At 43.0% G+C, this 72,089-nt stretch overlaps 1 protein-coding gene across 1 annotated transcript; it reads left to right on the top strand.

Annotated features, from left to right (window-relative positions):
• The first annotated feature begins 21,093 nt into the window (after window positions 1-21,093).
• noa1 (nitric oxide associated 1) lies at window positions 21,094-67,106 on the top strand. The gene is made up of 7 exons (XM_059970111.1): window positions 21,094-26,063; window positions 36,177-36,341; window positions 48,017-48,234; window positions 52,006-52,137; window positions 54,419-54,535; window positions 62,820-62,937; window positions 64,939-67,106. Exons 1-7 carry the CDS (start codon window positions 24,923-24,925, stop codon window positions 65,133-65,135), a joined length of 2,088 nt encoding a protein of 695 aa, XP_059826094.1. The 5' UTR covers window positions 21,094-24,922; the 3' UTR covers window positions 65,136-67,106.
• The last annotated feature ends 4,983 nt before the right edge of the window (window positions 67,107-72,089 follow it).

Here is a 72,089-nt window from a genome sequence, read left to right as displayed (position 1 = left end):
GCTCCGCTATCCTTGCCTCATATGACTTGTTTTCCAATCCAGGATACATCCTGGTAAATCTCCTCTGCACCCTCTCTATAGCTTCCACATCTTTCCTATAATGAGGTGACCAGAACTGAACACAATACTCTAAGTGTGGTCTCACCAGAGATTTGTAGCATTCCAACATGACCTCTCTACTCTTGAACTCAGTCCCCCTGTTAGTGAAGCCTAGCATTCCATAGGCCTTCTTAACTACCCTATCAACCTACGCAGCAACCTTGAGGGATGTATGGATTTGAACCTCAAGGTCCCTCTGTTCATCCACACTCTTAAAGTAACTGACCATTAACCCTGTACTCAGCCTTCTGGTTTGTCCTTCCAAAATACATCACCTCATACTTGTCCGGATTGAACTCCATCTGCCATTTTTCTGCCCAACTCTGCAGCCTGTCTATATCCTCTTGTAACCTTCGACCACCTAAAGCTCCTCCAGTCTTGGTGTCATCCACAAACTTACTCACCCATCCTCCTGCCTCTTCATCCAGGTCATTTATAAAAATCACAAATAGCAGGGGTCCCAGGACAGATCCTGCAGCACTCCACTAGTCACCGACCTTCAGGCAGAATACTTTCCTTCCACAACTACCCTCTGCTTTCTTACTTTAAGCCAATTTTTTATCCAAGCAGCCAAGGTTCCACTTATCCCATGCCTCATGACTTTCTGGATGAGTCTCTCATGAGGGACCTGGTCAAATGCCTTGCTAAAATCCATGGAGACTACATCTACCACTCTACCATCATCAATTTATTTTGTTACCTCTTCAAAAAACTCAATTAGGCTTGTGAGGTACGACCTTCCCTTCAGAAAGACATGCTGACTATCCTTGAGTAGACTGTACTTCTCCAACTGCTCGTAGATCCTATCCTTAAGAATCCAAGAGATTTCCGGAAGAGACCTCCTCCCTTTTCCTACCTATGTCATTGGTACCAATATGTACACGACCTCTTGCTGTCTCCTTCCCACTTCAGGATATAGTGGACGTGATCAGAAACTTCCCAGACCTTGGCACCTGGGAGACAATCTACCATCCGTGTTTCTTTCCTGCATCCCCAGAATCCCCTGTCTGACCCCCCTAACTATAGAGTCCCCTGTCACTACTGCCATTCTCTTCCTTTCCCTACCCTTCTGAGCCACAGGGCCAGACTCTGTGCCAGAGGCACGGCCACTATTGTTTCCCCCAGGCAGACCGCCGCCCCCCCCAACTGTACTCAAACAGGAGTACTTATTGTCAAGGGGTACAGCCACAGGGGTGCTCTCTAGCCTCCAACTCCTGCCCTTCCCTCTCCTGACCGTTATCCACTTATCCGTCTCACCAGGCCCTGGTGAGACTACCTGTCTATAGCTCCTATCTACCACCTCCTCACTCTCCTTGACCAGACGAAAGTCATCGATCTACATCTCCATTTCCCTAACGCGGTTTCTAAGGAGCTGCAGCTCGACACACCTGATGCAGATGTGGTTGTTCAGGAGGCTGGGAGTCTCCCGCACTTCACACATCTGACACCGAGCACAGAACACCGGCCTCACACACATTCTTCCTGTCTGTACTGTACATGGGCAAACTACCTGTTATTGCGGAAGCCCCGTTGAGCCAACATCGTCCCACTCCATATTCCTCTACTCCTGGAGAGAAAGAAGCAAGCAAGACAGCCAAAATTTGCAGACGATCTGTGGCAAGTTGGTCAAGATGCTTACAACAACTTACCAGGTGATTTTCTTATAAAACTGCATAACAATGTACCTAAGAGAATTGATGTGGTTTTGAACATAGAAGAGTACAGCCCAGGAGCAGGCCATATGACCTACAATATTGTGCCCAAGCAGCTAAAAAGCAAATCAAAAGCTCTCAAACACTAATCCCTCCTACCTACACCATGTCCATATCCCTCCATCCTCCTTGCATCTTTGTGCCGATCCAAACGTCTCTTACAAGCTGGTGATGGATTTGCCTCCACCACCAAACCAGGCAGTGCATTCCAGGCATCCACAACTCTTTGAGTAAAAAGCTTGCCCCCATATCCCCCTTGAAACTACCCCCTCTCACTTGTATGCCCTCTAATAGTACATAGTTCAATCCTGGGAAACAGATACTCCCTGTCCACTCTATCTATGCCTTTCATAATCTTATAAACTTCTATCGGATCTCCCCTCAGTCCAAGTTTATCCAGCCTCTTGTGATAACACATCCCTTCTAAAATAGGCAGCATCATGGTAAACCTCTTCTGCACCCTCTCCAAAGCCGAAAGTGGAGTGACCAGAACTGTGTGCAATACTCCAGATGTGGCCTAACCAGAGTTTTATAAAATTGCAATTTAACCTCCTGACTTTTGAACTCAGTGCCTTGACTAATAAAAGCAAACATTCCTCAAGCGTTCTTTACCACCGTATTGACCTGAGTAGCCACTTTCAGGGAGCTATGAACTTGGATTTCAAATCTCTCTGCTCAGCAACACCATTATGGATTTTGCCCTTAACAATGTAATGGCTGTTTGTATTTGCCCTATCAAGGTGCAACACCTCACATCTATTTGGGTTAAAGGCAAAGAAAGGGTGGTCACAGCAAATACTGATTTGATTTAGTTTTTTACTGCTTACTGCTCCTTATAGTCATTTTTTGAGAGTGAAGAACTTCTCATTTCATTATTTTTGAAAGCATCTTCACTCTACAGATTTTTGCACAGTACTGTAATTCCAAATCTTTTTCCTTTACACTTTTACAACAGACCCTTTCCAATGTGCACATATTACTCCTGCCCAATTGCTCCTTCCCCATTGCTCATTTCCTTCTCAACAACTAACAACTTTTCCCTTTTCCTCTTCTTGTCTTCTGTGGCTACTGTTAAAAATACTTGAGAAGGAAGATTGTCATTAATCTTGTTTATCACCAGAGATTTATTTATTAAAGTATGAAAATAAAGGGCATATGTTAACTAATGCATACTGTGAAAATATTTGACATATAGTATTTGAACTGTCTGAATTGTAAAACAGAGTGCTCTTACTTTCTAATCAATGATTTTGGGATTCAATTAATGAAACAAAGCCTGTACTGCTCCGATATATCAATAATGACACTCAACTGATGAAAATTAATCTACTATTATTCATTTTAAGAATGAATTAGAAGTTAACAGCAAAACAAAATGCCAGAGCATATCATGTTGAAGCAAGGAATGTTCAGTGCCTTAGGTGATGTCTCCTTCATCAAAATTAGAACAGCAGTTCAATTTACCTCCGGTCAACTTAGCTACTGTCTTAAAGAATTGCTTCACATTACAATGGGCACTCAATCTGATTGCTAACTAAAATAAAAGTGACAATGAGAGTGTCAAGCAGATGCATATGGCAATGTTTTATCATTTCTAGAAAATAAATTTAAAAGATTGATGGGATAAAAATTAGATTAAAACGTAGTGTGAAATTGGGTCTATGGAACCAAATACCGGGAAGGAATATTACAGGTAGTTAATATTATTACTCCCATTAAGCATTATCAAGTAGAGATAATTTTTGTACCCTTATATGTGCTGATTGGCCCTATCAAATTGTAAGTTATTATTTATATCAAAATAAACATTTGCTTTTTCACTACAGATTAGAAGATTTCATTCTCTACTGATTGTGTTTTGGTAATCATTACCAAACTGGGTTAAACAACAGAAGAATTATACTTCAGCATGTATGATTGAATCAGGATGGTTTACATACCATGACACAGAACATGAATTTGTAGCCAGAGGTTTTCTAATTTCAGTATTATGGAGTTTGGTGTGTAGAGGTTGATGTTAGTTTCATTTAGAAACTTTATTTTGTTCTACACTTAAATGTTCTTACTCTAATTTAAAACAATGAGATTATATAAAGTGGTGAGCATGTATAGTTCATTTAGGCAGCTAAAACTAACTAATTAAATTCAGGTTATACAACATTCTAAGTAAATGTATTATCAAAGTACAAATATATCACTGTATATGATTTTGAGATTCATTTTCTTGTGGGCATTCACAGTAAGTACAAAGAAACAATACAATAAAGGAAAAACTGCACACGAGATAGACAAACAACCAAAGTACAAGAGCCAACAAACTCTGCAAATAAAAAAAGAAAAATAATAATATTGAGAATATGAGATAATGAATCCTTGAAATTAAGTCCATAGGTTGTGGAACAATTGGGGTGAGTGAGGTTATACCATTTGGTTCAAGAGCCTTCTGGTTGAATGGCAATAACTGTTCCTGAACCTGGTGGTCTGGGTCCTGAGGCTCCTGTACCTTCTTTCTGCAGGTAGCAGCAAGAACAGAGTATGATTTGATACTGAGAAATGGAAAGCTTTTTTTTTTAAAAGCACAGTATTACTGGACCACAACATTCAGAGAGCATAGGCTTTGGTAAGTGCAACAATGTCAGGTGCAGGAGCTTGAAGATTCATATGGCCAGATTTGGGAACAGCTTCTTTCCAACTGTGATAAGACTGCTGAACGGATCCTGACCCGGATCTGGGCTGTACCTTCCAAATATCCGGACCTGACTTGCATTACCTTACTTTCCCTTTTCTATTTTCTAATTATGACTTATAATTTAAATTTTTATTATATTTACTTCGATCTGTATTTCAGGAAGTGCGGAGCACAGAAACAAAAATCACTGTGATGATTGTACACTCTAGTATCAATTATTTGGTGACAATAAAGTATTTGTAATGTATTGTATTCATAACAGGCAAGGAAGCACAGAGAGCAAGAACAGGCAACCCCCACATTACAACCCTTCAGGCTACGGAAATTCACCTTTATAGAATAAATGAAATCACGAACCAAAAATCCAATAACATTCACTCTACAGAACTAATGTGGGGGAAAATTAAATAAACAAGACAAACAGCAAAGCTTTAGTGTGGGAGATACATCTTACTGTCAAACAGTTCACAGCTCACCCACCAAGTCCCCAACCCCTATCAGTGAGAGTTTTCCTCAATATGTTTGAAACAAACCCAGCAAGTTTAAGTGATTTAAACAGTGGGTTAAACAGTCTGACCCCCACCCCCTACCCCATCCACTGCTTCTGCATTTGTCGTTATTGTGAGAGAAAAACATTCTATAGGAATGCAGCTCCATTTACAACATAAGCTTAAATGGCAAATAGGGTTTTGTGTTACAGAAAACCACAAAGGAGGTGGAAGATGATGAAGATTAGATTTGTCAAATGCACATCAAAACTTACTGTAAAATGTGACATTTGCATCAAATCAGATCACTGTTGGTTTGAGAATCACAACTTCGCCATGACACAAATATCACTGATAAATAATCAAGTTTATTGTCATTTACATGTATGTAACACATACAGATATCATGTATATAGAAATGAGACAATATTTTTCCAAACTTGAGTGTAAAGCACAGTGGTACACATAACCCACAATAACTTACGAAAGTAAGGATAAAATCTACAGATGAATCATGCAAAATTACAAACCAAAATGCATAAATTAAATACTGTAAGGTATAGAACAGATTAACCAGTGACGCTTTGAATACAATGTGTCAGGGAGTTCAGAAGCCTAATGGCCTGGGGGAAGAAACTGTTTCCTATCCTGACCGTTCTTGTTTTTGTGCATCAGTCCCCTGCCTGATGGAAGAACGTCAAAGAGGATGCTGGATGGATGGGTGGGATCCTTATAATACTAAGGACTCTGCATATGCAACACCCCTGACAAATGCCCCTGATGGATGGCAGAGAGACCCCTATGATCCTCTCAGCTGTTCTCCCAGTCCTTTGTAGGGACTTTTGGTCTGCTGCTCAACCGCTCCCATACCAGATGGAGATGCAACCTGTCAGGATGGTCTCAGTAGTGCTCCCGTAAAACGCAGTTAAAACAGGGAGTGGGAGCCTCGTTTGCCTCAATCTCCTTAGGAAGTGGAGGCACTGCTTTGCCTTCTCATTCAGGGAGGTCATTCATGATGTGAACTCCCAGGAACGTGGTGCACTAAACTCTCTCTATGGAAGAACCATGAATTGTCAGAAGGGGATTGTTCATCTGCACCTTCCTGAAGTCCACAATGATTTCATTGGCCTTCTTTGCGTTCTGGGTTTGGTTGTCCTTTGACCAGCAATTCCACTTCCTCTCATACTCCATCTCACCACCGTTGTTGATAAGGCCAGCTTCTGTTGTGACATCCTCAAACCTGATTGAGCTGAATCCTGTGACACAGTCGTGAACAGCAGATGGCTGAGCGTACAGCCTTGGGAAGCACCAGTGCTCACCTTAATGGGAGCAGACTAACTATGGCCTTTCTGTTAAGGCCACAGTCTTAAAATGAAAATAGGAAAGCTAAAAAAAAGCAATCATTTATTGCTAGAGAAAAGTAGAAGCCACTGAAAATAAATCGAAAGGGTTTCTACAGTTACATTAATAGCAAAAAGATAGTGAGGGATAAAATTGGACACTTAGAGAATCAGAATGGACAGCTATGTGTGGAGCCAAAAGAGATGGGGGAGATTTTGAACAATTTCTTTTCTTCGGTATTCACTAAGAAGGATACTGAATTGTGTAAGGTAAGGGAAACAATTAGGAAAGTTATGGAAACTATGATGATTAAAGAGGAGAAAGTGCTGGTGCTTTTAAGGAATATAAAAATGGATAAGTCTCTAGATCCTGACAGGATATTCCCTAGGACCTTGAGGGAAGTTAGTTTAGAAATAGCAGGGGCTCTGACAGAAATATTTCAAATGTTATTAGAAACGGGGATGGTGCCGAAGGATTGGCGTATTGCTCATGTTGTTCCACAGTTTAAAAAGGGTTTTAAGAGTAAACCTAGTAATTATAGTACTGTAAGTTTGACATCAGTGGTGGGTAAGTTAATGGAAAGTATTCTTAGAGATGGTATATATAATTATCTGGATAGACAGAGTCTGATTAGGAACAGTCAACATAGATTTCTACGTGGAAAGTCATGTTTGACAAATCTTATTGAATTTTTTGAAGAGGTTACTAGGAAAGTTGACGAGGGTAAAGCAGTGGTTGTTGTCTATATGGACTTCAGTAAGGCCTTTGACAAGGTTCCACACGAAAGGTTAGTTAGGAAGGTTCAATCATTAGGTATTAATATTGAAGTAGTAAAATGGATTCAACAATGGCTGGATGGGAGATGCCAGGGAGTATTGGTGGATAACTGTTCATCAGGTTGGAGGCCGGTGACTAGTGGTGTGCCTCAGGGATCTGTACTGGGTCCTATGTTGTTTGTCATATACATTAATGATCCGGATGATGGAATGGTAAATTGGATTAGTAAATATACAGATGATACTAAGATAGGTGGCGTTGTGGATAATGAAGTAGGTTTTCAAAGCTTGCAGAGAAATTTAGGCCAGTTAGAAGAGTGGGCTGAAAGATGGCAGATAGAGTTTAACACTGATAAGTGTGAGGTGCTATATTTTGGTAGGAATACTCAACATAGGACATACATGGTAAATGGTAGGGCATTGAAGAATGCAGTAGAACAGTGTGATCTAGGAATAATGGTGCATAGTTCTCTGAAGGTGGAATCTCATGTGGATAGGGTGGTGAAGAAAGCTTTTGGTATGCTGGCCTTTATAAATCAGAGCACTGAGTATAGGAGTTGGGATGTAATGTTAAAATTGTACAAGGCATTGGTGAGGCTAAATTTGGAGTATTGTGTACAGTTCTGGTCAATGAATTATAGGACAGATGTCAACAAAATAGAGAGAGTACAGAGGAGATTTACTAGAATGTTACCTGGGTTTCAGCACCTAAGTTACAGAGAAAGGTTGAACAAGTTAGGTCTTTATTCTTTGGAGCATAGAAGGTTGAGGGGGGACTTGATAGAGGTATTTAAAATTATGAGGGGGATAGATAGAGTTGACGTAGATAGACTTTTTCCATTGAGAGTAGGGGAGATTCAAACAAGAGGACATGAGTTGAGAGTTGGGGGAAAAGTTTATGGGTAACACGAGGGGGAATTTCTTTACTCAGAGTGGTAGCTGTGTGGAATGAGCTTCCAGTAGAAGCGGTAGAGGCAGGTTCGGTATTGTCATTTATAGTAAAATTGGTTAGGTATATGGACAGGAAGGGAATAGAGGGTTATGGGCGGTTTGCAGGTCAGTGGGACTAGATGAGAGTAAGTGTTTGGCATGGACTAGAAGGGCCAAGATGGCCTGTTTCCGTGCTGTAATTGTTATATGGTTATACTGTACATGACTTCCTTGATCTCATTAAAGTCTTTGAGTCCATCAGTTAGGAAAGACTAATGAACACCCCTTCAAATTTCTACCCACAGAAATTTGTCAACAAGGGACACAGATCACAGGCAATTGGTAAGAGAGCACAAAGAAATAGGAGGAAAATTTTTATATATCAATTGGATAGCATCTGAATGCAAACCAAGATAGTTAATGGAAGCAGACTGTGTTAGAGTGCAGAAGGGATTTGGTACAAAAATAATCCAAATAATCCATTTGGAGGACCACAGGAAGTGGATAGCTGCTCTTAAGTGCAACTGGCAGAGATTTTATGTGCCAAATGTCCTTCCTTGTGCTGCAGCCATTGTAGTTACTCCAGGGTTACTCTGGCCCAGGAATAACACTGTCTTGTTTGATTGTATTCATGGGTTTCATGTATGGTTGAATGACAATCAAACTTGAATTGACTTGAATTCTAAGTACAGTGCCTATAAAAGTATTCACCCCTCCCCCTTTGGAAGCTTTCATGTTTTATTGTTTTACAACATTGAATCACAGTGGATTTAATTTGGCTTTTTTTGTCACTGATCAACAGAAAAGACTCTTTCGTATCAAAGTGAAAACAGATCTCTACAACACGAATGAATCTGCAGATGCTGAAAATAAATAAAAACACAAAATACTGGCAGAACTCAGCAGACCAGACAGCATTTATGGGAGGAGGCAGTGATGACGTTTCGGGCCGAAACCCTTCATCAAGAGTAAAGTAACATGGGATGGTCAAGGGAGGATGAGAAGTGGGGGAGAGATAAAGTAGACAGCTAGGAAGTGATAGGCTGGAGAGAAATGGGCTAGTGGGAAGGTGGAGAATTATGGGAAATAAAAGAGAAAGAAAGGTAGGGCTGGGGGAGATTATAGTGAGGGGGGGAAAGAGAGAGAAAGAGAACCAAACTAAAATAATAGATAGGGATGGGGGTAAGGGTGGGGGGCAGGGGTATCAACGGAGGTCTGTGAGTTGAATGTTCATGCCAGCAGGTAGGAGGTTACCTAGGCGGGAGATAAGGTATTGGAGCAATCTATGTTCCAAGCCTTCACCGGTATCTGTCCTCCTCTTTTCTTGTGTTATATCGATGACTGCATCGGCGCTGCTTCCTGCACACATGCTGAGCTTGTCGACTTCATTAACTTTGCCTCCAACTTTCATCCTGCCCTCAAATTCACCTGGTCTATTTCCGACACCTCCCTCCCCCTTCTAGATCTTCCTGCTTCTATCTCTGGAGACAGCCTATCCACCGACGTCTACTACAAACCTACTAACTCCCACAGCTACCTAGACTGTTCCTCCTTCCACCCTGTCTCCTGCAAAAATGCTATCCCTTTCTCTCCGCCGCATCTGCTGTCAGGATGAGGCCTTTCATTCTAGGACAAAGGAGATGTCTTCCTTTTTTAAAGGGACTTCCCTTCGTCCACTATCAACTCTGCCCTCCATCGCACCTCCCATATTTCACGCACCTCTGCCCTCACCCCATCCCCCCGCCAGCCCACCAGGGATAGAGTCCCCCTGGTCCTCACCTATCACCCTACCAGTCTACAGATCCAACTTATATTCCTCCGTAACTTCCGCCACCTCCTACATGATCCCACCACCAGCCACATCTTCCCCTCCCCCCCACTCTCAGCTTTCCGCAGGGATCGCTCCTTACAGGACTCCCTTGTCCATTCATCCCCCCATCCCTCCCCACCGACCTCCCTCCGGGCACTCATCCCTGCAAATGGAAGAAGTGCTACACCTGCCCCCACACTTCTTCCCTCACCACCATTCAAGGCCCCAGACAGTCCTTTCAGGTGAGGCACCACTTCACCTGCAAGTCAACTGGGGTGATATACTGTATCCGGTGCTCCCGATGTGGCCATTTATACATTGGGGAGACCCACCGCAGACTGGGTCAAACACCACCAAACACCGGCGCTCGGTCCTCCAGCAGTGGCGGAATCTCTCTGTGGCCACACACTTCAATTTCTCAGACCACTCCCACTCTGACGTGTCTGTCCATGGCCTCCTCTACTGTCAAGGTGAGGCCACAGGCAGATCTATGGAGCAATACCTTATCTCCCGCCTAGGTAACCTCCTACCTGCTGGCATGAACATTCAACTCACAGACCTCTGTTGATACCCCTGCCCCCCCTTACCCCCATCCCTATCTATTATTTTAGTATGGTTCTCTTTCTCTCTCTTTTTCCCCCTCACTATAATCTCCCTCCAGCCCTACCCTTCTTTCTCTTTTATTTCCCATAATTCTCCACCTTCCTCCTAGCCCATTTCCCTCCAGCCTATCACTTCCTAGCTCTCTACTTTATCCCTCCCCCAATTCCTTATCCCCCCTCAACCATCCCATGTTACTTCGCTCCTGATGAAGGGTTTCAGCCCGAAACGTCATCAGTACCTCCTCCCATAAATGCTGTCTGGCCAGCTGAGTTCTGCCAGCATTTTGTGTTTTTACAGATCTCTACAAATTGGTTTACATTTATTACAATTATTAAACATAAAATAATTGATTGCGTAATTACTCACTCCCTTCAAGTCAATATTTAGTAGATGCACCTTGGCAGCAATTTTGGCTTTGTGTCTGTGGGGATAGGTCTCTATCAGCTTTGCACATTTGAACACCACAATTTTCCCCATTCTTCTTTATAAAGCTACTCAAGCTCTGTCAGATTGTATGGGGATTGTGAGTGAACAGGCCTTTTCAGGTCCAGCCACAAATTTGCAATTGGTTCGGGGTCTGGACTCCAGTTTGGCCACTCCAGGGTATTAACTTTGTTGTTTTTAAGCTATTTCTGTCTTGCTTTGGCTGTATGCTTGGGGTCAATGTCTTGCTGGAAAATAAATCTTCTAAGTCACAGTTCTCTTACAGACTACATCAGGTTTTCCTCCAAGATTTCCATGTATTTGGTTGCATGCATTTTACCCTCTACCTTCACAAGCCTCCCAGGGCCTGCTGCGGTGAAGCAACCCCACAGCACGATGCAACCATCACCATGCCTCATGGTTCTATGGTTTCATCAGATCATAGAACCTTCCTTCAGCTGACTTCAGAGTCTCCCACATGCCTTCTGGTAAACACTAGCCAAGATTCCATGTGAGTCTTCTCTCAATAGTTTCTTTCTCTTTGTCACTCTCCCATAAAGCTGTGACTGGTGATCACCAGGGCAACAGTTGTTGTATGTACAGTCTCTCCCATCTCAGTCTCTGAAACTTGTAACTCCTCCAGAGTTGTCATGGGTCTCTAGGTGGCCTTCCTCCCCTTCTAGCATGGTAACTCAGTTTTTGAAGATAGCCTGCTTTAGGCAGATATACATCTGCGCTATATTCTTTTTATTTTCTTGATGATTGACTTAACTCGACTCCAAGGGATATTTAGTGATTTGAAAATTTTCTTGTATCCATCTCCTGACTTGTACTTTTCAATAACCTTTTTGCAGTGTTGCTTGGAGTGTTCTTTTGTCTTCATGGTGTATCTTTTGCCAGGATACTGACTCACCAGTAGCTGGATCTTCTAGATACAGGAGTATTTTACTACAATCAATTGAAACACCTTGACTACACTCAGGTGATCTCCATTTAACTAATTGTGTGACTTCCAAAACCAATTGGCTGCACCAGTGAAGATTTGGTGCATCCTACTAAAGGGGGTGAATACTTATGCAATCAATTATTTTGTGTTTTATACTTGTAATTAATTTAGATCACTTTGTGGAGATCTATTTTCACTTTGACATGAAAGAGCCTTTCTGTTGATCAGTGTCAAAAAAGCCAAATCGACACTGTGATTCAATGTTGTAAATCAATAAAACATGAAAACCTTCAAGAGGAGGGGGTGAATACTTTTCATAGGCACTGTACACTTATTAGCAAAGTATATACTTAGAATAATATCATGATAATCATTGGGGATTTTAATATAAAAGTGGATTGGGAAAACCAGGCCAGGACTGGACCTCAAGAGGAAGAATTTGTAAAATGTCTAGGGGATGGCTTTTCAGAACAGCTTGTTGTTGAGCCCACTAGTGGATTGGCTGCGCTAGATTGGGAGCTGTGCAACGATCTGGAGGTGATAAGAAAGCTTAAGGTTAAGGGAACAGTGATCAAAATATGATTGAGTTCACTTTGAAATTTGAGAAGGAGAAACTAAATTCCAATGTGTCAGTATTTCAGTGGAAATTACAATGGCATGAGAGGGGAACTGGCCAAGGCTGACTGCAAAGGGACACTTGCAGGAAGGACAGTAGAGCATCAATGGCCGGAGTTTCAGCAAAAAATGAGCGAAGTGAAAGACAGATATATTCCAAATAAGAAGAAAGTCTTGAATGTAAAAAGCAAGAGGGGGCATACAAGGGAGCCAGAGCTAGTGGGAAGATAGAGGATTGCGGAGCTTTTAAAATTTTGTAGAGTTTTGTAAGGTCATTAGGAAGGAAAAGATGAATTATGGAAGGAAGCTGGTGACTAATATCAAAGAATATACTAAAAGCTTTTTTAAGTATATAAAGGGTAAAAGAAAGTTGAGGGTAGATATAGAACCAATAGAAAATGATGCTGGAGATATTGTAATGAGAGATGAAGAGATGACAGAGAAACTGAATGTGTATTTTGCGTCAGTCTTCACAGTGGAAGGCACATTCAAGACTGTCAGGGAAGTGAAGTTTGTGCAGTGAAAATTACGACTGAGAAGGTGCTCAGGAAGTTTAATGGTCTGAGGGTGGATAAATCTCCTGGACCTGATGTAATGCACCCTTGGGTTCTGAAGGAAGTACCTAGAGAAAGCAGAGACATTAGATAGATAGATAGATACTTTATTCATCCCCAAGGGGAAATTCAACATTTTTCCAGTGTCCCATACACCTATTGTAGCAAAACTAATTACATACAGTATTTAACTCAGTATAAATATGATATGCATCTAAAATCACCCTCCCAAAAAGCATTAATAAATAGCTTTAAAAAGTTCTTAAATAGTTTACTAAAGTGCATTGAGTAGTAACTTAAGCTCAGTCCTAACCCCGGCACTTAACATGTCTTGCCCCTGGTGGTTGAATTGTATAGCCGAATGGCGTTGGGGAGTAATGATCTCTTCATCCTGTCTGAGGAGCATTGCATTGACAGCAACCTGCCACTGAAGCTGCTTCTCTGTCTCTGGATGGTGCTGTGCAGAGGATGTTCAGGGTTTTCCATGATTGACCGTAGCCTACTCAGCGCCCTCTGCTCTGCCACCGATGTCATACTCTCCAGTTCTGTGCCCACAACAGAGCCCACCTTCCTTACCAGCTTATTAAGACGTGAGGCGGCCCTCTTCTTAATGCTGCCTCCCCAGCACGCCACCACAAAGAAGAGGGCGCTCTCCACAACTGATCGATAGAACATCTTCAGCATCTCACTACAAACATTGAATGACGCCAGCCTTCTGAGGAAGTACAGTCGACTCTGTGCTTTCCTGCACAGGACATCTATGTTGGCAGTCCAGTCTAGCTTCTCGTCTAACTGCACTCCCAGATACTTGTAGGTCTTAACCTGATCCACACATTCTCCATTAATGATCACTGGCTCCATATGAGGCCTAGGTTTCCTAAAGTCCACCACCATCTCCTTGGTCTTGGTGACATTGAGACGCAGGTAGTTTGAGTTGCACCATATCACAAAGTCCTGTACCAGTTTCCTATACTCTTCCTCCTGACCATTCCTGACACACCCCACTATGGCTGTGTCATCAGCGAACTTCTGCACATGGCAGGACTCCAAGTTATATTGGAAGTCTGATGTGTACAGGGTGAACAGGACCGGAGAGAGCACGGTCCCCTGTGGCGCTCCTGTGCTGCTGACCACTGTGTCAGACCTACAGTCTCCCAACCGCATATACTGACGTCTGTCTGTCAAGTAGTCCGTTATCCAAGCCACCATGTGTGAGTCTACTCCCATCTCCGTTAGTTTGTGCCTTAAGATACTGGGCTGGATGGTGTTAAAGGCACTAGAGAAGTCCAGGAATGTAATCCTCACAGCACCACTGACCCTGTCCAGGTGAGAGAGGGATTTGTGCAGCAAGTACGTGATAGCATCCTCCACTCCCACCTTCTCCTGATACGCAAACTGAAGAGGATCCTGGCCGTGCCTGGTTTGTGGCCTCAGATTCTGTATTATCAGCCGCTCCATGGTCTTCATCACGTGCGACGTCAAAGCAACAGGTCTGAAGTCATTCATCTCCCTTGGTTGTGGTTTCTTTGGTACCGGGACAATACAGGATGTTTTCCACTGTCTGGGTACCCTTCTCTTTCAATGATCTTTCAAGAATCGCTAGATTCTGGCATTGTACCAGATGACTGGAAAATTGTAAATGTCACTTCGCTATTTAAGAAGGGTGGGAGGCAGCAGAAAGGAAACTATAGACCTGTTTGCCTGATATCAGTGGTTGGGAAGTTGTTGGAATCGATTGTTAAGGATGAGATTATGTATTACCTGGAGACACATGACAAGATAGGCCAAGGCCAGCATGATTTCCTGAAAGGAAAATCCTGCCTGACTAACCTACTACAGTTCTTTTGAGGAAATTACAAGCAGCATAGACAAAGGAGATGCAGTAGACGTGGTGTATTTGGATTTTCAGAAGGCCTTTGACAAGGTGCTGGACATGACGCTGCTTAGCAAGATAAGAGCTCATGGAATTACAGGGGATTTACTAGCGTGGGTGGAGCATTGGCTGATGGGTAGGAAAATAAGAGTGGGAATAAAGGGATCCTATTCTGGCTGACTACTGGTTACCAGTGGAGTTCCACTGGGGTCAGTGTTGGGAATGCTGCTTTTTATGATGTATGTCAATGATTTGAACTATAGGATTAATGGATTTGTGGCTAAATTTGCCAATGATACAAACATAGGTGGAGGAGTAGTAGTATTGAGGGAACAGAGAGCCTGCAGAGAGAGTTAGATAGTGTTACGAATGTGCCACAACTCTGAGGGGCTGAAGGGTACAAAGTAGCCCCCTCCTTTTTGAGAATCGCAAGATCGCTATTAATTCGCTATTAACCCAGGAAATGAGAGAGAGACGTCCAGAATACATAGGCTTGGAATGTGTGCTGGCCTCAGCGAGACAAAGCCACGGATAACGGCCATTGTCTCTTGGAGACGGAATTGTGTATTGAGTACTGTTCTATTCATTGAAGCCCCTCATGGGATGACCAGAGTGGGCTGGTTGAGGGATTGCATCATCCCAACCTAATTGACATCTGAGACCCCGTGAGTAAGGATAAAAGAGGGTCTGGGGAACAACCCCTTTAGATGCACCAGGAGAAACGCTAGAAATCCCTTGACAGCATTTAATAGCGACAGCCGGTGGGAGGGCTCGCATGCGTCCTTTCCCGTTGCCTGGGATTGGGGCCTTACCACGGAAGAACAGCTTAGCTAAAGGACTGGCTACAGCAACAGAACTCTCGAAGGATCGACATCATAAAAAGGAAAAGCTGGCAAGTTTCTAAAATCTCTCTCGACTCCAACCAAAGGCTGCAGCCTGAATGAATTGTGTGACTTTTATATTTCCATCGGACAATACATTATCCCCTAGACAATGATAGAGCTTATTTCTTATTGATTATTATTATACCCGCACTTTTAGATTTAGTATTGATGACGTATATTATCTGTATGTTTGCATTGGTATTATTTTTGTGTATTTTTACTAATAAAGACTGTTAAAAATAGTACCATCAGACTTCAACGGACCTCTCTATCTTTGCTGGTAAGTGACCCAGTTACGGGGTACGTAACAACGTGGGGATCTCGTCTCAGGATTTGATACCAAATTGGAGGGCCAGTGAATCGGGCTTGTAAGTCCAAACTTGGATCTGGTTACGCGGGTAGCCAGACGGGAAATCAGCAAAGTTGGACAGATGAATTTATAGAAAACCCGACTCTGGAGGCGCTAGAAGCGGCCACAAAGTCAGAATTGATAAATATTGCGAAAGGACTAAACCTCGCAGAGGTGAGGTTGTCCATGAAAAAGCAGGAGGTGCGAAGGGCCATAACTCAGTATTATATTGTGAAGAATGTGTTTTCAGCTGAGGTATTGGAAAATATCCCTGACAAGGTACCAGCCAGTGGGACGGCTCAGTTAGAGTTGGAGAAATTAAGGTTGGAACATGAAATTAAATTAAAGCAGCTGGAAGCAGCTGAAAAAGAGAAACAGAGGCAACATGACTTGGATATGGAGAAGTTAAGGCAAGAGCGAAGAGTTCAAGGGTCAGACCGAGAGGAGCAGTTTAATGTTCGTCGGGAGTTGAGGTTAGTACCTCCGTTCGAGGAAACGGATATTGATAGTTATTTCTTGCATTTTGAAAAGGTGGCAGTGAATCAGAAGTGGCCCAAAGAGCAGTGGGTGGCGTTATTACAAAGTGTGTTAAAAGGGAAGGTACAACGGGCATATGCAGCATTATCCATGGAGGAGGAAGAGTTGGAGAATTATGAGAAAGTAAAGGAGGCCATTCTTCGGACCTATGAATTGGTACCTGAAGCCTATAGACGAAAGTTCAGAAATTTAAAGAAAGGGTGGAATCAGACGTATGCAGAGTTTGCCTATGAGAAGGGTGTGCTCTTGGATCGTTGGTGTGCAGCAGAAATAGTGGAAGAAGATTTTTGGCGTCTCAGGGAGTTAATTCTGATTGAGGAATTTAAAGGTTGTGTTTCGGATGATATCCGGATGTATTTGAATGAGAAACCAAATAAGTTCATCTCCAAATTTGCTAGGTTCGCAGATGTATATGCCCTACCCCACAAGACAAAGTTTTCCTCGAATAAAAGTTACCAGAGAGACCGTGGGAACGGTAGAGAAAGCCTACTGGCTGAGGCAGAGGTCCCGCCAGGAGCTAGTTGTAAGATTGAGGAGGAGAGGCAAGACAGCAGGAGAGTTCCTGGCTTGACCTGTTTTAATTGTGGAAAGGGGGGACATATTGCATCTAGGTGCCTTGCTCCGAGGAAGGAGACAGGAAAATGGAAAGCAGCAGTCCCTATAGGATAGGCTGTGGTAATCAGTAAATCGACGAGAGAGCCCCAGGTAGAGAGAGTACGAGAAGGGTCTGAGAAATGTACGTCAAAAGGAACCGTGTCTGTGAGAGAGGGAGACACACCAGTTCCAGTACGGATCTGGAGAGACAGGGGAGCTGAACTGTCATTGATTAGCAGTAAGGTACTGGATTTTGGTCGCAAGATGGGAATGGTAGCTTTGAGAGGAATAGGAAAAGTGACAGAAGCGGTGCCCTTGCATAGGATCATTCTGAATTGTGATCTGGTATCTGGACCAGTTGAAATAGGGGTGCGATCAGAATTCCCGAGAACTGACGTGGACGTCCTTCTTGGTAACGATTTAGCCGGTGGTAAGGTTTGGTCAGCAATGAAGCTGACGAGCCAGCCGGTAAGTGTTGAGGTCCCGCCCCTAGATTCCAAGATCTATTCCGCATGCATGATCTCTCGCAGCATGTCGAGAAAGGCAGCTGAGAACGAGACCAGTTTAAATCAGGCCAGTATCGATTTGGCCGAGACGTTTTCACCTACCCTGTACCACGAGGGTTTAGGGTGGAAAAACGGAGAATAGAAAAGTAAAAGAGAGTAAGGGAGAGGAGGTAGACCTGCCCTTAGCGAGGAGAAAATTTATAGAGGCACGAAGTAAAGATGTGAAACAGATAAGGCTGTTAAAAGGTCCAGAGTTGGACATGGATGATGTGTCTGGTTTGGCAGAACTGTTTGAAGAAGTTGAAAATTCTAAAGATGTTCCCGATAATGAAATGATGGCAGTCCTAGATGAAAAGGATGCCATTACCTTGAAGCAGTCTGCTGGGTTGGCAGATGAGGTTGTTCAGCCCGCGGGGTTGAGTTTACTCCGGAAGGGAGTTGCCCAGAGAGTAGCTGGGAGGATCAGGGGAATTTAGAATTTGAAAAGGGTATGGGTATTGAAAGCCTGGAAGAGGCAAATGTCCCATTTGAGTGTGTCCAAGATGTTGATGCACGTGGTACTGAACCTAGTAATGAAGCTCAGAAAAAGTCTGAGGTATTTGATTCAGTTGAAAAGGAATGCAGTCCTTGTGGGTCAGATGGACTTGGTTCAGTGAAGAAAGGGTTAACCTTGGTAATAGTGGGAAGTGAGAATTCCCAGTTGTTTGTGCTCAAAGGTGTGTTAAAAGTTAGTGAGGAGGTAAAAGGTGGTGAGGTGAATATTATTATTGAAGGAAAAGGGAAAAGTGTAGTTCCTAAATTGAATGAAGAAAATTTAAAGTCTGGATTGATGTCAGAAGCAGCAACCAGGCTACAGAGACAATGGCTTGGTAACACGGTGACTGCGAATCAATTACAGATTGAGTTGGAATGTAAAGGTACCCCACATGCTATTGTTTTTCAAGAGGGTGGTGTGAAAAAGCAGAATTCGAAATGCTGTTTGAATAAAGAGGGATCACTTTCGGATCTTAAATTGAGAACTAATAGCATGAAGGGTCCTGAAGAGAAAACTAGCAACTTGCTTAAACTTAAAGAACTGTGTGGAGATTCGGAAAATGGTCTAAGTTTGGAACACATTGTTGATAAAATAACTCCTATGAAAGGAGCGGGTGAAAGCCTATTTTGCTAGGGTGCACAAGCTCACCACGTGGGAGTTAACTGGAAAAGGGGTGAGGGTTGACGGGCTACCATTTTAAAAAGCAGGATCTGGTTTTAAGGGATTTCGACAAAGCATATGAATAATAAAGACAACCCCAATGGAAGATTGACTGTTAAGTTTGGAAGTAACAATAAAGATTAGTATTTGCATGAACTTTTGTAGTATACACACAAGCTAAGATCACAACTCTTTAGTTTTTGTTTGCTGAAGAAAAGGAATAAAAATAGGTAGTTATTAAATTGGAGTCTGATGCTACAAGACTTTATTAAGGTACAAGATGTTAAGATATTAAAGGAAGTGACAATGTAATCGTTAACTGTTTAGATGCTGAATTGAATGTATAACTGTATTACTCTGGTGGAAAAAAAACTTCTGTATTGTGTTAGATTCTAAAATCCTGTAAGACTCTGTATTACTTCGTTTTTACCGATGGTAAAAAAGCTTTGAAGGAAGGGGGTGTTACGAATGTGCCACAACTCTGAGGGGCTGAAGGGTACAAAGTAGCCCCCTCCTTTTTGAGAATCGCAAGATCGCTATTAATTCGGGTCTGGGACCCAGGAAATGAGAGAGAGACGTCCAGAATACACAGGCTTGGAATGTGTCCTGGCCTCAGCGAGACAAAGCCACTGATAACGGCCATTGTCTCTTGGAGACGGAATTGTGTATTGAGTACTGTACTATTCATTCAAGCCCTCATGGGATGACCAGAGTGGCTGGTTGAGGGATTGCATCATCCCAACCTGATTGACATCTGAGACCCCGTGAGTATGGATAAAAGAGGGTCTGGGGAACAACCCCTTTAGACGCACCAGGTGAAACGCTAGAAATCCCGTGACAGCGTTTAATAGCGACAGCCGGTGGAGGGCCCGCGTGCATCCTTTCCCGTTGCCTGGGATTGGGGCCTTACCACGGAAGAACGGCTTAGCTAAAGGACTGGCTACACCAACGGAACTCTCTAAGGATCGACATCATAAAAAGGAAAAGCTGGCAAGTTTCTAAAATCTCTCTCTTGACTCCAACCAAAGGCTGCAGCCTGAATGAATTGAGTGCCTTTTATATTTCCATCGGACAATACATTATCTCCTAGACAACGATAGAGCTTATTTCTTATTATTATTATTATACCTGCACTTTTAGATTTTGTATTGACGACGTATATTATCTGTATGTTTGCATTAATATTATTTTTGTGTATTTTCACTAATAAAGACTGTTAAAAATAGTACCATCAGACTTCAACGGACCTCTCTATCTTTGCTGGTAAGTGACCCAGTTACAGGGTTCGTAACAATAGTTTAAGGGAATGGGCAATGTGGCAAATGAAATACAATGTTGGGAAGTGTATGGTCATGCACTTTGGTGGAAAAAGTAAATGGGCAGAGTATTATTTAGATGGGGAGAGAATTCAAAATGCAGTGATGCAAAGGGACTTGTGAGTCCTTGTGCAGGATACCCTAAAGATTAACCTCCAGGTTGAGTTGGTGGTGAATGCAACAATGGCATTCATTTCCACAGGTATAGAATATAAGAGCAGGGATGTGATGTTGAGGCTCTATAAGGCACTCATGAGACCACACTTGGAGTATTGTGCACAGTTTTGGGCTCCTTATTTTAGAAAGGATATACTGACATTGAAGAGGGTTCAGAGAAGATTCACAAGAATGATTCCAGGAATGAAAGGGTTACTGTAGGACGAAAGGGCACGATTTCAGGATTGAAGGACATCCATTTAGAACTGAGATGCAGAGAAATTACTTTAGTCAGGTGGTGGTAAATCCATGGAATTTGTTGCCACGTGTGGCTGTTGAGGACAATTAATTGGGTGTATTTAAGGCAGAGATAGGTTCTTGATTAGCCAGGGCATCAAAGAGTACAGGGTAAAGGCAGGGGGGTGGGGATGACAGGAAGAATTGGATCAGCCCATGATTGAATGGTGGAACAGACTCAATGGGCTGAATGGCCTACTTCTGCTCCTATATCTTATGGTCTAACAGAACTGTGAGATTTGTCCTCTGGCAGGTAGCCACAAAAGGAAGAAACACCATGGAACCCATTCAAGAAAACATCACCCATAGCACAAACCAAATGAACAAATTCAGCAAATAGCAACCCATAGAATAACAAACATCAAACCAGGAGTCCAGTAGTATTCAGTTTATTTCAGTTCAACTCTGCAATGTTGGCCCACTACAGGCTGCAGAACCATTCTTTACCAAAGTGCCCAGTCTGCAGCAATTACCCTGATCAAACTGCTCAAGAACAGCAGAAAAAAGGTAACCAGAATGCAGAAACACATCCAACATGAACCTCAAAGTCCCTCAAAACAAACCTACAGCCTCTCCAGTCATTCCTTGCAACATGGATTGCAAGACTCCTGCACACTCCACTGGCAGAAGATAGAAAATGGACATCAAAAGGGCAATGTTACAATGTTCATGGGGGACTTCAATATGCACATAGAGAAGGAAAATCAGGTTGGTGCTGGAGAGGAAACTTCTAGAATACCTGCGAGATGGTTTTTATAGAAATCTTGTAGTTGAACCCACTGAGAGATCAGCTATTCTGGGTTGGCTTTGTGCAATGAACTGGAATTGATTAAAGAGCTTATTATAAGAGAACTCTGAGGGGAAAGTGATCATAATATAATAGAATTTACCCTGCAATTTGAGAAGGAGAAGGATTAGTCTAAAGTATTGTTACACACTCAACCCTGTAGAAGTCTCAGCAGCAATAGAACACCCCGGAGTCTGGTTTTGCTGTTCTATTAGTAACTATGTAATATAGTAACTTAAACCAGGTAAATCAAGAGTTAACGGTGTTATGCATATATACGTATAAATAAAGTTCCCAAACTTATTCAAGCTCAGGTGGCAAGAGTTACCGTCTTACACGTAAAAGTTCTGTTCAGATGCATGGGATTGAAGTGAGAGAGAGCTACTTGTAATCTGAATAAACAGGTGTCATCGATCCTCCTCGATGTCCTCCAAATCTTCCAAGTCAGCCAAATGTGACCAACTTAAGAGCGCTGTCTTCAAGTGATAATCTACCAACCCAGGCAAGGGTTAGACACACTGGTAGATTCCACAGGGTCGCCCTTTACATGCACTAATAGTCACTGATTGATTCCTCTTAATTAATCCTCAGCCCCACCCTCTGTGGGTACTTAAAAGTTCAGTGGCAATTTCCACCACCAGCCTTCATGTGTCTGTGTCCTGTGAAACAAGCAGTGGCGCTCGTTTAAATATCATTGTGCTGAACATCAGCTGTCCATCATATATATCTCTCTCTCTCACTCACAAACTGCTGGCACTGTCTCCCTCTGTCTTACAGATATGGTTCTTAAAGACAGTCCATAATGAGTAAAGATTCCATCACAGTATCAGTATTACTTTCGAGTAAAGATAATTACAGAAGCATGAGAGAGGAGTTGGCCAGAAATGATTGGAAAAGAACACTGGCAGAGATGATGGCAGAGCAGCAAAGACTGGAATTTCTGGATGTGATTCAGAAGGTACAGGATATATACATCCTAAAGAGGAAGAAGTCTTCTGAAGGCAAGATGACACAACCATAGCTAACCAGGGAAGTCAATGCCAACATAAACGCTAAAGAGAGGAGTGTACAATAGAGCAAAAATTAATAGGAAATTAGAGGATTGGGAAGCTTTTAAAAACCCCCAGAAGGCAACTAAAGAAGTCATTAAGAAGGAAAAGATGGAATACAAAAATAGTCAATAATATTCAAGGATACCAAAGGTTTCTTCAAATACACAGAGTGTAAGAGAGTTGAGAGTAGGCTGCTGGGAAATGATGCTGGAGAGGTTGTAATGAGGGACAAGAAAATGGCAGATGAGCTGATAGAGTATTTTGCATGTCCTCAGTGTGGAGGACACCAGCAGGATGCTGGAAGTTCAAGTGTCAGTGGGTAGAGGTGTGTGAAGTTGCCATTACTAGGGAGAAGGTTCTTGGGAAACTGAAAGGTCTGAAAGTAGATAAGTCACCTGGACCAGAGGGTGTACACACCAGGGTTCTGAAAGAAGTGGCTGAAGAGATTGTAGAGATGTTAGTAATGATTGTTCAAGAATCATTTGATTCTGGCATGGTTCTGAAGGAATAGAAAATTGCAAATGTCTTTTTACTCTTCAAGAAAGGCAGAAGAAAACTATGAGCCAGTTAGTTTGATCTCATTGGTTAGGAAAATATTGGAGTCGATTGTTAAAGATATGGTTTCAGGGTACTTGGAGGCACATGATAAAATAGGCCATAGTCAGCATAGTTTCCTCAAGGGAAAATCTTGCCTGGCAAATTTGTTGGAATTCTTTGAAGATATAACGTGCAGGATAGATAAAGGAGAATTGGTGGATATTGTGCACTTGGATTTTAAAAAGGCCTTTGACAAGATGTCACACATGAGGCTGTTTAACAAGTTAAGAGCCCATGGTATTACAGGAAAAATACTAGCATGGATAAAGCAGTGGCTGATTGGCAGGAGGCAAAGAGTGGAAATAAAGGGAGCTTTTTCTGGTTGGCTGCCAGTGACTAGTGGTTTTCCATAGGGGTCTGAGTTGGGACCACTTCCTTTTACATTATACAATATGTTAATGACTTGGATCATGGAATAGATAGCCTTGTGGTAAATTTTGCAGACAATACGAAGATAGGTGGAGGGGCAGGTTGTTTTGAGGAAGTAGAGAAACAACCGAAGGACTTAGACCGATTAGGAGAATGGGCAAAAAAGATGGAATACAGTGTCATGAAGTATATGGTCATATACTTAAAGAGAAGAAATCAGAGAGTAGACTATTTTCTAAATGGAGAGAAAATTCAAAAATGCGAGGTTCAGAGGGACTTGGGAGTCCTTGCGCAAAGATTAATTTGCAGGTTGAGTGGTGAGGAAAGCAAATGTGACGATAGCATTAATTTCGAGATGACTAGATTATAAAAGCAAGGATGTAATTTTGAGGCTTTATTAGTCACTGGTGAAGCCTCGCTTGGAGTATTGTGAGCAGTTTTGGGTCCCTTACCTGGGAAAGGATGTGTTGATATTTGAGAGATTCAAAGGAGCTTCACAAAAATTGAAAGGCTTGTCATATGAAGAGCATTTGATGGCTCAGGGTCTCTACTCACTGGAATTCAGAAGAATGAGGGGTGACCTCATTGAAACCCATTGAGAAGTTTTTTTAGCCAAAAGGGCTGAATTTGTGTAAATCGTTGCCACAAGTGGCTGTGGAGGCCAAGTCACTGGGTATACTTAAGGCAGTGGTTGATAGATTCTTGATTGGTCAGGGCATGAAGGGATAAAGGGAGAAGGTAGGAGATTGGGGCTGAGAGGGAAAATGATCAACCATGGTGAAATGGCAGAGTAAATTCAGTGGGCAAAATGGCCATATTCTGCTCCTATATCTTACGGACTACAGCTCGCAAGCAGGAGAGGAAAAGTTATCAAGCACAGGCAGACAGTGCCAAACACCTGCCCATCTTCCACTCTCATCCTTGTCGACTTCAACCTTGGTCAACGCCTCAATTGGAGAGAAGCAATAAGGTCGGTCATGGGCTTCTGCACCAGTCTCCAGACTTTCAGGTAATGACATTAATAGTGGCAATTATTACCATTGCCATCAGTATCCTTGGTGTCATCATGAACTAGAAACTCACCAGGACAAGTCAAATAAATATCATGGCACTAATGCTCTTCTGGTAAATACAAGATGCAAGTCAGGAATATGTTTGAATGCAATAGCAAACACACTTAAGCAGTTCTTTAACTTTCAAGGTGGGTGATTAATGGCCACATTTCAAAAATTTATTGCTTCCACGACTAGCACATAGTAACTGCTAGTGTGTACCACCCGTAAAATGTACAGACTACACCAAGTCCTTCATGCACATGCCAACGACCCTGACTTGGTGTGTGACTGCGCTGCGGCCTTTGCACGGAGACTGGGAATTGCGCACACGTCCCCTAGGAGGCGACGTACGCGAGCGCCGGTGCGGGAATGGCGCGATCGCTGGGCCGCCGGGTTTTCCGCTGGGCCGCGCACGCCCGAGCGCTGTCAGGCTTGCGGCGGGTGGCGGGCATCAAGTTCGGATACACGGCGGTGGAGCTGGGCAAGCCGGAGGAGATGGTGTTCGCGGAGTACGCGGCCGAAACGGAAGACGAGGATGAGGTTTTGACCCAAGCACGGGCGCTCGTTGCTCAGGCGGCACCGGCGGAAAGCCGCGAGGTCGCCCCTTTACTCGGGGCGCTGCGCCGCCAACTGCTCGCCTTAGAAGCGTTGAAGCCGGCCGGGGGAGTAGAGGCTCAGAAGCCCGCACGGAGTGCCGAGCCAGTGGTGACCGATCCGAGCTTCCCGCCGCCCGAACTCCCGTCCAAGAGGAAGCGGCGGCAACGGTGCCAAGCGGGAGTGGAGGCGGCCCCAGCCCGGCGTGGGGAACACCGGTTATACGGCACCGCAGACCCGCTGCAGCAGCCCAGCTCCTGCCCGTGCTCAGGCTGCGGCGCCGTGCTGCATTGCACCGACCCCTCGCTGGCCGGCTATTTACCGAGCGAGAAGTACAAGCAGCTGGCGGCGGTCGGCGCGGCCGCTCTGCGACGCGCTGTGTGCCAGCGCTGCTTCCTCCTCGTCCACCACCAGAAGGCCCTGGAGGTGCAGGTGCCGCTCGCCGATTACCAGCGCATGATGGGGAGGGTCGGCCGGCACAAAGCCCTGGTGCTCTACATGCTGGACCTACTTGACCTGAGCAGCGGCTGCGGGCTGATCGCCGACTTGTTGCCTTTGTTGAGCGAGCACAACAGTGTGCTGGTGTTGGCTAATAAGACCGACCTGATTCCGGCCGACAACCCCCGCTACTTGCAGAGACTCCGGCGCCAGGTGCTCCAGCTGTGCAGTCAAGCCGGTTTGTGGGCCGAGCCTCAAAGCAAAGGAGACGTGCACCTCATCAGCGCCAAGACCGGCTATGGCATCGAGACATTAATTTCCCGTTTGCAGAACACATGGAAATTTCAGGGGGACGTCTACCTGGTCGGCGGCACCAACGTGGGCAAATCCACCCTCTTCAACACCCTTCTCCACTCGGATTACTGCAAGTCCAAAGCCTCCGATGTCATCCAGAGAGCCACAGTGTCCCGCTGGCCGGGTAAGTTGAGCAGCTTCCAATGAAAGGAGGAACATGCTAAAAGTGACCAGGCAATATCTCAGAAATCGTTAACTTTTCAGGCCAATGACAATGTAACACATGCAAATATAACAACTACTGAAACCCAGACAGGTGGATGTGGAGGTGAATCCTAAAGGAAAAATCAGTGAGGAGCAAAAATGATTAAAGGATCAAAAGGTTTGATAATGTACAATAATAGGGAGTGATATGGAACAAAACGGGAGAGTTAACACAAAATACTTGAACTTTGAAAGGTCTTCAACCTGAAGGTTGACTGTGCCTCTTTCTAGAGAGGCTGCTTAACCTGCTCGATTTTTCAGCAGTTTTTATTTTTATTTCAGATTTCTGGCATTTGCAGTTTAATTGATTTTCTTAGTCATATAGCAGGGGAACAGGCCATTCTGCCCAACTCATCCATTTTGACACAAGAGACTGCAGATGCTGGACATATGCAACACACCTAAATATGCCTGACTCACTGAATTCATTCATGCTGATTGTTACCAGTGATCTAGTCATAGCCCTCCATGTACTTGTCTAGATAGTTTTTAAACATTGCTAATGTGCCTGCCTCAACCATCTGGCATCTCATTTCAGATATGCACCACATTTTGTGTATGAGCCTCCGCCCCAGAATAAAGACTGCTTTTACCCTATCTCATTATCTTAATATACCTCTATCAGAACAATTTTCAGTCTCTTAAACTCCTGAAAGTAAAATCTACACAAACTCACTTTGTAACGCAGGCCTTCAAGACCAGGTAATATTCTGGTAAATCTTTTCTGTACTCATTCTAGTTTAAGGATATCATTAAGGGTGATCAAAACAGTATACAACACTCCCAAGTGTAGCCTCATCAACATAACTTCCCAACTCCTGTACACAGTACCACTGACTGATGAACAACTGCATGCCAAACACTTCACTGACAATCTGTGATGCCACTGTCATTGAACTCTGCACTTGCACTCCTCGAGCCCTATCATTCACAGTGTATGTCCAACACTGGTTTGATCTCCCAGATTCAATATCACAGTTATCTGAATTGAAAGCCCTTTGCCAATTTTCAGTCCACATACTTTACCTCTGTAATTTTGCATAGCCCTCTACAGTGCCTACAGCACCAGCTGCTTTTGAATCATCCACAGATTCACTAATTGTACCTTGTGCATTCACTAACAAATAATTTATATATATTATATTAAAAGAAAACAAAGGTTCTAGCTCTGACCCCTGTGGCACATTGCTAGATACAGGCATCCAGTCTGAGAAATAACCTTTGAGCATTACCCTGTCACTGAGTCAATGATGAACCCAATCAGCCAGCTGCCCCTGGATGCAAGGGAATCGAAGCATCAAGACGAGTGTGCAATAATGGAGCTTGGAAAAGGCCTAGCTAAACATCTACTGCTCTACCTGACTGCACCCCAGGAGATTTGTCAGACATAACATCCCATACCCAAAGCTGTGCTGATTCCCAAATCAATCCCTGAACCTCCAAATGTTTGTAGATCCTGCCCTCAAGCAACTTAACTACTGATGTCAGATTCAACAACCTTAAAAAAGGATCTTGTGCTTTCCTGTGTATATAAGGAATGAACTCTTCTCTGGCTTCCAGCTGGGTACAGGTAGTAAAATTGGTCGCAGCAGAACATTGCTTTCGCAATGGCCGTAGGATTGACTTTGACAGCAAAAAAACTACTGTGCCGCACAAGTGGATTTTGAGACCACCTGGTAAAGGATTTTAACAAAGATGGAAGTCTCACTCTAAGAACTGAAATTTGATGGTACCCACACTAGATACTAGCTACAGTCCTCCAGAATCTTACCTACAGCCTGAGAAAACAAAAACTCTGCAAGTGCCTCCACAATTTTTCCTCTAGTTTAGAACCATAGAACATTACAGCACAGAAACAGGCCCTTTGGCCCTTCTTGGCTGTGCCGAACCATATATCTGCCTAGTCCCACTGACTTGCACCTGGGCCATATCCCTCCATACCCCTCTCATCCATATAGTTTCTCATAAGTCCAAGAATGTACTACATCAGGCCTTGGGGAGTTATCCACCCTAATGCACTTTAAGGTCTCCCAATACCTCCCTCCCTGTTAATTTGGATGTGACTAGATTAGAAAATGGAAAAAAAATGCAAATACTGGAAATAAAAAATTATTCTGAAGGCATCTAGAAGATTTACCAAAGAAATGTATTAATTTCAGCAGGTGAGCAACTGCTCAGGAAGTATTGGCCAATCCACTGAACTCTCAGTTCTGCACTGATGGTGGCATATAGAAAAGGTCCCATGAAATGTCCTCTCTTTTGGTGATAACTTTGTTTTACAGATAATTGACACAATCCATGAACTGTCTCCTTTAGTTTGTTGAATGGACTCGTGTCACCCAGCACTTCAGAGAAACCATTCTAGGATTCCCTGTTAATCCTGTTGGGAAAAGGGAATTAGAACATATGCACATCACAGAAATAGACCCCTTAGCTCACCATGTCTATTCTGACCACTTTGTTGATCCATACTAATTCCATTTTCCCACATTAGGACCTTGTCTCCTGTCTGGAAAAACACCTCTTAAGTGTAATAATTATATCTGATTCCACTATATTCTCAGGCAGTGCTTCTAGGTTTCAGACTATTCACTGAGGTTCAGATTTATCCTGGATACATGGAAACATATAATGAAACACGTCTTTTGCAATAACAACGTTTTAGGATGTGCTGGGGGCAGCCTGCAAGTGTCGCCACATATTCCAGCGCCAACGTAGCATGTGCACATTGCTCAGAAAAACAACAAAACAACCCCTTTCATCCAGGATACAGAGAAAGGTAGTGGGTTTGTTGGTTTATTTAAGCAGTGGTGGGGGGCATCAGCTGGCTAAAACTGTAAGACTGCTTGACCTATATGGTACTGTGCAAGTCTTCGGCACATAATCTTATCTAGTGTGCCTGACTTCTGCGCAGTACTGTAGTAGTTTTCTGTGTTGCACTCTACTGCTGCCATGAAAAAGAAACAAATTTTGTGACATACGTGAGTGATGATAAACCTGGTTCTGATATGGGTCTCTATTGTGGACTGAGATTGGGAAGCGGGCAAGAAGAGGGGAATCATGGTTGGGAAAAGGAGAGGAGAGGGAGTTGAGAAACACTAGACAGGCATTCAATAATGATCAATAAAATAATTGCTTAGAATCAAATGACACTTGGTGTCTGAGGGCTGAGTTTGTCTACCCCTATGCCTCCCCTGGAACTCCTCTGCCCTCTGTTCCGCACCCCTCCCATGGCGTGCCACCCTTGTGGTTCACAAACATCCTTTGACCCCGCCAGATTTACAAACTCGCTCTCCGCACCACATTGACAAATACAGTAAGCACTATGTGAGATTCTGGTTCCATCTGGCATTCATCTCTTTCTAAAGTTTTGTTTACATAATCAGATCCCAGCACTGATGGCTCTTTTTGTTCCTGCTTATCACCCTCTAGCAACTGCCTTCAACCCTCCCATTTTGCTGCATCAGCCATTAACTTTTTAAAATCTTCCCACCCTGTCTCTTGCAAAAATCTTATCCCCTTCTCACAATTCCTCCGTCTCCACCGCATCTGCTCTCAGGATGAGGCTTTTCATTCCAGGACGAAGGAGATGTCTTCCTTTTTTAAACAAAGGGGCTTCCCTACTTCCACCATCAACTCTGCTCCCAACACATCTCTCCCATTTCCCGCACATCTGCCCTCACCCCATCCACCCACCACCCCACTCTGGATAGGGTTCCCCTTGTCCTTACCTACCACTCCACCAGCCTCTTGGTTCAACGTATAATTCTCCGTAACTTCTGCCATCTCCAATGGAATCCCACTACCGAGCACATCTTTCCCTCCCCCCCACCTTCTGCTTTCCGCAGGGATCACTCCCTATGCAACTCCCTTGTCCACTCGTCCCCCCCCCCCCCCCCATCCGTTCCCACTGATCTCCCTCCTGGCACTTATCCTTGTAAACGGAACAAGTGCTACACCTGCCCTTACACTTCCTCCTTTACCACCATTCAGGGCCCCAGACAGTCCTTCCAGGTGAGGCGACACTTCACCTGTGAGTCGGCTGGTGTGGTATACTGCATCTGGTGCTCCTGATGTGGCCTTTTATACATTGGTGAGACCCGACACAGACTGGGAGACCGTTTCGCTGATCACCTACGCTCGGTCCGCCAGAAAAAGCAGGATCTCCCAGTGGCCACGTATTTTAATTCTACGTCCCATTCCCATTCTGATCTGTCTATCCATGGCCTCCTCTACTATCAAGATGAAGCCACACTCAGGTTGGAGGAACAACACCTTATATACCGGCTGGGTAGCCTCCAACCTGATGGCATGAACATTGACTACTCTAACTTCTGTTAATGCCCCTCCTCACCTTCTTACCCCATCCCTGACATTTTAGTTGTTTTTCTCTCTCTCTCTGCCTATCACTCTGCCTGTTCTCCATCTCCCTCTGGTGCTCCCCCCACTTCTTTCTCCCTTGGCCTCCCATCCCATGATCCTTTCCCTTCTCCAGCTCTGTATCACTTTCGCCAATCACCTTTCCAGCTCAGAGCTTCATCCCACCCCCTCCGGTCTTCTCCTATCATTTTGCATTTCCCCCTCCCCCCACTACTTTCAAATCTCTTACTATCTTTCTTTTCGGTTAGTCCTGACGAAGGGTCTCAGCCCGAAACGTCGACAGTGCTTCTCCTTATAGATGCTGCCTGGCCTGCTGTGCTCCACCAGCATTTTGTGTGTGTTGCTTTAAATTTTTTTAATGTTTTTGCCTTTGTCCTCCTCCATCATCCATCTGCCACTGCCTCCTTGGTCCAACCCCCCTCCCATACCTGTTGAAACCAGCATATCATACAGGCCCTTCGGCTCACAAAGCTGTGCCGAACATGTACTGACTTTAGAAATTACCTCAGTTTACACATAGCCCTCTATTTTTCTAAGCTCCATGTACCTATTCAGGTGTCTCTTAAAAGACCCTATTGTATCCGCCTCCACCACCATCGCCGGCAGCCCATTCCACACACTCACCACTCTGCGTAAAAAAACTTATGGCTGACATCTGGTCTGTACCTACTTTCAAGCACCTTAAAACTGTGCCCTTTCATGCTAGCCATTTCAGCCCTGGGAAAAAGCCTCTGACTATCCACACGATCAATGCCTCTCATCATCTTATACACCTCTATCAAGTCACCTATCATCCTTCATCGCTCCAAGGAGAAAAGACCAAGTTCACTCAACCTATTCTCATAAGGCATGCTCCCTAATCCAGGCAACATCCTTGTAAATCTCCTCTGAATTCTTTCTATAGTTTCCACATCCTTCCTGTAGTGAGGCAACCAGAACTGAGCACAGTACTCCAAATGGGATCTGACCAGGGTCCTATATAGCTGTAACATTACCTCCCAGATCCTAAACTCAATCCCATGGTTGATGAAGGCCAATACACCGTATGCCTTTGTGTCATCAGCAAATTTACTAACCCATCCCTCCATTTCCTCATCCAGATCATTTATAAAAGTCATAAAGAGAAGGGGTCCCAGAATAGATCCCTGAGGCACACCACGGGTCACTGACCTCCATGCAGAATATGACCTGTCTACAACCACACTTTGCCTTCTGTGTGAAAGCCAGTTCTGGATCCACAAAGCAAGGTCCCCTCGGATCCCATGCCTCCTTACTTTCTCAATAAGCCTTGCATGGGGTACCTTATCAAATGCCTTGCTGAAATCCATATACACTACACCTGCTGCTCTTCCTTCGTCAATGTGTTTAGTCACATCCTCAGATAATTCAATCGGGCTCATAAGGCATGACCTGCCATTGACAAAGCCATGCTGACGATTCCTAATCATATTATGCCTCTCCAAGTGTTCATAAATCTTGCCTCTCAGGATCTTCTCCATCAACTTATGAATCACTGAAGTAAGACTCACTGGTCTGTAATTTCCTAAACTATCTCTACTCTTTTTCTTGAATAAGGAAACAACATCAGCAACCCTCCAATTCTTCAGAACCTCTCCCATCCCCATTGATGATGTAAAGATAATTGTCAGAGGCTCAGCAATCTCCTCCCTCACTTCCCACAGTAGCCTGGGGTACATCTCATCCAGTCCCAGTGACTTATCCAACTTGATGCTTTCCAAAAGCTCCAGCACATTCTCTTTCTTAATATCTACATGCTCAAGCTTTTCAGTCCGCTGTAAATCATCCCTACAATCACCAAGATCCTTTTCCATAGTGAATATTGAAGCAAAGTATTCATTAAGTACCTCTGCTATTTCTTCCAGTTCCTTGCACACTTTTCCACTGTCACACTTGATTGGTCCTATTCTCTCACGTCTTATCCTCTTGCTCTTCGCATGCTTGAAGAATGCCTTGGGGTTTTACTTAATCCTATCTGCCAAGGCCTTCTCACGGCCCCTTCTGGTTCTCCTAATTTCGTTTTTAAGCTCCTTTCGGCAAGCCAAATAATCTTCTAGATCTCTATCATTACCTAGTTTTTTTTAACCTTTCGTAAGCTTTTCTTCTTGACTAGATTTTCAACTACCTTTGTACACTACAGATCCTGTATGCTACCATCCTTTCCTGTCTCATTAGAATGTACCTATGCAGAACACCATGCAAGTATCCCCTGCCACATTTCTGCGGTACATTTCCCTGAGAACATCTGTTCCCAATATATGCTTTCAAATTCCCACCTAATAGCTTCATATTTCCCCTTACTCCAATTAAATGCTTTCCTAACTTGGCAGTTCCTATCCCTCTCCAATGCTATGGTAAAGGAGATAGAATTGTGATACTATCTCCAAAATGTTCTCCCACTGAGAGATTCAGTTCCCAATACCAGATCAAGTACAGCATCTCCTCTTGTAGGCTTATATACATACTGTGTCAGGAAACCTTCCTGAACACACCTAACAAACTCCACCCCATCTAAATCCCTTGCTCTAAGGAGATGCCAAACAATATTGGGGAAATTTAAATTTCCCGAAACAGCAACCCTGTTATGACTGCACCATTCCAGAATCTGTCTCACTATCTGTTCCTTGATGTCCCTGTTACTATTGGGTGGTCTATAAAAAAAACACCCAGTAGAGTTATTGACCCCTTCCTGTTTCTAACTTCCAGTCACAGAGACACAGCTGACAATCCCTCCATGACTTCTCCTTTTCTGCAGCCAAGACACTATCTCTGATCAACAGTGCCACACCCCCACCTCTTTTGCCTCCCTCCCTGTCCTTTCCAGAAACATCTAAAGTCTGGCACTCTAAGTAGCCATTCCTGCCCCTGAGCCATCCAAGTCTCTGTAAGGGCCACAACATCATAGCTCCAGGTACTGATCCACACTCTAAGCACATCCACTTTGTTCATAATGCTCCTTGCATTTAAATTGACACATCTCAAACCATTGGTGTGAGTATATCCATTCTCTATCACATGCCTATCCTCCCTCTCATGCTGCCTACAAGCTTTCTCTATTTCTGAGCCAACCGTCCTTTCCTCCATCTCTTCAGTTCAGTTCCCACACCCCAGCAATTCTAGTTTAAACTCTCCCCAGTAAGCTTAGCAAATCTCCCTGGCAGGATATTGGTCTCCACCCACTCAGGTTCAAGTACAACCTGTCCTTTTTGTATAGGTAATGCCTGCCCCAAAAGAGGTCCCAATGATCCAGAAATCTGAATCTCTGCCTCCTGCTCGCCCTATTCCTATACTCACTGGCACGTGGCACAGGCAGCAATCCCAAGATTACTACCTTTGAGGTCCTGCTTCTCTGCTTCTTTCCTAACTCCCTAAAGTCTGTTTTCAAGACCTCCTCCCTTTTCCTACCTATATTGTTGGTACCAATATGAACCACAACCTCTGGCTGTTCACCTTCCCACCTCGGTATCGTGGATATGATCAGAAACATCCCGGGCCCCGGCACCTGGGAGGCAAACTAGCATCCGTGCTTCCCTGCATCCATGCTTCCCTGCATCCACAGACGCCTGTCTGACCCCCTAACTATAGAGTCCCCTATCATTGCTGCCATTCTCTTCCTTTCCCTACCCTTCTGAGCCACAGGGCCAGACTCTGTGCCGGGGTGTGGCTACAGTTGCTTCCCCCAGGTAGTTCATTCCCCTCCCCCCACACACACAACCGTATTTAAACAGGAGTACTTATCGTTAAGGGGGACAGCCATTTGGGTACTTATTAGTATCTGACTCTTGTCCTTTTTACTCCTGACTCCTGACAGGGTTTCCCGAGGCCCCGGTGTGACTACTTGCCTATGGCTCCTCTCTATCACCACCTCACTTTCTCTGACTAGATGAAGGTCATCGAGCTGCATCTCCAGTTCCCTAACCCAGTCCCTAAGGAGCTGCAGCTCGATGTACCTGGCACAGATGTGGCCTCACACACGTACTTCCCATTTTTCACAAGTAACTTACCTCGCCTCAACCCATTATCGCCAAAGCCCACTCTAATGCCGGCTCTATAAAGTTGTCTTCTTTTTAAATTCTTCCTGCTGGTCTAACTCACTGACATCCACGCGCTTGCGTAGTCATGCCTTAATATTATTTTTCACCTCTCCTGAAGTCCACCAATCACCTGTCGTACAATTACCACTCTTCATCCTTCTCTCTCAGACCTTTTGTGACAATTCCCTCCCCCCCCCTCCCCATAGATGCTGCTTGGCCCACTGAGTTTCTTCAGCAGATTGTTTTTTGCTCCAGATTCAATCATCTGCAGTCTCTAATGTCTCCTTTGACTGTTCCTTGTATGTGATCCTTAAACTTTGCTATCTAACAGCTTACTTTACAGCAGGGAACACTGTTTGCATTAAGGATTTGCTACACGCAGCCCGCACAGTCTAGCATCTACATAGCATGCCCACAGTGTTCTGCAGAACAACAAAACAAAAACAAAAACAGGTAATAACAGTAAAACAAGCCCCTTTCCCATCCCCTCCACCCACACGTACACACTGACAGGCTTCCAACCCCGGAGAGGCCACTGCAGGTGCTCCAGTCCATGTCCTCGGATCCACGGACTTATAGACATCATGCCTCAAACTTTGGATTTTACCCCAAGACTCACCAGTCGCGGGTTTGACATTCGGGTCTTGCCTTCTGAAACCACACTCACCTCCAACCCTGTAGATCTAGGCCCTTGGGCTCTTTTGGTCTTTGATCCAAAAAGCTTTAGGTAGATCCTAAAGCTTCTACCTTTAGGATCCTTAATGATTTTCTGCATCTGTTCACGACATCTTTTTTCTATATTAGCAACAATGACCTGTTGGGTATTCAATTTTTTTTATTTATTCACTTACAGGATGTGGGTGTCACCGGCTAAGCCCATCCCTAGTTGCCCTTGAAAAGGTGGTGAAGAACTGCCTTCTTGAACACGCACAGTGCTGTTAGAGAGGGAATTCTATGATTTTGACCCAGCGACAATGAAGGAAATGTTTCCAAGTCAGGATAGTGAGTAACTTGGAGGGGAAACATTATTTTTGCTTTGTTAAAGTACCTTATGAAACATTTTTGAAAAACACCAGTGGAAGATTAATCTCAATATGAAAAAGGATAATTTCTATCACTACCTTTACCTTCCTGCCCTTTTAATAGATCAGTTCTTGCCCATTAACTGGGACCTGTGTTCCTAATTTTTGGCATATTCTTCCCTCCTGAACTATATGTCATTGTACACATCCTTTTTCTTTGCAAAAAGCTGTCATCGGTGATTTATCCCTGCTGTTGTAAAATATTGCTTAAGCTCATCTGGTTTACTAGTTCACTTATTACTTTGAAAAGTTCTACGAAGAATTTTTTTTCCCAGTGGCATTTCCACAGCCCTTCTAGCCTCATTTCATTTGTTTTACTGCTCTCCTTGGTCTATCTCATTATTTACTCTGCATTGCTCAATGCCTCAGTAAGGGTCTGCAAATGTAAATTGGGATTTGCACACAGTAGCTGGCACAACCAGCTATCACAGCAATTTGGAGCAGTATAAAACTTTTCAGAGAAGTCATTATAAGTTGCTTTCTTGAACTTTGAGATTTGCTTTATTTTATTTTTAACAGGAACTACACTGAACCTTCTCAAATTTCCAATTATAAACCCCACACCACATAGAATGTTTCAACGTTTACAGAGACTTAAAGCTGCTAAGTCACAGACTGAAGATGACCTTGATGAAGAAGAGTTGAAAGATCTTCAGCAACTGAAGAAACATAGCTACTTGATTGGTAACAATTTTTTTTGTTCAGATATCTGAGGTGACAGGATTATGGACTACTATACGTACATGTAAAGTCTGACTTTACAACAGACTCATATAACTGGTAGTCATTTGATTATAAAACAGTACTATCCCCCATGAATATGTGAATTTTAATGCATGTAAAACTTTTAATTGTGCATTTCAAAATTATTAGTAGTTTTCAAAAAGAAAACCACTCTCCCTCCACAATCCCCCACATGGCATGTCCTTGCATTCAAGTGATCATTCTCTCCCTTCATGCTTTCACCAGATATTGCTGGAGCAAGATTTGATTGCGACAGATTGCACATTTGGACTCTTAACTCAGTTTTTAAGATGTGTTCTAGTTTTGGTCACACTTTTTTTGTCACTACTTTGGAGAGATTTTTGAATCAAGGCAGTGTGCAAATAATGCACACTGAACTGTACTGAAATATAATTTCTGACTTTGTGTTTTATATTTTGTTTTTGCTCATTTTTTTGTTACCATTTGTGCAATTTTTTTTGTGTGTGTAGGAAGAGGTTGATGTTTGATGCTTTTCTTTGAACAGGTTGGCTCCATGGTTCTCCCTTGATTTGTGACTGTCTGTGGGGAAGACAAATTTCAGGGTTGTAGAGCGCATAGATACTTTGATAATAAATGTACTTTGAATCTTTGACATTTAACTAAAGCCATGCATGTTGCTGTTACATTTTGCTTTTGATGATATCTAAAAACTACATTAAAGTTATGCAGTAAAGCTGTTTCACATACCCCGACTTGGAACAGGTTAAAGTTCTGCCATTGTGCTATCCAGCCAAAGGAATTTCAAGTGTAAACCACTGGCAAAATTATGATTCTATTTGACAGCACTTCATAAATCAAAGTTTACCTTTAAGGTTGTATTAGTTCAAAACTGTTACAGTACATATGTGTAGATGAGTTTAACTTTGGACCATAAGACATAGGAGCAGAATTAGGCCATTTGACCCATTAAGTCTGCTGCGCCATTCAATGGCTGATTTATTATCCCTCTCAACCTCATTCTCCTGCCTTCTTACTGTAACCTTTGACACCCTTACTAATCAATATTATTAACCTCCACTTTAAATATACCCTCCACAGTTGGCCTCCATAATCATCTATGGTATTAAATTCCACAGATTCACCAGCTTCTGGCTAAAGAAAGTCCTCCTGATCTCTGTTCTGAAAGGATGTCCTATCTGAGGCGGTGCCCTCTGTCCAAGACTCCTTCACAATAGGAAACATCCTCTCCATCTCTATTCTATCTAGGCCTTTCAATATTCGATAGGTTTCAATGAGAACCCCCTCATGATGCTAAAGTCCAGTGAGTACAGGCCCAGAGCCATAAAATGCTCCTCTTGTTAACCCTTTCATTCCCAGGATTACTCTCATGAATCTCTTTTGGACTCTCTAGTGTTAGCACATCCTTTATCTAAGCACCCAAATCTCACAGTACTCCAAGTCCAGTCTGGCCAATGCTTTATAAGGGCCTGCATTACATCCTTGCTTTTATATAGCAGTCCTCCCAAAATATATTCTAACATTGCATTTGCTTTCCTTAACTCAACCTGCAAGTTAACTTTTAGGGAATCCTGTATGAGAAGTCCCAAGATCCCTTAGAAACATAGAGCATTACAGCACAGAAACAAGCCTTTTAGCCCTTCTTGGCTGTGCTGAACCATTTTTCTGCCTAGTCCCACTGACCTGCACCTGGACCATATCCCTCCATACACCTCTCATCCATGTACCTGTCCAAGTTTTTCTCAAATGTTAAAAGTGAGCCCACATTTATCACTTCCCTTGATGGCTGATTTTTGTCATTTCTCCCCGTTTGGAAAGTAGTCCATGCCTTTATTCCTTTGACCAAAGTTCATGGTCATACACTTCCTTACACTATATTCCATCTGTCACTTCATTCTTCCAATCTGTCTGGGTTCTTCTGCAGGCTCCCTGCTTCCTCAACAATACCTGTCCCTCGACCTATTTTCATATTGCCCAGAAACTTAGCCACAAAGCTATCAATTCCATCATTTAAATCATCGACATATAATGTAAAAAGAAGCAGTTCCCACACTGACCCTGCAGAGCAGCACTAGTCACCAGGAGCCAGCCAGTCATCTTTTATTCCTAATCTTTATCTCCAGCCAGTCATCCAATCTTCTATCCATTCTGGTATCTTTCCTATAATCCCATGGCTGTCTTATGTGTGTTGCCTTGTCAAAGGCCTACTGAAAATCCAAGTACACAACATCCACTGACTCTCCTTTGTCTGTTCTGCCTGTATTTCCACAAAGAATTCCAACAGATGTATCAAGTACGATTCCCCTCTAAGGAAACTATGCTGACTTTGGCCTATTTTATCATTTGCCTCCAAGTACCCTGAAACCTCATCTTTAATAATGGACTTCAAAATTTTACCAACCACTGAAGTCAAGCTAACTAGCCTATAATGTCCTGTCTTTTGCCTCCCTCCCTTCTTAAAGAGTAGATTGACATTTGAAATTTTCCAATCCTCCGGAACCATTCCAGGATTGAAAGATCGATACCAAAGCCTTGACAATCTCGTTATCTAACTCTTGCAGGACCCTGGGAAATAGTCCATCTGGTCTAAGTGACTGATCTATCTTCAGATCTTTCAGCTTCCCAAGCACATTCTCTTTAGTAAGAGCAACTACGGTCACTTCTGCCCCCTGACACACTTGAATCTCCAGGATACTGCTAGTGTATTCCACAGTGAAGACTGGCATAAAATACTTATTGAGTTCTTCCATTTCTTTGTCCCCCATTACTACCTCTCCAGCATCATTTTTCAGTGGGCCAACAGCCACTCTCATGTCTCTTCTGCTATTTATACATCTGAAAAATCTATATCCTCTTTTATATTATTGGCTAGTTTACCTTCATATTTCATCTTTTCTCTCTTTATTTCTTTTTTAGCTGCTTTCCGTTGATTTTTAAAAGCTTCACAATCTTCTAGCTTCCTCTATTATATGTTCTCTTTTGCTTTTATGCTGTCTTTGACTTCCCTTCTCAGCCATAGTTGCCACATCCTCCCTTTAGCATACTTCTTTGGGACGAATCTATTTTGCCCTTCCAATTTGCTCCCAGAAACTCCAGTCATTATTCTGCCATTGTAGCGATGTGCTACACACAGCGCTGAAATAACGACACACAGTCGGTAAATCATTTCAAGACTGGTTTATTCAAACTTCGCGGCGCTGGCATTTAATTCCTAGCGCCCGCCGTCTTCAGGTGGAAATGATGTCAGAGGTGCATTACCAAAGTGTCTCCCCACGTTCTAGCTATTTGTGAGCCGGTTCGCCTGCGCAGAAAGTGGGTCGCCACATAACCCCCCCCACAGAACCGGCAATACACCTCCTAATGTCCACAGTCTGGATCTGCCTCTGTTTGGGAGGTCTGCCTCTGTGCCGCGGTGCCTGAACCTCGACCTGCTCTAAGTCCACATGGGCTGGTTTGAGTCGGTCCACCGTGAAAACCTCCTCTTTGCCCCCAATGTCCAGAACGTATGTGGACCCGTTGTCGTTGATCACTTTGAACGGCCCCTCGTACAGCCGCTGTAGCGGTGCCGGGTGTCCATCCTTTTGTACAAACGCAAACTTACAGTTCTGCAGGTCTTTGGGTACAGCGGCCAGGTTGCCAAGCCTTTTGCATAGCCTGTCCAGGACAGCTGCAGGTTCTTCCTCTTGCCCCCTTGGGGCTGGTATGAACTCTCCTGGGATGGCGTGCAGATCCTCTTTGGGCGCTGTGCGAATTCCAAGCAGGACCCAGGGAAGCTCGTCCACCCAGTTAGGTCCTCTCAGGCAGGCCATGAGAGCCGACTTCAAGTGACGGTGGAAGCGTTCCACTAGTCCGTTCGACTGTGGGTGGTAGGCAGTGTAGTTGCGTTCCCAACAAGCTGGCCACAGCCGACCACAGGCTGGAGGTGAACTGGGCGCCTCTGTCTGAGGTGATGTGGGCCAGTACCCCGAAGCGTGCTACCCAGGTTGCAATCAGTGCTCGGGTGCAGGAATCGGCAGATGTGTCGGTGAGCGGGACCGCCTCTGGCCACCTCGTGAACTGGTCTACCATAGTTAGGAGGTACCGCACTCCTCGGGACACTGGTAGGGGGCCCACGATATCCACATGAATGTGGTCGAACCTCTGATGGGTGGGTTCGAACTGCTGTGGCGGGGCTTTAGCATGCTGCTGCACCTTGGCTGTTTGGCACTGTGCGCACGTTCTGGCCCAGTCACTGACCTGCTTGCGAAGTCCGTGCCACGCAAACTTGCTGGAGACCAGCCGGATGGTTGTCCTGATAGATGGGTGTGCCAAAGCGTGCAAGGAGTCGAAAACTCGCTGCAGCCAGGTTGTCGGAACAATGGGGCGAGGTTGGCCGGTAGCCATGTTGCACAGGAGGGTCCTCTCACCTGGGCCTATGAGAAAGTCCTGCAGCTGCAAACCCGAGACTGCGGTCCTGTAGCTGGGCATCTCGTCATCTGCCTGCTGCACCTCCGCCAGTGCTGCATAGTCCACCCCCAGGGACAGGGCCTGGACAGCTGGTCTGGAGAGTGCGTCCGCCACAACGTTGCCCTTTCCCGAGACATGCTGGATGTCAGTCGTGTACTTGGAGATGTAGGACAGATGTCGCTGCTGCTGAGCCGACCAGGGATCGGACACCTTCATGAACGCGAAAGTCAACGGTTTGTGGTCCGTGAACACGGTAAATGGCCTGCCTTCTAAGAAGTACCTGAAATGCCGGATTGCCAGATGCAGTGCCAACAGCTCCCGGTCAAAAGCACTGTACTTGAGTTCGGGTGGTCGTAGGTGCTTGCTGAAGAACGCCGGGGGTTGCCAGCACCCCTCGATGAGCTGCTCCAGCACCCCACCGACTGCTTTGTTGGATGCGTCCACCGTGAATGCGGTCGGAACATCCGTTCTGGGGTGCACCAGCATCGCAGCATCTCCCAAGGCTTCCTTGGCTTTAACGAAAGTGGCCACGGCCCCCTCGTCCCAAGTAATGTCCTTGCCTTTACCCGACATCAGGGTGTACAAAGGGCACATGATACGGGCTGCTGAGGGGAGGAAGCAGTGGTAGAAGTTCACCATACCAACGAACTCCTGCAGGCCTTTGACTGTATTGGGCTGGGCAAAGTGGCGGATCACGTCTACCTTGGCAGGCAGAGGTGTTGCCCAGTCTTTGGTAATCCTGTGGCCCAGGAAGTTGCTAGTATCGAGACCGAACTGGCATTTGGCCGGGTTGATCGTGAGGCCGAAATCACTCAGGCGGGAGTAAAGCTGGCGGAGGTGGGACAGATGCTCCTGGTGACTACTGCTGGCTATAAGGATGTCATCCAAATAGATGAACGCAAAGTCCAGGTCATGTCCCACCGCATCCATTAGCCGCTGGAACGTCTGTGCAGCATTCTTCAGGCCGAACAGCATTCGGAGGAACTCAAACAGGCCGAACGGGGTGATATGTGCTGTTTTGGGGATGTCTTCAGGGTGCACCGGGATTTGATGGTGGAAAATATTCTTGCCCCGTGCAGGTTTGCTGCAAAATCCTGTATGTGCGGCACAGGATAGTGGTCTGGAGTTGTAGCCTCGTTCAGTCTGCGGTAGTCGCCGCATGGTCTCCAACCCCCAGTTGCTTTGGGCAACATGTGCAGGGGGGAGGCCCATGGGCTGTCGGACCTCCGTACGATCCCCAATTCCTCCATCCTCTTGAACTCCTCCTTCGCCAGGCGGAGCTTTTCCGGGGGGGGGCCTTCATGCGTGGGCGCGGAGGGGTGGTCCCTTGGTCGAGATGTGGTGCTGAACTCCATGTCTGGGCATGGCTGCCGTGAACGGTGCCGTCGATGGTAAGTCCACCAGGATTCTGGTGAATTTGTTGTCCGACAGTGTGATGGAGTCCAGGTGTGGGGCTGGCAACCTGGCTTCACCCAGGGAGAATGTCTGGAAAGTCTCGGCATGTACTAGTCTTTTCGCTTGCAAGTCAACCAGCAGGCTGTGAGCTCGCAAGAAGTCTGCCCCCAGGAGTGGTTGGGCCACCGCGGCCAGTGTGAAGTTCCATGTGAACCAGCTGGCGCCGAACTGCAGCTGCACTGTGCGGGTGCTGTAGGTCCGTATCGTGCTGCTGTTCGCAGCCCTCAGGGTGGGTCCTGGCTTCCTGTTGCATGTGGCAAGATGCTGATTTCTGCTCCGGTTTCGACCAAGAAGCGGTGTCCCGACGGTTTGTTCCAGACGTACAAGAGGCTGTCCTGGTGGCCAGCCGCCATAATCATTAGCAGCAGCTGGCCCTGACCCTGGCCCTTGCAGGGCGGGCAACAACAGCAGACTTTTGTGCCCCACTGCTGGTGGTAGAAACACCACTGTTCACTGGCCTCCTCACTCCTGCCTCTGTGTTGTGTGCGCCCCCCTGCCGAGCCTGGTCTGGTCTGCTGTTGGGCGCGTGGCCTGGTAATCTGACCGACGGTCGCCATGCTCTCCCTCTTGGCTTTCCACAGCACATCTGCCCCGGCCGCCACCTTCCGGGGGTCGCTGAAATCTGCATCGGCCAGCAGCAGATGTATGTCCTCGGGCAGTTGCTCTAGGAACGCTTGCTCGAACATGAGGCAGGGCTTGTGTCCGTCGGCCAGGGACAGCATCTCGTTCATCAATACTGACGGCAGTCTGTCTCCCAAACCGTCCAGGTGAAGCAGGCGGGAACCCCACTCACGCCGTGAGGGGCCAAAGGTCCCAATGACCAGCACTTTGAATGCTTCATATTTGCCTTCTTCCAGGGGCGACTGGATGAAATCCGCAACCTGGGCGGCCGTCTCCTGGTCAAGGGCACTCACCACGTGATAGTAACGCGTGGAATCAGAGGATATCTGCCGAATCTGGAACTGGGCTTCTGCTTGGCTAAACCACACACGTGGTCGCAGCGTCCAGAAAGTCGGCAGTTTTAGCAAAACTGCGTGAACAGATGAAGAGCCGGTCATCTTTGGTCCAAATCCCGTTTGGACCGTCGAGGTCACCAATGTAGCGATGTGCTACACACAGCGCTGAAATAACGACACGCAGTCGGTAAATCGTTTCAAGACTAGTTTATTCAAACTTCACGGCGTTGGCATTTAATTCTTAGCGCCCGCCCTCTCCGGGCGGAAATGACGTCAGAGATGCATTACCAAAGTCTCCCCCCCCACCCCCCACGCGCTGGCTATTTGTGAGCCGGTTCGCCTGCGCAGAAAGTGGGTCGCCACACCATCATCCCTGCTAGTGTCCCTTCCAATCAACTTTGGCCAGCTCCTCTCTCATGCCTCTGTAGTTCCCTTTACTCCACTATCACTATAGTGATACATCTGATTTTACCTTCTGTCTCTCAAATTGCAGGGTGAATTCTATCATATTATGATCACTTTCTCCTAAAAGTTCCTTTACCTTATGTTCCCTAATCAAATCTGGTTCATTACACAATGCCCAATCCAGAATTGCCTTTTCCCTAGTGGCCTCACCCACAAGCAGCTCAAAAAACCAACTCATAGACATTCTAAAAATTCCTTCTGTTGGGATCCAGCAGCAACCTTATTTTCCTAATCTACCTGCATTTTGAAATCCCCCATGATTATCGTAATATTCCCGTTTACATATGTTTTCTATCTCTGTTGTAATTTGCACTTCACGCCCTGGCTACTGTTTGAAAGCCTGTATATAATTCGTATCAGGATTTTTTTTACAATTGCAGTTTCTTTATCCACAAGTGTCCTACATCTTCAGATCCAATTTATACTCTGTCTAAGGATTTGATTTCAGTTTTTATCCACACAGCCTCCTCCCCACCACCTGTTAGGTTCCCATTTGTGCTCTCTTTCAGCCATGACTCAGTGGTGCCCACAACATCATACAGGTTTCCCCGCTATTCGAAGGTAGAGCGTTCCTATGAAATGGTTCGTCAGGTGGAATGTCATAAAGTGAAGAAGCAATTACCATTTATTTATACGGGAAAAATTTGTGAGCGCAGACCCAAAAAATAACATACAAAATCATGCCAAATAACACATAAAACCTAAAATAACATGTAGTAAAAGCAGGAATGATCTGATAAATACACAGCCTATATAATGTAGGAATACTTTTCTGCAATTATTGCAGCACTATCCACCGTAGCGAAAATCTCATGCAAGCGCTCTCGGCAGCACTCAGGGCAGAAACACTCGGCGCAAGCGCACCCGGCAGAAATACTCTTTCCAGTAATCTTTAAGCTATGAAGCTACCAAATAAAACAAAATTACACAGCCTATATAAAGTAGAAATAATGTATGTCCACTGTAGTTACACTTACCGAAATCAGGAAGACAGTGAGCACGCTGATGATGGTGTGTTAGGCTGAGACGTCGGAGGTTGGGGTGGTGGGATACTGGGGTGTCATCCCATCGTCGTCTGTTTCCATCAGCGCAGGCAGGTCACCTTCTTCTATGTCTGCCTGCCTCGATGTCGAAGGTCGAGGTTGGCCGGCTGATGTAGAAGGCTTGAAAAACAACAGTATGCTTGACTGCTTAGCCTCGCGCATTTTTCTATCATATAGTTCTTTGTAAGCACTCAAACCATCCTGCAAATATGCCCTAAGCCTACGTACCCTTTCAAAATTAAAGTCATACTTTTCTGCAATCATTGCAGCGTTGTCAATCGCAGCGAAAATCTCACACAATTGCTTCACGTTCAGTTCCTGGATGACTTCACTTTTAAGCCGTTCACTACTGTGTTCAGCTTCAATTGTTAATCCTTTCCTCTTCATCAGCTCTTCATCTCTCAGTTCTTGGTCATGGGATGCCAAAACCTCTTCATTATCTTTGTCAACTTCCACAAACCCTTAGCCAAACTCGCTATATCCTTACTTTGTTCACCACAATCAAAACGCTTAATTATGTCTAGTTTTACGCTAAGTGTAACACCCTTACGCACTCTTTTAGGCTTTTCCAATACCTTAGAACTCATCTTGTTAACGGATGCACAAAATAAATCGACATAAAGCACAGGTGCTCACAGGCACGTGTTTAAGCAACGCCGGCTAGAATGCAGTTCCAGGGGAGGAGCTTGGCTGCTCGGCGAGCATGCTGCCTTTTTTCGTAACAGTGAAAAAACCTTTTGTTAGCGAAAACAGATAACTAATGTAGGTCTTTCGTAATAGCGAGATGTGGTAAAGCGAATGTTCGAAAAACGGGGGACACCTGTACCTGCTTATTTCTAACTGTGTTACAGGATCATCTACCTTATTCTGTATACTGTGTGCATTCAAATATAACACCTTCAGTCCTGCATTCATCACCCTTTTTCAAATTTGACTCCATGTTATTGGAAGTTAAATTCTTATCTCTTCCTAAATTTTTTCTTATTATTTATTCAGGAGGCTTTTGTAATCTCTCCTCCACTCTTATTCCTTACTTTCCCAAACTGTTGAAAACACCCCCCTCCACCCAGACTATTTAAGGACAAACTTTAACCCATTCCACTTACTGCAATTTTGCTCTACCAATGGTCTATCCTTCCTCACAGTCTCATTACATGTTACATCTTCTTATATACAAACTGCCCAATCACTCCAGTTACCATCCCCCTGCCAAATTAGTTTAAACCCTCCCCAACAGCTCTAGCAAACCTGGTCGAGGGGAATTGATCACCCTCAATTTCTGGTGTAACCCATCCTTTTTGTGCAGGTCATAGCTTCCCCAGATGAGATTCCATGGTCTAGAAATCTGAAACCTTACACCCTGCACCAATTCTTCAGCCACACATTCATCTCCCAAATCATCCTATTCTTACCCTCACTGGCACGTGGCACAGACAACAATCCAAAGTTTAATAGCCTTGAGGTCCTGCTTTTCAGCTTTCTACCTAACTCCTTATATTTTCTCTCGCTATCACCATTGTACTTCTCGTCTCCCCACTTCCTTTCTGAGTCATGGAGGCAGACTCAGTGCCAGAGATCGGATCACTGCAGCCCTCTCTGTTAGTTCTCACCCAATCCCTCCCCCCCCCCCCAACAGTGTTCAAAGTGGTATAATTATTATTGAGGGAAATGGCCACAAGGCTATTCTGCACTTTGTCTATTCCCTATCCTTTACAGTCACCCAGCTACCTGCCTCCTGCAACTTAGGGGTGTCTACCTTCCTGTAGCTCCTATCACCTCTTCATTCTCCCGTACAAGCCGAAGATCATCCAACTGCAGCTCAGTTTCCTAACACAGATTGTAAGAAGCTGCATCTGGATGCACTTCATGCAGATGTAGTTATCAGGGAGACCAGGAATCTCCTAAAATTCCCATATCTCACATGAAGAACACAAGTGACGCTGGACCAATTCACACTGCACCAGCTATGCACTAAGAAAGAAAGAAACTTACCAGAAACTTAAGTAGAGCCTTCACCACTTCTCTCCTTGCTTAAGCCAAACTCCATTTTGTTTGCCCTTGCCAATTCAATTGCCTAATAAATCTGCTGAAAAGTCCCAAATATGCCCGCTTACAGTCTTGCGCTGGCTCACCAAAACAAGTGACTGCTGGTGATGACTGAAGCCCACCCCGCAGTGAAGTGTAGTGGAACCTAGTTGAGGAGTAGCTTATCCAGCATAATGGAAGACTAATTGCCTCTAAAGTGTAGAGTTTTTATTGTGTTAACAGAATTTGTTGGAATAATCCACATAACTTGAGATTTCTATTGCACTGTAGAAAATGGATGTTAATAAAGGTAAACAGGTTAGGGTGAGAAGAAATGGTCCTCAGATTAATGTGCAATTCAAATAGCAGCATACACTATTTAGTAGTACTAGATTACTTAGACAAATTTCTTCTTTTCCAGATATTATTAGCAGAACAATATCCTTAACATCTTACAAAGTAATAACTCTGATTTGAAATGTTTAATTTCATTAGTATAAATTTTGATTTATTGGATTTTATAATAGTTAGGTGTTAATTGTTTTGCTACTTTTACCAAAGCAAATCTGCAAATTCTAAAGCAAAATTTTCCTTGCTGTATATTTGAAATAAGTATTTTTCAAATGAAATCCTTCAGCCCGTTTTTCCTATTGTAGAGACATAAGAGATTCTGTAGATACTCGAAATCATGAACAACACACAAAATGCTGGAGGAACTCAGCAGGTCAGGCATCTTCTATGGAGGGAAATAAACAGCAAACTTTTCAGGCTGAGTCCTGAAATAGTGTCTTGGCCCAAAGGTCATCAGTTTATTGCCCTTCATAGATGCTGATTGACCTGCTGAGTTTCTCCTGCATATTGCGTGTGTTCAGTTGCTTTAATTTTTCATTTGCCTTTCCTATATGTTCCTTACGTGCTTTTTATTTACATTCTGTGAGAGGAATTAACATTTTGTGTTGTGATTTCCCCTCCAATTTTTTCTACACAATTTGCGTGTGCTATCTTCTAATTTTCAATTTGTCATCTTCTGAGTTGCCTTTCGTTATTGCATTTAACTATTCACATCTTTATAATTCTTGGACTTTATAATGCATTGGTCTATGAAAGACAGATCACAATCTGACATCAGTGGTGCTCAGTCTAGTTGGCCTTCCTCTAGAAGAATGTTAATATCTTTACAGATTCTGCTTGATTTACTGTTCCCCCATTAACTGTTTCTGTAATTAACTTGTTTCCTTGATATCAGGTAGAGTTGGTAGAACATTTCGTAATACTCAAGTGGGTGAACTGCATAACAAAGGAATAATCGAATGGAATCCAGACGAACTTGCCCTGGGTCCAGAACCCGAAGAGGTTATTCAAGAAAATGTCTCAAACTCCCAAGACCTGGTCGAATTCACATACCATGAACTAAAAGATGCTCGTTGGTTTTATGATACACCTGGCATCATAAAACAGGACTGTGTAAGTAGAATGGCAAATTGACGATTGATTTGCAAAAGTTCTGTCATTTTATATTCCTGTTACTGCCGTTGATATGCAAAAGTGCTGAACCTTTTCTGCAAGACTCATATGTAAGAATGTAATGACTGGAGGTCTTGTCAATTGTACTAATATAGAAAATAATTTGGATACTTAGTCCTAATATCAACCATGTTCTCTCTGGAGATGGACTACAGAGAAAGGTAAAGAATAACTTATCTTCTGAGGATCAACAACATCTTGGCTGGCTGTGGTAGTGGTTTGCAAGTACAGATATCAATTATAATCGACATTTTGATAACAAACTCCACCATCTTTATCAGAGATGATATCTAGGCATGTCTAGTGCAGTGGTATTTATACCTCGTAGTCCATCCCTCCTGATCGGTTAGTTCTCATCCAGTCAGCTTTCCACTCTCTCACCTTGTTTACAATCGAATTCCAGTTCTTACTTGGAATGAAACCATCATCTTTATTAAAATTCTTTTCCTCCAGTTTTATTTCAATGGTTTCCTTTGCCAGGTGGTCCCAAAATTGTGTGTTTAAACAATAACCACAATCCAGCTGAACCCTGAGGCCATAATGGTCAGTTTTGTCATGGTGTCCCTGTTCACAAGAGTTCCCTTTAAGGGCAGCTTGGTCCTCCTGTGGTCAAATTTGATAAGGGTACCACTGACCTTTTTGAACACACCCTTACATCAACATACTTTCTCTATAAGGGGAGCTACTATGAACAAATGGATGAACTGGCCATAGGATCACACTTGTCGCCAACTATTGCTAATTTCTACATGGACGACTTTGAAGAAAGGGCTCTGAGTTCATTGCCTTTACCCCCCCCCCTCTCCCCATGCTTCTTCAGATATGTCGATGACACTTTCATAGTGTAGCCTTGTGGACTCCAGGCACTCCCAACAGTTCCACAACCATCTGAACAGTATACATCCAAGCATTCAATTTACAATGGAGATGGAGAAGAATGGTTGCCTCCTGTTTCTGGTCATTCTAATATAGAAACTGGACAGTAGACTCAGACATGTTGATATCAGAAACCCACTCACACGGACTTATACCTCAACAATAACAGCCATCATCACCTGTCCCAATGTAGAGCAGTTCTTTCAACTTTGATTAACTGTGCAAAAACTATTTTGGACCCGGAGAGTATCCCCAAGGAAATAAGATGATTACGCACTATGTTCCTACAGAATGGTTACAAGGTGTAGGAAATCAGTCGGGCCCTTAAAAGGGCCGACGGAAAAAGCAGGAAACCTAACAACAAGGAGGAACCTGTTGCTACTGTCTGTTTTTCATATATTTCCATGGTTTCTAGAAGGAATACCAGGACCCTGAAGAAATACTCAATGAAGGAAACTCAAATCACAGCTATGTGGGTCAAAGATGACCTGGGACTCAGGTCAGCTGGTGTTTACACGATTCCCTGTGAATGCGGAGCAATGTAAATCCGCCAGACAGGACACACGGTGAAAACACACATCGAGGAGCCCAGGAGGTGAATCTGTTTGTGTTACCTAGAGAAATTGGCGGTAGCAAAATAGCCATAGGATTGACTTCATTGACACAAAACTGCTGTGTGGCGCGAGTTGTTTTTGGGACCGCCTGGTAAAGGAAGCCATTGAGATAAAACTAGAGGAAAAGGATTTTAACAAAGGTGAAGGTCTCGCTCTACGTAGGAACTGGAGTTCAATTGTAAAAAAAGTGGGAGAGCAGAAAGCTGATTGGATAAGGACAAGCCAATCAGGAGGGATGGACTGTAGGAGTATAAATACTACCAGACTAAACATGCCCAGGCTTCATCTCTGATGAAGATGGCAAAGTTTGTCATTTATAATTGATACCTGTACCTGGCTGGAAGCCTGAGAAATGTTTATTCATCATATATGCTGGGAAAGTACTAGATCTTTTTTTACTTAGGTTATAAATCTTTGGAAATCACTATACAGGAAGTTTCAATTCAATTGTTAAGCATATTGTTTATTTTTCAAAAGGAGAAGTAGTGGAATTAGGTATTGCTAAAGATAGTAGACTTGTATATACACAAGATCAGCCATATTCTCTTTGAAAGGCAAAAAAAGTATCGTAGTTGTTAGCGTGACGGGGCTTCAGAGTTCAGTTCCGGTGTCGTCTGTAATTTGTACATCCCTCCCATGAATGCAGAGGCTTCATCCTGGTGCTCTGGTTTCATCCCACAGTCCAAAGACGTACTTGCCCAATAATTAGGCCAGGGTTTAACTGGTGGGTTTCTAGGTGGAGCAGCTTATGAGGCCAGAAGGCCCTGTTCTGTGCTGTATCTCTAAATAAAATAAAGTACATAATGTGTTTGTCTTGTTCTTAATTTATGTTCAGAAGCTGTAGATGCACGAATGCATGCTTGTTTGCAGTGTTGAAGTATGTTTGCTTGTTGTGCTGTAGTTCAGGAATACCTTGCTGCTGTGATTAATTTTGTTAACTAGTTTATCCTTCTGGGTAATGTATTGAAAGAGATACACCACAAGACTTAAATAAATTTTGAGCAGAACTCAAAGTTTTCTCCTCTACACCTTGAGTACTGTGATTCTGATAGCAAGGTCTGTGTTGTGGTGTTTGAATGTAATTGTTTTCTTAAAGTACAACAGGAATTGGAAGCAAGATGCGGGAGGACATAAAAATCATGTTTTTAATCACGTTCCAGGATATTTAAATGTAGAATTCTGTCTAGATACTAATGTAAATGATCTGAGAAGTATCTGCTGATCACATAAGTGTGGAGAGAGTCACCTCAAAACCCAGTGATGGAGACGCACAACCTCAGGTGTACAGCCTAAGATATGGCATGCAGAAAGCTGTAAGCAGTTGTTTAAGAGATGACTATGTTCATAATTTTCCACAATAAATAATGTTAGGCTCTTGGAGAGTAATTTTCCCTGAATCAGATAAAGGAAGAAATACAAAACAGGTGCCTGAAAGAGAGAAATTGTTCATGTACATTTATGAATGCTCACTGTACTCAACTAAATGCAGGCTGTTTGAGTTTTAGTAATTGCAGAATGGTGGTGAGGCCTCCATCGGTCAGGGGCAGCCATGGATGTTGTGTCCTAGCTGTCTAGATATGCAAGTCTGAGCAGTACAATATGGAGGGCAACCTGTTGCCCATGCAGCAATCTCCTCCTCTCCATGCATCTGATGAACCCAAAGGAGCTGCAGAGACCGATACAGTTTGGTACCTGCAGCATCACAGGAGTTGCCAGGCAGCATTGAACTCAACGTACGACTGCCTTAGAGGCTCCAGCTATGGATTTTTCCCTCGGTGTTTATTACTGAAGCCCTCCCCATGAGTGGGTATAGCTGCAAAGCAGCAGAAGTTTAAGATCCGAGATTTCCTTCTCCTTGATGAGCTGCCAATCATAGCTGACGAGCCCTATCTCCCTGAAGTGACTGGCATCAGTAACCCGCCTTTGACCAGTAGAAACGGTTCCACTGGGCTTAGTAACTAAGCCACTCGTGAAGGCCAAGAGCAGGACTTGGTTGTCAGGCAGAATGATAACATCGGGAAAAATATTACATTTATTTTGCCTACATCATTTTCCAAAGAACTTCAAAGCTAATGAATTACTTCTAACAAAAATTTCTAAAAATCGGTTTGGTTTTTAGCAAGTAGGATCCTGCAAGTAGCAGACAATTATTTAATGATGCAGAAGTAAATAATTGCATCAAGGGAAAATATTTTTCTTTTAATTACATTTTCTTTTGTAGATATTAAATCTACTTACAAGTCAAGAGTTGAAGGTGGTGATGCCATCCTCTGCTATCATCCCTCGAACGTTTGTACTGAAGCCAGGAATGGTACTCTTTCTGGGTGCTCTCGGTCGTATTGACTTTGTGAAGGTAAAAACTTGGAATTCTCATATAACACCAGCTAGAGTTTGTAGGTTTGTACAAGTACAGGTGAAAGTCTTGACCTGAAACCTGGACTGATAATTTCGCTGCATAAATGCTGCCTGACCATCTGAGTTTCTTCAACATTTTGTGTTTTGCATCAGGTTTCAGTGTCTGCAGCTCTTTGTCTCTAGAATTTGTATATGCCTTTTAAAAGAATAAGTTTTCCAGGGCTCTTCACAAGCAGAAATTTAATGGAGCTTCAGTCCATGTGGATTTGTTTATCTGTTACACCAAATATTAAGTAATCTAATCAACCCCAACTATGCATTCATGTTTTAAATGATTTTTACATCACATCAAAATGAGATGTTTAAACCCAGGCATGTTTTTTAAGAAGTACATAATCAATTACTATTGTCATCTTATCTTTTGATCCATATTGGAATCAGTAATATTATTGACATTTTTTGCCTCTTCCCTCTTGTAATATTTTTTTAACTCTTCCATCTTTGCATTGTTTGTTTTATTCTCTTATCAACTTTATTATTTAGTCCTGTACGATGTTTAAAATGTAAACAAGAGTGTACAACTGTACTTTGGAGTTTGTACACATTGTGCCAGGCACGTTTGACTATCTGAGTGATTGCAATATGGAGAATTTGTAAAATGTCATTCAGGTCTGAAGTTAATAGTAAGTTGTTGTTTTATTGAGACCCTTGGTTTTTGTACTGATTTGGCCTTGGAGGTAAAAAAATTGTTCAATATAATTAAAATAGGGACACATTTCATGGAAGTACATTCAATTATCACTTTTAGTTACACCTGCACACCCGCTGATTAATGCAAATATCTATTCAGCCGATCATGGCAGCAATTCAATGCATAAATGCATGCAGACATGGTCAAGAGGTTCAGTTGTTGATCAGACCTAACATCAGAATGGGGAAGAAATGTGATCTAAATGACTTTGTCTATGGAATGATTGTTGGTGCCAGATGGAGCGGTTTGAATATTTCAGAAACTGCTGATCTCCTGGCATTTTCACTCACAACAGTCTCCAAAGTTTACAGAGAATGATGCAAAAAATGAAACATTCAGTAAGCAGTAGTTCCGTGGGCGAAAATACCTTGTAAGTGAGAGATCAGAAGAGAGTAGCCAGCTTGATTCAAGCTGACAGGAAGACGACAGTAACTCAAATAACCACATGTTACAACAACAGTGTGCAGAAGAGTATCAGTGAATGCACAACACATTGAACCTTGAAGTGGTTGGGCTAGAGCAGCAGAAGACTACAAACAAATACTCAATGACCACAAATACATAATGACCTCTGAGCTTAGATTGAGACTCAGAGGTGAGCTGTATTAAGATAGTTCATAATCAGATTCTGTGTTTGAGCAGACTTGAAGGGATGGCCTACTGTTGTGGGTTGAGGGTTAAAGGTGAAAAGGTTAAGAGGATCACCAGGGGAATTTCTTCAGTGAGGTTCATGAGAGTGTGGAACAAGCTGCTAGTGCAAGTCGTGCATGCCAGCTCAATTTCAACATTTAAGAGGAGTTCAGATAGATACATGGATAGCTGTGATCCTGGTGCAGGTTGATGGGAGCAGGGCAATTTAAATGGTTTGGCACGGACTAAATGGGCCAAAGGGCCTGTTTCTGTGCTGAACTTTTCTATGACTCTATGCTTCCTAAGAGACTTCATGCCTCATGTAACTTTTAGTTAAAATGATACTGTAACACATTACTGTAGGATATCAGTGCAGATTTACAGTATATGCTCATATCTCTGACATGGTGACAAATACTGTGTTTACTGTGGCTCAGTACACAGCAGCTAAGGTCAGTCACAGTGTTTGAATAATTAGAAGTAGAAGGGAAAGTATAATAAAATTCCTTGACTGAGTAGAATGAATGACATGGGAAACAGGTGAAGAGAATTCTTTTTTAAAAGTGAGTTGACACCAAAATGTTCTGATAGTGGTGTTCTAGACAAGGGTCAATCCCCTCACCAAAATATGTGTGTTGCCAGCATAACCTATCTGATAGATAATGGGAAGTGGTTCAAAGTCAGGAAGTTGTTCATGCCTGTGCTCAAGGTCAGTACTGCAAAGTCTAAAATAGGAAAATGACATGCGTCTTCATTGAACTCTGAATTGGCTCTGACAGATCTGCTGAATGTTTCTAGCATTCCAGCTCTTATTTACTTTAATTTGCATTTTGTTGCTTTTGTTATTTTTATTTTAAAGAGAACCTTGTTTTAAGGCATTTTCATTACCTCCTTCCAGGGTGAAGACTCAGCCTGGTTTTCAGTTGTTGCTTCCAACAAGATTCCAGTCCATATTACAAGCCTTGAAAAAGCAGATGCAATCTATAAAAAACATGCTGGAAGTGTACTGCTTGGGGTAGGTCAAAACTCTACCAAATCTGCATGGTGTGCTGTCAAAATAAAAATTGGTACTTTTACTATTGGTTGCTATTGGATTTGTAGTACACAAATGTGGCCAAGATAGCCTACAATTTGCATACAACTGATACCAGTTGTGTTGGCGATGTTATACAGTCATGGCCAATCTACTGAAGGAATGAAAATATATAGGCAGGAGTATATATTGTTTCCTTCTAGCATGTTCCGACATTTTATTCCATGTTTTATTATGTAATTCTGTACAGCCTCCCTGTGTCAGTTTGCCTTGGGTGCTCCGCTTTCCTCCCACATTCCAGTGCAGGACTGGGTGGGTTGATGGTCACTGTAAATTGTCCCATGGTTAGGTTAGGGTTAATCAGGTTTATCAGGGGTTACACAGCGTGGCTCAAAGGGCTAGATGGGCTTACACCACGTTGTATCACTAAATAAAATAAACTAAATAAAACTGGATTAGCTAATTTGCAGATGTCATCAAGATATGGGCAAGGAAGACTATCATAACTTGCAATGTGACCTGGACCAGCTGGAAAAATAGCCTGGAAAATGGCAGATGGAATTCAATGCAGACAAGTGTGAGGTGTTGCACTTTGGTGAGACCAACCAGGGTGGATCTTACACAGTGAACGGTAGGGCATTGAGGAGTGTGGTAGAACAAAGAGATCTGGGAGTACAGGTGCATAATTTAGGTCACAGGGTCATAAAGAGAGCTTTTGGCACATTGGCTTTCATAAGTCAAAGCATTGAGTACAGGAAATGGGATGTTATGTTGAAATTGTATAAGATATTGATGAGGCCTAATTTGGAGTATTGTGTGCAGTATTGGTCACCTACCTAAGGAAAGATGTAAATAATCTTGAAAAAGTACAGAGAAAATGTACAAGGATGTTCCTGGGTCTAGAGGACCTGAGTAAAAAGGAAAGATTGAATAGGTTAGGATTTTATTTCTTGCAACATAGAAGATTGAGAGAAGATTTGATTGACATATACAAATTATGTGAGGTATAAATAGGGTAAATACAAGAACATTTTTTCCACTTAGGTTGGGTGGTCATGGGTTAAGGGTGAAAGGTGAAATGTTTAAGGGGAACATAAGGGGAAACTTCACTCAAGAGGGTTCTGAGAGTGTGGAATGAGCTGCCAGCCCAAGTGGTGCACACTAGATGGAGTTCAATGTTTAAGAGAAGTTTGGACAGCAGGGATATGGAGGGCCATGGTCTGGGTACAGGTAGGCAGGTGTAGGCAGATTAAATAGCACAGACAAGATGGGCTGAAAGGCCTGTTTCCGTATCTCCTTGTCCTTATCTTTTTGTAAGGTCAGAATCAGAACAGATTCAATATCATCGGCATATGTTGTGAAATTTGTTAACTTTGTGGCAGCAGCTGTACATGAAAAATATAGAAAACTCTGCATTACAGTAATGCTATCTGAAGGTAGAGCCTTCCTATGAAACCATTCGTAAGCCGAAATGCCATAAAGCGAAGAAGCAATGACCATTAATTTAAATGGAAACTTTTTGAGCGTTCCCAGACCCAAAAAAAAACCTACCAAATCCAACCAAGTAACACATAAAACCTAAAGTAACACTAACGTATAGTAAAAGCAGGAAATATATGATAAATATACAGCCTATATAAAGTAGAAATATTGTATGTATGGTGTAGTTTCACTTATCAAAATTGGGAAGACAGCGAGCCAAAATCAATTTGGAGGAAAAAAAATGGCACATGCACACCTAAGCACGTACATGTGTACACACACAAGTGCTCGCACAAGACTTCACGGTCATGATAGTCTTTCTCGGGGTAAACACGTATAAAGCAGGCATCGTTTTTCGTAAAACCGAAAATCCTCTTTGGTTAGTGAAAACAGGTACTAATGTAGGTCTTTCGTAACAGCGGTCTGTCGTAAAGTGAACGTTAGAAAAACGGAGGCCACCTGTATATTAAATAGTTAAATAAGCAATGCAAAAATAGAAATTTTAAAAAAGTAGCGAGATAGTGTTCATGGGTTCAATGGCCATTTCAAAATCAGATGGCAGTGGGGAAGAAGTTCCTGAATTATTGAGTATGTGCTTTCAGGCTTCTGTACCTCCTTCCTGATGGATAACAATGAGAAGAGGGCATGTCTTGAGTGGAGGGGGTATCTAATAATAGATGCAGCCTTCTTAGGGCACTGCTCCTTGAAAATGTCTTGGATACTACAGAGGCTATTACTCATGATGGAGATGACTAATTTTACAACTTTCTGCAGCTTACTTTCATCTTGTGTAGTAGCCCCCGACCCCATCCCCCCATACTGGACAGTGATGCAACCTATCGGAATGTTCTCCACAGTACACCTGTAGAAGTTTGACTGTTTTTGATGACAAACCAAATCTCCTCAAACTCCTAATGAAATATAGCCATTGTCTTCCTCCTTTGTAGCTGGCTCAATATGTTGGGATAGGGTGAGGTCCTCAGAGGTATTGACACTCAGGAACTTGAAATTGCTCACTCTCACCATTTCTAATCCTTCTATGAGATTTGGGTTGTGCTCCCTCCTAGTACCTTCCTGAAGTCCACAATCAGCTCTTTGGTTTTACTGATGCATAGTGCAAGGTTGTCACTAAGACACACTCAGCTAACTGGAATATCTCACTCTTATAGACCCTCTGAAAATCTGAAATTCTGCCAACAATTATATAAGTTTGTATATAACTATAATATATACAAACCCCATTTCCAGAAAAGTTGGGATATTTTCCAAAATGCAATAAAAACAAAAATCTGTGATATGTTAATTCACATGAACCTTTATTTAACTGACAAAAGTACAAAGAAAAGATTTTCAATAGTTTTACTGACCAGCTTAATTGTATTTTGTAAATATACACAAATTTAGAATTTGATGGCTGCAACACACTCAGCAAAAGTTGGGACAAAGTTAAAATAAGATTGAAAAGTGCACAGAATATTCAAGTAACACTGGTTTAGAAGACTCCACATTAAGCAGGCTTATTGGTAGCAGGTGAAGTATCATGACTGGGTATGAAAGTAGCGTCCATCAAAGGCTCAGTCTTTGCAATCAAAGATGGGTCGTGGCTCACCCCTTTGTGCCAAAATTCGTGAGAGAATTGTTAGTCAGTTCAAAAGGAACATTTCTCAAAGCAAAATAGCAGAGAATTTAGGTCTTTCGACATCTACAGTACATATTGTGAAAAGATTCAGAGAATTCAGAGACATCTCAGTGCGTAAAGAGCAAGGTCGGAAACCACAAATCACTGTTGAATGTGCGTGATCTTCGAGCCCTCAAGCGGCACTGCCTAAGAAACCATCCTGCTACTGTGACAATTATAGCCACCTGGGCTCAGGAGTACTTTGGAAAACCATTAACACAGTCGCTGCATCCAGAAATGCAACTTGAAACTGCATTACGCAAGGAGGAAGCCATACATCAACTCTATGCAGAAACGCCGGCGAGTTCTCTGGGCCCGAACTCATCTCAGATGGACTGAAAGACTGTGCTGTGGTCAGATGAGTCCACATTTCAGCTAGTTTTCAGAAAAAACAGGCGTCAAGTTCTCCGTGCCAAAGATGAAAATGACCATCCTGATTGTTATCAGCGAAAGGTGCAAAAGCCAGCATCTGTGATGGTATGGGGGTGCATCAGTGCCCACAGCATGGGTGAGTTGCATGTACGTGAAGGTACCATTGACTCTGAGGCGTATATTAGGATTTTAGAGAGACATATGTTGCCATCAAGATGACATCTCTTCCTGGGACGTCCATGCTTATTTCAGCAGGACAATGCCAGACCACATTCTGCATGGGCTACAACAGCGTGGCTTTGTAGACACAGAGTGAGTGTGCTTGACTGGCCTGCTGCCAGTCCAGATCTATCTCCTATTGAAAATGTATGGCGCATCATGAAGAGGAGAATCAAACAATGGAGACCACAGACTGTTGAGCAGCTGAAGTCTTATATCAAGCAAGAATGGACAAAATTTCCAATTGCAAATCTATTACAATTAGTATCCTCAGTTCCAAAACGATTAAAAAGTGTTATTAAAAGGAAAGGTGATGTAACACAATGGTAAACATGCCTCTGTCCCAGCTTTTGTTGAGTGTGTTGCAGCCATCAAATTCTAAATTTGTGTATATTTACAAAATACAATTAAGTTGGTCAGTAAAACTATTGAAAATCTTTTTTTTGTACTGTTATCAGTTAAATAAAGGTTCACGTGAATTAACATATCACAGATTTTTGTTTTTATTGTATTTTGGAAAATATCCCAACTTTTCTGGAAATGGGGTTTGTATTTATATATAGATGTATAAATAATAATTATATAACTCAATATATAAGTTTGCTGATGACACCACAATTGTAGGCCATATCTTGGGTAATGATGAGTCTGAGTACAGAGAGGAAATTAAGAACCTGGTGGCATGGTGCGAAGACAATAACCTATCCCTTAATATCAGCAAGGCGAAGGAATTGGTTGTTGACTTCAGAAGGAGTAGCGGACCGCATGATCCCATCTACACCGGTGGTGCGCAGGTGAAACAAGTCAAAAGCTTTAAGTTCCTCAGGGTGAATATCACAAATGACCTGACTTGGTCTATAGAGTCCTCTGCCAAGAAGGCCCACCAGTGCTTTTACTTCCTGAGAAAGCTGAAGAAATCTGGCCTGTTCCCTAAAACCCTCACTAATTTTTATAAATGCACTGTAGAAAGCATTCTTCTCGGGTGCATCACAACCTGGTAGGGAAGTTGTCCTGTCCAAGACTGGAAGAAGCTGCAGAAGATCATGAACTCAGCCTAGCACATCACACAAGCCAATCTTCCATCCTTGGACTCACTTTACCCCGCACGCTGTCGGAGCAGTGCTGCCAGGATAATCAAGGACACGACCCACCCAGCCTACACACTTTTTGTCCCTCTTCCCTCTGGAAAAAGGTTCAGGAGCTTGAAGATTCATACGGCCAGATTTGGGAACAGCTTTTTTCCAACTGTGATAAGACTGCTGATCGGCTGACCCGGATCCGGGCCATACCTTCCAAATATCCGGACCTGACTTGCACTACCTTACTTTCCCTTTTCTATTTTCTAATTATGATTTATAATTTAAATTTTTATTATATTTACTTTGATTTGTACTTCAGGGAGCGCGAAGCACAGAATCAAATATCGCTGTGATGATTGTACACTCTAGTATCAATTGTTTGGTGACAATAAAGTAAAATTGTTGAATCATCAACAAATTTATAGATGGCATTTGAGCTATGCCTAGCGACACAGTCTTTGTGTAGAGAGAGTAAAGCAGTGGCAAAACACACATCCCTGAGTTTACCAGTGTTGATGATCAGTGAGGGGGAGGTGTTATTACTAATCCACACAGAGTGTGGTCTTCCAGTTAGGAAATCAAGGAACCAGTTGCAGAGTCCCAGATTCTGTAGCTTTTCATTCAGGACTGCAGGAATGATGGTGTTCAGCACTGAGCTATAGTCAATAAACAGCATAGTGTTTGTACTGTCCTGGTGATCCAAGGTCACATGGAGGGTCATTGAGATCACGTCTGCTGTAGATCTATTGTGGCGATAGGAAATTGCAGTGGGTTCAGGTCATTGCTCAGGCAGGGGTTGATTCTAGCAATGGCCAACCTCCCAAAGCATTTCATCACCATAGATGTGGGTGCGACTGGACGATAGTTGTTAAGGCAGCTCACCCTGCTCTTCTAGTGCACTGATATAATTGTTACCCTTTTGAAGCAAGTGGAAACTTCCAACCACAGCAACGATAGATTCAAAATGCCTTTGAATACCCCTGCTTGTTGATTGGCACAAGTTTTCAGAGACATACCGATACTCTATTGGGACCTGTCACCTTGCAAGGGTTCACCCTCGTTTGGCATTTGTTGTGTTTTGGTTACATTTAGTTTTCAGGGTAAACTACACTATAACCATAACCATATAACAATCACAGCACGGAAACAGGCCATCTCGGCCCTCCTAGTCCGTGCCAAACTCTTAATCTCACCTAGTCCCACCTACCCGCACTCAGCCCATAACCCTCCACTCCTTTCCTGTCCATATACCTATCCAATTTTACCTTAAATGACACAACTGAACTGGCCTCTACTACTTCTACAGGAAGCTCATTCCACACAGCTATCACTCTCTGAGTAAAGAAATACCCCCTCGTGTTTCCCTTAAACTTCTGCCCCCTAACTCTCAAATCATGTCCTCTCGTTTGAATCTCCCCTACTCTCAATGGAAACAGCCTATTCACGTCAACTCTATCTATCCCTCACAAAATTTTAAATACCTCGATCAAATCCCCCCTCAACCTTCTACGCTCCAATGAATAGAGACCTAACTTGTTCAACCTTTCTCTGTAACTTAAGTGCTGAAACCCAGGTAACATCCTAGTAAATCGTCTCTGCACTCTCTCTAATTTATTGATATCTTTCCTATAATTCGGTGACCAGAACTGTACACAATATTCCAAATTTGGCCTTACCAATGCCTTGTACAATTTTAACATTACATCCCAACTTCTGTACTCAATGCTCTGATTTATAAAGGCCAGCGTTCCAAAAGCCTTCTTCACCACCCTATCTACATGAGACTCCACCTTCAGGGAACTATGCACTGTTATTCCTAGATCACTCTGTTCCTCTGCATTCCTCAATGCCCTACCATTTACCCTGTATGTTCTATTTGGATTATTCCTACCAAAATATAGAACCTCACACTTCTCAGCATTAAACTACATCTGCCAACGTTCAGCCCATTCTTCTAACTGGCATAAATCTCCCTGCAAACTTTGAAAACCCACCTCATCCACAACACCTCCTACCTTAGTATCATCGGCATACTTACTAATCCAATTTACCACCCCATCATCCAGATCATTTATGTATATTACAAACAACATTGGGCCCAAAACAGATCCCTGAGGCACCCCGCTAGTCACCGGCCTCCATCCCGATAAACAATTATCCACCACTACTCTCTGGCATCTCCCATCTAGCCACTGTTGAATCCATTTTATTACGCCAGCATTAATACCTAACGACTGAACCTTCTTAACTAACCTTCCATGTGGAACTTTGTCGAAGGCTTTGCTGAAGTCCATATAGACTACATCCACTGCCTTACCCTCGTCAACATTCCTCGTAACTTCTTCAAAAAATTCAATAAGGTTTGTCAAACATGATCTTTCACGCACAAATCCATGCTGGCTACTCCTAATCAGATCCTGTCTATCCAGATAATTATTAATACTATCTCTCAGAATACTTTCCATTAATTTACCCACCACTGATGTCAAACTGACAGGTCTATAATTGCTAGGCTTACTTCTAGAACCCTTTTTAAACAATGGAACCACATGAGCAATACGCCAATCCTCCGGCACAATCCCAGTTTCTAATGACATCTTAAAGATCTCAATCAGAGCTCCTGCTATTTCTACACAAACTTCCCTCAAGGTCCTGGGGAATATCCTGTCAGGACCCGGAGATTTATCCACTTTTAAATTTCTTAAAAGCGCCAGTACTTCCACCTCTTTAATTGTCATAGGTTCCATAACTTCCTTACTTGTTTCCCACACCTTACACAATTCAATATCCTTCTCCTTAGTGAATACCGAAGAGAAGAAATCGTTCAAAATCTCTCCCATCTCCCTCGGCTCCACACATAGCTGACCACTCTGATTCTACTATTCTTAATTCCCTTCTCTCCTCACTCCACCCACCAACTTTCTCCAACTCCCTATATTTTGCTTTTCCTCATTGGCTTTGATTCTTTGCGCAGCTCTGATTCCACAGCTATATTCTGCCTCCATAGTAAAGTGGCTTCATTCTTAAATGGAACGTGTAAATTTCCGGTCTAACTTATAAACATTAAACAAGTGTCATGGCCCACACGGACCCTTATACCCCACACCCCATCCCCCATCCCATGACCCATTTTGAAAACTTGATCTCTACAAAATGAAAATACAAAATTATGCTTTGTTCTAAGATCATGATTTAAATGTGGAAATGGTCTAAGATGGAAGTGGTTGTGGAGACTGAAGGATTATTTGTTTGTCAACCCAATCTCTAAAGCTGCATTTAACTTAATTCAGTAGATATAAATGGATGATTAAAAATTGGGGTACTATGGTATTCAGTTGGCAAAAGGATGATTTCAGAGCTGGGGAAAGATGCTGGTTATCAACCCTGTACATTAAATTGCTTCTAAACTTACCTGCTTTGTCTACATTTCCACTAGGTTCCTATTGGTGATGAGGAGAGAATGAAAAATTTCCCCCCTCTGGTATCCCAGGATATTGAATTGGATGGAATTGGAACCCTTGAGGCTGTTGCTGACATAAAATTTTCTTCAGCAGGTGCTGTCCTTTAATTGTATTTTGACATGTTTAAAATAACACATCCGTACAGGTTACAATTGCATTGTTGCATGATCAGCTATACTTCATGATATCCATACAATAGATATCAGACTGGAGCACTCATGACATAGCTAAAGGGAAAAAAATCAAAAATTGTACTTCCATTGATAAAGATCTTTCGATATAACTGTGTTTTCTTTGTGAACTAGGTGAATATGCATCTGTGGGAGACAAACCAATCACCTTAAAGTTGTTATTACTGCAAATAAATTGTGTTGCCTATAAATTAATCTACTATGGATTAAATAATTACAAGAAATACCCAGTATTGTACTATAATAAGACAATATCGTCGCTTGAGTTACTAGGCAATTCCCCTGCCAGTGAGCCAGACTCCCATTGTCATTCTGTGTACTACAGCAAATACATTGCTGCCCCAACGATGGTTTCAGGATTCCAGATTAAAGATTCTTCTAAATCAATACAATTAGAAGGTACTAGCTACTGTGAATAGCATAGCTTGATTTTAAATATATTCTGCTATTTTAAATCACACACCCATGTTCTTCTGAATTTAGGAATTCATATTTTCCTGGTGTTATTCTTGGGTTTGCTTTGCTTTCATTGCTAATAAAAGGGAAGAGCCTACCTCTTGATCATGCAATTTTAATTTTAACATCTGGTTTGTGTGTGCTACTTTTCTCCTTATCAAGAAAAGAACTTATGCTAAACATTGTGTACACCAGATGAACCATCAACAACGATACAGTGTCTGCATTTGGAACTACAGAAGCAGCAGTACGAGTATTTGAGCTGTCTGCTATATATGCAGTTATTTATATAGAAATCACAGGTGTTCTTGTCAAAGTATGGCTTATTTGAAGTGATAGACCTTGATACTTTGAGAGCATGATATTGTTTAATAATAAGTCTTGGATATTCAAGGGTAGATAAAATGTAGATTTTATTAAATAGTATCGTGGTGGAAACCCTTACATTGGTGCAGAATAGTGATTTATGTTCAGTGTCAGCTTTGTATACTATGATCGTTGTAGAACTTATGTCTATTAATGTAAGACACCTAGGCTACTGAGCATCTCCTGCATTCTGTTTATTTCTGATTTTTCATCATCTTCAGTATTTTGATACTGGTTTTGTGAAAACATTGGCAGAACCCAAGTACTATGACATTTACAATAAAAACATAGAAAACCTACAGCACGATACAGGCCCTTCAGCCCACAGAGTTGTGCGGAACATGTCCCTACCTTAGAAATTACTAGGCTTACCCATAGCCCACTATTTTTCTAAGCTCCATGTACCTATTCAGGAGTCTCTTAAAAGACCCTATCATATCTGCCTCCACCACTGTCTAAGTAAAAAGCTTACCCCTGACATCTCCTCTGTACCTACTCCCCAGCACCTTAAACCTGTGTCCTCTTGTGACAACCATTTCAGCCCTGGGAAAAAGCCTCTATCAACACGATCAATGCCTCTCATCAGCTTACACATCTCTATCAGGTCACTTCTCATCCTCCGTCACTCCAAGGAGAAAAGGTATTATTTTTGTTTGGGATGAGAAATTAGTAGTCCTGTGTAAATTATCCTTGTATTCCCAGAGCATCTATTGATGTCTAAGCCTATGCACAGATGAGGAAAATGTTAGATTGAAGGAAGGGGGAAATTCAAATTGATGGCTTTATCACTTCCTGCTGTATTTCAAGTGTAAACAGATGAACTGAAATGGCTGGATGTTGGGGGTTATTTACTGGAGTGTCAAATGCTTATAGGTGGAATAATGTATTTTTAAAACTCTTTGCATACAAAGAATTTTGGTAAATTTGCTGTAGATTGGAGGGATGAAATTGGATATGGACTGAACACAGGAAATTGGGACAAGCTGGGTGAGCACCTGTTCAGTACAGACTCATGCATCTATATTGTGTTGCTCTATGGCTGTAACATAAATGTCTAATCTCATGTTTGCTCTTTTTTAAGGCTGGGTTGCAGTGACTGCACATCCAAAGGATAAGATTCACCTTCGAGCATATACTCCTGCTGGAATTGGCTTAATGGTTGAGAAGCCACCTCTCCTTCCATTTATTGTTGGGGTTAAAGGAGAACGAATAAGAAAAACCCCAGCTTATAAACTTAAAAAGCCATTGCCATTTGTTCAAAACTTTGCAGCCCACTAGAGGAATGTGACTGTGGCATACTTATAAAAATGACTTACAGAACTGTTTGTTGAAACTCTGAATGTGCAGGCTTCATTTTTTTTTGTAATTTTGAAAGTAAGCTTGTTAGGTTATCAGCAATATCTGTACTGATAATGTTGGAGTGCTGTACTTTTGACAGAATTGAGAATAAATGAATGTACAAAATCACAGCAATCTGCTAAACAAAACTGATGAATGGGACAGAGCAGTGTTCTATAGGGATTTAAATGTAGAGGCTCCAACCATTAATTGTGCTATAGTTCAATCCTCCAGAGCTGATTGCAATGTGATATCCATTAGACTTCTTGGACTGTAGGAACATCCTCATGCATTTTGCCCTTTAACTATATTTAGCTACTCCAATTAGATATTCACTGTATCTAACTTGTGGCACAAAGCTAATACTGCGTAGCAGGCCAAAAAGTTCTTTAGTTTGACCCAACCATAAGACCTTCATCCACATATTTGCAGTATCTTCCACATGATGCTTTGCAAAGTTTTTATGGGAAAGGACATGCTTTTTGTTTAAGCCTGTGCTTCCGCCTTGCCACTCTTCCATAAATACCCTTTTTGTACAAGGCCTTGGATTGTGAAGCCACAAACTTCATCTGCACTTGTGACCTCCGACTTCTGCAGCTTACTTGTTGGCATCACAGTAGCCTAAAGTGCCAATTTCATCCGGAGGCTAAGTTTAGAGGGACGGCCTGACCTAGGCAGTGTGGCTGTGGTTTCATTATTTTCCCCACTTTTTCACAATGTACTGTACTAAGCTTCGTGGTATGTCCAGTACCTTTGAGATGACTTTGTACCCTTCCCCAGATCTGTGCTTCTCTATTATCATTTCCTGACTTGCCTTGAGTGCTCTTTTGTCTTCATTTTGGTTTGGTCTTTTGAAAATCTTCCATTACAGAGAGAGGGTATTTATCCTTGGGAATTTATTGAAAACAGGTGATCCTCAAATTTTCTACCTCAACAAATTGGGTGAGTTGATAAGGTAAATTACAAAGGGGATGAATACTTTTTCAGCCTCGCAATTTTGATTTTTAATTTTTAGTAAATTGTTGGTAGGTTTTGGAATTTCTCTATTGATTTGACATGATGCACAATATTTATAGATGAGCTTAAAATCCTACTTTAATATATTTAAAATTTAGAAAATGAGACAGTAAAATGTGAAAATGGTTGTGGGGCTGAATACTTTTTCAAGGCTACATAGAAAGGACCCATTGTCCATTAGTAGGCAGGAATGATATAGATTGGCAGGTCGAATGATGTTCCAGCAACAGTCTTGAACTTGCCATCATCAAGACCAAGGAATTGATTGTGGACTTCAGGAATGGGAAGACAGGAGAACACATATCATTAATTATTAAGTGAACAGCAGGGGAAAGAACGAGCAGCTTCAAGTTCCTGAGTGTCAAGGTTTGAAGATCTGTCCTGAACCCAACATAGTATTGCAATTAAAAGAAGATGAGCCAGTGGCTAAATTTCATCATTAGTTTTAGGAGATTTGGTACATCACTAAAGACAAGTAAATTTCTATAGATGTACCATGAAGAGCATTCTCACCAGTTGCATCACTGTCAGATGTAGAGGTGACAATGCATAGGATCAGAAAAGGCTGCAGTGTTTTGTAAACTCAGCCAGCTCCATCTTGGGCAATTTTCATCGGTAAGGACTTTCAATGTGTGGGACATGCCTTAGTTTCATTTCTACCTTCAGGGAGATGGTACAGGAGCCTGAAGACACGACGTTTAGGAATGGTCCATGAATGGTCTGCTTTGCTCTCTGTTTGCACTACTTATTTTCTTTTTGTATTTCTTACTGTAACAGTTTTTATATATTTTGCATCGTACTGCTGCCAATAACAACAAAATCAAAGTATGTCATTGATAATAAACCTGATTCTAATTACTGTCATTCCCTTTATATTCATTTGTCTATTTAAAATCCTTGGAAACTCTACTAAAATGCAACTTCCACTACTACACTCATTACAGACACCCACCATTCACTGCATAAAACAACTTACCACTCATATCACCTTTAAACTTACTTAAAACCATGTTCTGTAACTACCTTAAGGAAAGGATTTTGATCATCCACCCTATCTATGCTCTCAATTGCAAAAAAAAAGACTATTAGATCTCCTTTCGGCCTCTGACACTCCAGAGAGAGCAACCCAAGTTTGTCCAAACTTGCCACCTGCTCATACCCTCTAATCCAGGCAGCATCCTGGTATACCTCTTCTGCAATCTTTTTACAGTCTTCATATCCTTCCAATGATGGGATTAGCAGAAATGCACACAATGCTTGAAGTGTGGCCTGGCTAAAGTTTTTTATGGCTGCCCACAACTTACTTATAGCTAACATTCCCCCCCCCCCCCCACACACACACACCATCGCATGCCACACACCTTTACTACCTCATGTACCTGCAAGCCACTTTCAATGCCATTGAATACTATTAACTTTAACTTCCTCCTTTCATTTGATCTCCCAAAATGCAACATTAATACTCCTTTACATTGTTCAGTTTCATCACAAACTTGCTAATGCACCTATCAACATTTTCATCCAAATCTCATATATTAGATATATATACTGTGTCTGTATGTAATATATAAATAAAACGGAAGTTCCAGCACAGATACTTGTAGAATACATCATGTACCTCCAGCCAGAATAACAGCCATTTAGCCAATTCGCTTTTATCTTCTGGATCAATTTACCAGTAGAGACTTTATCAAATGCCTTCCTAAAATCAACGTAGATAATATTTCCTGTCTTACCTTTGTTGAGCTTTTTTTGAGGCAACAAAGGTACTTAATCAAGTTTGTACCTCATGAACTGCTCCACACAAGGCTATGCTGACTGTACCTAAGCAGCCTGTGCATTTCTAAATGCACATAAATTCTGTCTTGAAGTATCACCTTAAGTAATTTCCCTAACTAACATGAGACTCTGATTTATAATTACCTGGGTTATCATTATTTCCCTTGAACGTTTGCTACTCTCCAATCCTCCAAGTCCTCGCCTGTTGCTAGTAAAACACAAAGATCTTTGTCAAAGTCCAGCAACCTCCTTACCTGCTTCGTTCAGTATTCTGGGATAAACTATATGCCACCAGACCCTGCAATTTATCCATCTTAATGCTTTTAGAAGACCCAGCATTATCTCCAAAATAATCTCAAAATATCCCAGCACATTAGCATGCCCAACTCTGTTTTCACTGTCTTTCAAATCATTCTCAGTAAATACCGATGCAAAGTACCTATTTAGTGATTAATATGATTTGCAAGTTTAATTAAATTTAACTAGTATGAGACAAGCCTCTTCGAGAGTGTGCAAGTACAGAGGTTGGTGGTCTCCAGTGATTAAGCAAAAGTAACATGTTTTTGTTACATGGGAATGGAGTATAAGAAGACTCACTTTGTCTACAACAGAACAATGATAAGACTATACCGGGAACATCGCTCATAGTTTTGATCTTATATAGAAGGTAGATGTACATACTTGCCTTTAGTGATGATGCAGCAACAAATATACACCATTGCTGGTCTACTGATCTGGTGCTCTCAGTGCAGCCGCCTTTACATCCAGAAGGCCTAACATAGACGAGGCAAACAATTAATTTAGCAACTTCGCTCTGTCTGCCACAACAGATGGGATTTCCTAATGTCCACCCATTTTAATTCTACTTTCCATAACAGATAGGTGTAGAATTAGGCCCATTTGAGTCTGCTCTACCATTCAATCATGGCTGATCCTTTTTTCCCCTCCTCAGCCCCACTCTCCAGCCTTCTCCCCGTAACCTTTGATGCCATGTCCAATCACGAACCTATCAAGCTCTGCCTTAAATATACCCAAGCACTTGGAATCCACCCTCATCCTTCAAAATTCAAGTAAGTACAGACCCAGCTATCAAACGTTCCTCGTATGATAACCTTTTCATTCCCAGAATCATCCTTATGAACCTCCACTGGACTGTCTCCAATGCCAGCACATCTTTTTTAGGATGAGGAGCCCAAAACTGTTCATAATATTCAAGGTGAGGCCTCACCAGTGCCTTATAAAGGCCGCCAGCATCATCCCCGTGCCGAAGAAGTCTTCAGTGTCCTGCCTCAATGACTACCGTCCCGTTGCACTCACATCCATCATCATGAAGAGTTTTGAGAGGCTCATCATGAGACACATCAAGACCCTGCTGGACCCCCTGCAGTTTGCGTACCATCCCAACCATTCAACAGATGATGCCATTGCCATCACCCTCCACCTGGACAAAACAGACACGTACATTTGAATGTTGATCATAGACTTCAGTTCAGCATTCAACACAATCATCCCTCAGAAAATGATAGGAAAGCTGAGCCTACTGGGCCTGAACACCTCCCTCTGCAACTGGATACTAAACTTCCTGACTGGGAGACTTCGGTCAGTCTGGATCGGAGGCAGCATCTCCAACACCATCACACTGAGCACGGGGGCCCCCCAGGGCTGTGTGCTCAGTCCACTGCTGTTCAGTCTGCTGACTCATGACTGTGCTGCAAGACACAGCTTGAACCATATCATCAAGTTCGCCAATGACACAACCGTGGTGGGTCTCATCAGCAAGAACGACAAGCCAACTTACAGAGAGGGGGTTCAGCAGCTAACAGACTGGTGCAGAGGCAACAACCTGTCTCTGAATGTGAACAAAAGAGATGGTTGTTGACTTCAGGAGGGCATGGAGCGACCACTCCCCACTGAACATCGACAGCTCCTCTGTAGAGATTGTTAAAAGCACCAAATTTCTTGGTGTTAACCTGGCGGAGAATCTCAACTGGTCCCTCAACACCAGCTCCATAGCAAAGAAAGCCCAGCAGCGTCTCTACCTTCAGACATTTACAGACATTTCAGCACCATTACAGACATTTACACTACACGCTGCATCTGCAAACAGCATTATGAAGGACCCCATCCACCCCTCATACAAACTCTTCTCCCACCTGTCATCTGGGAAAAGGCACTGAAGCATTCAGGCTCTCACAACCAGACTACGTAACAATTTCTTCCCCCAAGCTATCAACACTCAATACCCAGAGCCTGGACTGACACCAACTTACCGTCCTCTACTGTGCCTATTGTCTTGTTTATTATTTATTGTAATGCCTGCCTGCACTGTTTTGTGCACTTTATGCAGTCCTGGGTAGGTCTGTAGTCTGGTGTAGTTTTTTTTCTGTGTTGTTTTTAATTTTCCAGCCCTCTGACACCATGCCAGAGTCCAATAACTTTTGAAAGATCATTACTAATACCTCCACAATCACTACCACTACCTCTTTCAGAACCGTAAGTGGAGTTCATCTAGTCGGGTGACCTTAGGTGTCCCCTTAGGTCTTTCAGCTTTGTGAGCACCTTCTCCCTTGTAATAGTAACTGCACTCATTTCTCTTCCCTCACACCCTTCAACATCTGGCACACTGCTACTGATACAAAATACTCATTTAGTTCATCTGCTATCTCTTTGTCCCTCATTATTTCCTCTGGCCTCATTTTCTAGCAGTTCTATATCCACTCTCATCTCTTTTTTTTTTACATACTTGAAAAAGCTTTTACTATCCATTTTGATATTGTTTGCTAGCTTGCTTTCATATTTCATCTTTTCCTTCCTAATGGTTCTAATTGTTGTCTGCAGGGTTTTAAAAGTTTCCTAATCCTCTGTCTTCCCATTAATTTTTCCTGTGTTGTATGCCCTCTTTTGTTTTTCCATTAGCTTTGACTTCCCCTGTCAGCTACGGTTATACTATTTTGTCAATTGAGTATTTCTTCATTTATGGAATACATCTGTCCTGCACCTTCGTCATTTTCTCCCAGTAACTTACATCATTGCTGCTCTGCTGCCATCCCCGCCAGCATCTCCTTCCAGTTTACTTTGGCCAACTCCTCTATCATACCACTTTAATTTCCTTTACTCCACTGAAATACTGCTATGTCAGACTTTACTTTCTCCCTATCAAATTTCAAGTTGAACTCAGTCATATTGTGATCACTGCATTCTAAGGTTCTTTTACTTGAAGTTCCCTAATCACCTCCAGTTCATTACATAATACCCAATTCAGAAAAGCTGATCCCCCAGTTGGCTCAGTAACAAGCTGCTCTAAAAATCAAAGGAACTGGTTGTGGACTACAGAGGTATTGAGACAGGTTAACCCCTATCAACATCAATGGATCTGGGGTTGAGAGAGTAAACTGCTTTAAGTTCCTCAACATCCACATCACTGAGAATCTTGTGTGGTCCTCTTTTACCCCAGATGGTTGAGGAACTTTGTTATGGGCCCCCAGATCCTAAGAACTTTCTACAGGAGCAGAATTGAGAACATCCTGACTGGCTGCATCATTGCCTGGTATGGGAATTGTACCTCCCTTAATCACAGGGTTCTGCAGAGAGTGGTGCAGACAGCCCAGCACATCTGTAGTTGTGAACTTCCCAAACTGCTGCAGCCTTAAAGTGTAGTGATCTTTCACTCCAAGACAGCGGTGATCTATCATCACATTCACTGGCTATTTTTTTGGCTATACTTTTTGGCTATTTAAATTGAGATCCTGTCTTCTCTTCAGGAAAATGTTTTAAAAATACATTGGGAGAATTCAGGTGTTTATATGCGATATATCATATGATATCTGGATAAGTTTAATGATGATGGGTTTAATGTTGTGGGCTGTATAAAAGGGGATGATGAAACAGCATACAGGAGATTGAAAACTTGGCTGAGTGCTGTAATAACAACATCTCACTCAATGTCAATAAGAACAAGGAGCTGCTAGTAAACTTCAGGAGAGGGAAACCAGGAGATCCATGAACCAAAGGCAACATCAGAACCTATTTATGGCCTTTGTCGACCTCTCCAAAGCATTCGACACTGTGCAAAGAGAGCTCTTATGGGATGTACTCCTC

Source organism: Hypanus sabinus, chromosome 5 (assembly GCF_030144855.1).
Source record: "Hypanus sabinus isolate sHypSab1 chromosome 5, sHypSab1.hap1, whole genome shotgun sequence".
Taxonomy (NCBI): domain Eukaryota; kingdom Metazoa; phylum Chordata; class Chondrichthyes; order Myliobatiformes; family Dasyatidae; genus Hypanus; species Hypanus sabinus.
Note: the sequence above shows the minus strand (reverse complement) of the source record. Positions and strands in the feature narration are given on the sequence as shown.

Coding starts and splice junctions, on each gene's coding strand:
- noa1 (XM_059970111.1), top strand. CDS start 24,923: ATGGCGCGATCGCTGGGCCGCCGGGTTTTCCGCTGGGCCGCGCACGCC. Junction 26,064..36,176: donor CACAGTGTCCCGCTGGCCGG/GTAAGTTGAGCA, acceptor TATTTTTAACAG/GAACTACACTGAACCTTCTC. Junction 54,536..62,819: donor CTGGAAGTGTACTGCTTGGG/GTAGGTCAAAAC, acceptor CATTTCCACTAG/GTTCCTATTGGTGATGAGGA.